The sequence below is a fragment of the Manis pentadactyla genome, chromosome 2 (assembly GCF_030020395.1).
Source record: "Manis pentadactyla isolate mManPen7 chromosome 2, mManPen7.hap1, whole genome shotgun sequence".
In the NCBI taxonomy this organism is placed as follows: Eukaryota; Metazoa; Chordata; class Mammalia; order Pholidota; family Manidae; genus Manis; species Manis pentadactyla.
In genome coordinates, this window is record NC_080020.1 from 8,168,328 (window position 1) to 8,239,797 (window position 71,470).

Genomic DNA, 71,470 nt, shown 5'->3' on the forward strand with positions numbered 1-71,470 from the left:
TTGGGTATAATTAATCATATTAAACCTGAATCTTTGCCCACTTTCCCTGTCTACTTTTAATAATACTTCCATAAAATATGCATGCCATAATTTATGAGTAGTTGTCATAATATTATCCAAAACATATATTAACATTTATGTGAACTAGAAGTGTATTTGGATTTTATTTTGATAGGCAGTAAACCTAATATCAGGCTTGACAACAAGGGCTGATTTTACCAACTAAGTAAACATAGTATAAGTTGCATGAGTTAAATCTTCATCTCCAAGATTTTGATAAAAATATGTTTGAAGTATGTGATGACAAAACCATTTATATCAAAAAAAAGCTTGTATGGGAAAACACTTACAGAAATTAATGTCCCTATTTTCCAAGTCCCTTTGAGTATATAATATTAAATAAAACGAGATGATGTCATCAAGATAGCAGCACAGGTCAGTCCTGCCTTTGCTCCCCACCCCAGGAGAGCAACTAACAACTATTCAAGAACAAGACACTCCTGAGAGGATCCTAGAACACAAGTGTGAGGCTGAGGCACCCTCTGAACCAGACCAAGAAAGATCGCGTCAGAAGCTAAGAGAAGCTGCTACACGTTGACGCTGACCGCGTCCCCTTTCCACCAGGCAGGCGCAACCAGGCAGAAAGGTCTCCCCTGGGCCTCTGGTCCCTCAAGTGGAAAAAAAGAACCTGAGAAGACAGCCAGCCCCCCCATCACAGGGGTTACTTTTTGGGAACCCCTATTCCGACTTCACGCCATTGTATTTCAAGGGAAATGCAAGGGGCCCGGCCAGCTGGGAATCTGACTGTGATGGAGAGGAGAGGGCCTCGCAGCAGCCGACACATGGATCTTGGCAGAGAGACTTCATACGTGCCGTGGCCAAGGAGAAAACCCACCCGACTTTGCTCACCTGCCGAACCAAGTCGGGTGTGTGCTCTTATCAGGGACCTCCGAGGGGTGCAAATGTGCCTGGTTCAGATCTTCAAACGAGAAGTTTTGCTGGCCTTCGCGCCCAGTTTCCCTGTGCCTGGAAAGGGAGCTGAGACTCCCTCACCCACTGGAGAAAAGATGTCTCTGGCCCAAGCTGGCCAGAAGGACTGGTCACAGCCCAGTGGTGCTCTGGCTTAGAGTAGAGCAGGCAGAGCCGACAGCTTGCAAAGCCAAGCCAGGGGACTTGGGGTGCGGTTCTGCTTGAGTTCAGACAATAAAGAACATTACCAGTTTTAGAGCTGCTTCTCCCGCTGTGCCCAGCACGGAGTCTAATTCACAGCCCCGCTGATCACTGAATGCAGCCTTCAGCCTGTCCGACCAGGGACCCCGTCCAGAGCCCACGCGAAGCTGCACAGCCCACCCAACAGCCCTGCGCATGGTGGCACTCGGAGAGAGGGCGGTCTGTGGCTTCCCCCATCTGAAGAGCAAAACCAGTGGCCTTACCTGGCCCGGGAATATTAGGACACAATGAAAAGAATAGTCACATTATAAGAATTCTAGAAAAAGAGGAAGAGGAAGGGATAAGAGTCTATTTAAAGCAATAATGGCTGAAAACTTCCTGAACCTGGGGAGAGAAATGGACATCTAGATCCCTGAGGCCCAAGGGACCCCAAAGAGGTTGTATCTGAATAGGGCTGCCCTGAGACATATCATAATTAAATTGTCAAAAAACAAAGACAAAGAAGGAATTTTGAGAGCAGCAAGAGAAAAGAGAGAAGTTACATATAAGGGGCCTGCCACATGACTCGTGGGTAAATTTCTCAACAGAAGCTTTTCAGGCCAGGGGAGCTTGGGATAACATGTTCAAAATATCAAAAGAAAATGAAGAATCCTATACCTGGTGAAGCTGTTTTTCAGAAACAAAGGAGGGATAAAGGCTTTTCTAAGCAAAGGAATTGAACAGACATTTTCTCCAAAGAAGATACACAAAAGGCCAAGAGGCACGTGAAAAAATGCACTATATCCTAGTCGTTTAGGACATGCAAATTAAAACCACAATGAGACATCATCTTATGCCTGGTAGGATGACCATCATCCAAAAGACAAGAGAAAACAAATGCTGGCGTGGATATGGAAAAAACCCTCATCACTGTTGGTGAGATTGTTAATTGGTGCAGCCACTAGGGAACACAGCATGGAGGATACTCCAAAAATTAGAAACAGAACCACTGTATAGTCCAGCAATTACACTTCTGAGAATATAGACAAAAGAAATGAAAACACTAACTTCTGATATCTGTACTCCCATGTTCATAGCAACATTGTTTACAATAGTCAAGACAGAGAAGCCACCTAAGTGTCCATCAATGGATGAATGGATAAAGAAGTTGTGGCACAGGTAACACTTCTAAAGTTTGCATTACACCACTTGGCTTTTATGAACGATCCATGGTAGCCCCTGTTTTTGCTACCCAAAGGAAATCCAAAGAGGATTTTTGCTCTATGAAGAAAGGTGAAAAGCAAAAATATTTGTTTTGCAGCACACTGTTATAAAGGCAGCACCCCCCCACCCAAGCAGGGGGAGTGGTCCCACCATGCTCCTTCCCCAGAAGCTGCACTCAGCATCTCAGCATCAAGCTGTCGTACTTTTAAACTGTGTCTGTGGGAAACTGTGCTTTATCTCAATTCATTTTGTACATCTGTTAGTAAGATGTGTCCTCAGGTATCAGAAAAGCTTAAGGGAGGTTATTTTTTTGGGTCTGGGAATGCTCAGAATATTTCCCACATAAATTAATGGTAATTGCTTTTTCACTTTTACACTATTTCAGCTTATAAAAGATTTCATAGGAATGGTCTACTTTCAGATGTATGTATATATGGAATATTATTCAGCCATAAACAAACAAGGAACTCCTGCCATTTGCAACAACATGAATGGGCCTTGAAGGCATTACAGTAAGTGAAATGAGTCAGACGGATAAAGACAAAGACTGTACCATCTCACTTATATGTGGAATCTACCAGAAAAGAAAAAACATAGAAAAAGAGGTCAGTCTTGTGGTTACTAGAGGCAGAGGGTGGGTGGAGGGGGAAGTGGAAGAAGATGGTCAAAAGGTATAAACTTCCAGTTACAAGAAAAATAAGTACTAGGGATCTTACGTACAGTGTGATGGCTACTGTTAACACTGATGCATGATAAAGAGGAAAGTTGTTAAGAGAATAAATCCTAAGAGCTCTCATCACATGGAGAAAATTTTCTTCCCTGTTTTTTCTTCTTCCTTTTCTTTTTATTGTATCTATGCAAGAAGATGGATGTTAGCTGAACCTATTGTGGTGATCATTTCACCATGTGTATAAATCAAACCATCATGCTGTGTACCTTAAATGTATGCAGTGATGTATGTCGATTATTTTCTCAATAAAACTGGAAAAAAATTAAACAAGTTTCTTCCCAGTGAAAGAGTAACAGACATAATGTAGTAGTTATTTGTTAAGACGTGCCTTTTCTGGTTACTTCTCAGAAAATCGGATAGGGAATAACTCAATAACTAGATGACAAATCATCTAATTATTTGCTTTCAATAAAATTGAAGGCATACCCAAGCAGGTTGTCAGCCAATCAGTCATTAAAAATCACCTTATCACTTTTGGTGCATAACTCAGAAAGAATTCAGAGCCCTGAATGACAGTGCTGCACTAACTGCCTTTTGTTTATCTATTTGTGAACAAGGTTTCTCAAACTAGCATCTATAAATTGAAAAGAGAGCAGCAGAAAAACAATTGATGCTGAATGCAGTCTCATTCTAAAAATAACACTCAAAACTGGATACATAAACTAATTAAAAACAGAGCAGCCCTGTCTGTCTCATTAAGATGCAATTCCAAAAACTTAATTTTTTGTGTTTAGTAATTATTAACATTTATAATGTATTTATTGCCTTGAGCAATTGTTTACTAAAATTAATTATAACTCAGTCACATAACATGTTTAAAATTTAATTTCAATTAATATATTAAAATAGTTGGAAAAAAGCATAATGGAGTGATCAGTAAATTGCTTTCAAACACAAAATATAATACAACAGAATAAAATTCTATAGAGGAAATGGAGTGGGAATAAGAGTTCAAGAAGGAAAAGTAAGGAAATAAATTACCTATTAAAGAAGAATTTGTTCGTGTACTTTTTTTAAAGCATCATAGTTAGAATCAGTTTGCTCAGGTGTTCAGATTACCCACTGGTCATATTTAAATAAGTGACGTACTATTATAAAATGTCAGTATTTGGGGTGGACTGGAGTTTTATCTTTTGCAACTATTTTAATTTAAGATGAAAAACTTCTTTGTGAACTTAAAAAATATGTGAATTTGAAGACCACTGACCTAGACTCCATCAGTACCCATTTGGCTTTTCTCCCAAATGTTTCTTCTTCAGACAACTGTCACTATCTGGGAAGCTGGCATCATCATTACTGTGAGATAATAAACCTCCCAGTTAGGGGACATAATGTGACTCAGTAGAATGGCCAATAAAAAGCTCAGAAATCAGGGGTCTTGAAGCCCTATACTTTTTGGAAATCTATCCCATATGCTGGGGGAAAATGAGTGAAAAACTTTTGAGTAACTCTATTTCGCTAGTTGCTATCTTACTGTTTTCATCCTGGCCTCAGGACCATAGGTAGAGTTCATCATTCCTGCCTCGCCAACCATTAAACTGAGCCACGGATGGCTTGTTATTTGCCTAAGGTAGCAGACTTAAAAAGGGTTGGAGCCAGGAGCTGAGATCAGAGCCCACGTCTGCCTGATGCCACAGCCATGGTCTTGCTAATCCTGCATTTGTGTTCTCAGTATCTTGAACTTTTAAGATACAAGTATCCTCTTTATTGGAAACAATTCACAGAGTAAACACAGGCGAGTGAAGCTTCTCCATGCTGATTTCCCACCTACTGTTGGTTGATGAACAATGACAGGGTTTCCGAATCCCACTCTCGTTCACCCACCCGTGAGTTCAGTGAGACAGCTGATGGGTAGAAATTCCCACCACCTGAAGTTCAGGCGGAATCAGAGAACTCGCAAGCCGACACTGCCTTAGGCAGCAGTAACTGTGGGAGTGAAGGTCAGGGTGAGGGATTGTGGCTTTCGTCTTGCTTCCTAGAGTAGCATCGGTCCCGGAAGTGCTGACAATTCTCTGTTCATCATTCATTCAGCTGTCATTGCCTGCCTGCTCTACATGCAGTAGCGAATTCCTTCCTGCTCTTTCTTTAGGTAGCACTGTCCTACCAACCCGCATGCTGGCTCTGTTGTAAAGCACGATACACAGTTGCTTTGTCAAGGACCCATGTGTTAACATTCTCAGTTTTCCGGTTTGGGTATCATTTGAATTGGGAACCCTTTCTGGTGTTTGGAGGGGAGCTGTGCATACAATAGGTACTACCTGAGTGCATTTTTTATAAACCTGTTTATTTTTTCCATTGGTTTTGAATTCTGAATAACAGGAGATAGGTGAACAGATTACAGTCTGTATATCAATCTGACACAAATGGGGATCTACCGAATTAGAGCAGGTGCTGCTCCTGCCTTAGGAGCGAATGCTGTCTTCATTGTGGTGGCACAGGAATCCCAGCTGGTGTCTCCTGCTGAAAGTACAATAAACAGTTCAAAATATGGCAAACCAGACTCTTCTGATCAAACGTTTTAGTAATTAAAGTGGTTTTGCAAGAGAGAAATTCTTGGATAATAACTTAGGGTCTAAAGAAATAAAGACTGACTTGTGGCCTCTGTTAGGAAAGGGGGGAAGCTCAATTTAATTATCTGCGTTCCTCCCCTAAATAAAAGAGGCTGATGGCTTTTTTCTTGATAATTTGTACATACTGTTTTAAAGAGTTCAAGCAATATGTTCAAAGCAGGAAGTTCATTTGAAATGCTATCATTTTTAATGTGCCTACTATGACTGTTTCAGTGACCAATTTTTTTATGCATCTTATTAGATACATTGATGAACGCGTGAAGTGGTTTTACATAAAGGGGCTCACAGGTCACATGTCAGGTTTTATGTTGGGCACCTTCTCCTCGTGCCTCCCTCTTTTGGTTCATTATCACCCTCCCCCTGGGTAGTTCTTGTTAACAGCTGTACCTGGTTCTGTCCATATTTATATACCTGCTGGTGCACTTACACAGAGATTTACATATGTGTGTATATATGCATAATGTATAGAATTCTATAATTTGCAATATGCATAATGTACAATATACATTGTAAATATATATGTACATTGACTGTTGGGTCTTAGCTCTCACCACTTTGTTTTATAAAATAGGCTTTTATTTCACACAGTGTCCCTTTCCTTCAGTCTGTCACTTGACAGTGTTGTATGGCAGACTCGTCTGGTGTAGCTCTGATTCATTCTTTGCAATGACTGCCCAAGATTCTGCAGCAGGTGTGTTATGCCAAGGTGGAAGGGTGGGTGAGATGCACAAGAAGGGAGTATAGTTAGAGGAGATGGAGTCCAGAGGCCGAAGCCTGGGGCACGTCAACATCAAGAGGCTGGGGAGATGCGGAGGAGCCAGGCAAGGAGGCTGAGAACGGTCAGTGAGGCGAGAGGAAAACCGGGAGCTCGTGGGGTCCCAAAGGCCAAAGGGAGAAAGGGCCTCCAGGAGGTGGGAGGGGCTCCCCTTGGTAAGTGCCGCTGGCGGGGTCCAGGAGGCTGAGGCTGAGAACTCACCACTAGGCAGCCACTACAACAACAGGATTTTACTGCCCCAGTGTCCTGCTGTCCGCAAGGTACCGCCAGATCTCTTGGGAAGACGTATTTCCCATGTCATTCAGTCATTCTCTTATTCTTCCTATCTGGGTGGTTACCTATCACTTTTTACAGTTCACTAGAGCCCTGGGTTGAAATGTTTGCATTAACGTCTGACTAAGCTGCTCCCTGGGGCCCGTCACCTCCTCGAGGACGCCGGCGCGGCCTCACTGCCTGGGCTTGTTCCCACGCACGCTGTAAAGACCTTTCTCACATACGTCCTCGATTTCCAAATCGTCCTGAAGCCTCGTTGCCCCTGTCTAGCTTATGGCGTCCTGGCCACACATTCGGCTTTGCCATCTGAGTACCTTACTGCTCATCTCCTCACCTCCCAACTGGGTCTCAGTTTTTAATATAACAGGGCCCTTGGACCCCGCCAGGCAGTTGGATCTGCTCATCTGTGACCATCTCCCTGCGCCCTTCGTGCTGGTCGAGGTTCAGTCCCACCCAGAGGCTTCCCCAGGCGAAGTCAAGCTTGGGCCCCTGCATCCCTCCCCTTTCAGACTCTGGGCATCTCTGCTTGACCCCACTCTACAAGAAACGACATTGTTCCTTCAGTGGGAATCACTTGATGCTTTAATTTTATTCCAATAACAGAATTAAATGTTCTTTGTTAAGAGAGTTTCACATATGGACAAGTAAGTGGGAAGAAATTAGGAGGCAGGACAGCTCTTTAAAAAAGCCTTCCCTTTTCCTGATTTGAGCCTCTAAGTTTGACTCTCAGAAGGATCAGGAAGGACCCTCTGTGCAGAGACCCCACATCACATCACCCTTCTTTCCTAAGGCAAACACCATTCACCAAGGCCAGATCACTTTCCCGTTAGGCCCAGATTTGTCTCAAAATCCCTGGCAAAGCAGTGGTCCAGGCAGCACCTCCCAATCAATCATGTGGCTGAGAAAGAGCCATCCCTGGATGCCCCCCACCTGCGGTCTTTCCCCGTCTGAGGACCGGCTGGGGGCTGGCAGCTGGCAGCCTTTGACTGCTGAGATCTTATTCCAGAAGGTGGCAGGTGGGGCACGCCTGGCTGCTCCTAGGACCTGAGACCCAGTGGGTCTCCCTCTCTCTAATTCTAACCTGCTTGAATGACTAAACAGATCAGAGGCATGCTCAATTTCTTGTACATCTCCCTTTAATTTAATGATTTTTCTTACTACAGTTGTCTTTGTCAGGTCTATATTTCCATGCTTTTTATTTCCATTAACATAGCTTCTGAAAATAAAATGTTATTAGGATCCTCTTTACTAACATAAATGTTAATTTAAAAATCTATCATTATGGTATTTTAAAAATCTGCGCCCAACATGTGTCACTGCTGCCTCTTGCCTTTATTCTTGGAAGCAGGTGTCTCAGTATCTCTTCCTGTAACTCCGTGTTCACCTCTCCTATGACTCTGTCTTCCGTCTCTCATGTTCAGTCTACACACAAGTCCAGAGCCTCTCCCATGGACCAGGAACCATGCTAGGCTCTGGGACAGAGACAACCTGTTCAGGCCTTAAGGAACTCACAGGCAAGTGGAGGAGATGACAAATATCCAGTGAGCACACATTTATAAACGTGCTGATGTCCTCTATATCCTAGGAACCCTGAGGAGATGGCGATTCTTTCTGCATGGATGCGATATGGGACATCAAGGGGGGACCCAAGCAGGACTTCATGGAAAAGATTGCACCTGAGTGGAGACCTCATTTAGTAGGAGTTTGACAGGGGAATTGGAATTTTGCAGAAGAAATGGAATGGGATGTGAGAGTTGGCATCAGGAAAGCGGGAGGCCCACGGGGAGTAAAACAGGGAGAAATGGCTCAGGACAGGTCAGGGAGGCCTTGTTGTCCCTGCTACATCTGTGACCTTTATTCTGCTAACTGCAGTGACCCCCCCACAACTGTTGTCAACACATAAAGTTTTGAAAATATTGTAAATTAGTAACTAACGTGTGTATTACACTGTACTTACAAAGCGTTTCCACGTAGATGCTCTCATTTTATTCTCACAATAAATTGATAGGCAGGTATTAACAGTACCTAATAATTGTAACTACATATTGGCATTGTGAGGAGTAAAGGAGAAGATAAATTTAAAGCGCATATAGTAGGCTGAATGGGGACCCAAAAGATATGCTCCCCTCCTAACCCCCAGAACCTGTGAATGGTATCTTGTTTAGAAAAAGGGTCTTTGTAGATGCAATAAAGGATCTTTAGATGAAGAGATTATCCTGGGTTATCCAGGGGGCCCTAAATGCAATTTCAATATCCTTATAAGAGAGAGGCAGAGGGAGATTTAAAACAGAAGAGGAGACCATGTGGCCATGGAGGTGGAGACTGGACTGGTGAGGTCACAAGTCAAGAGTGGCAACAGCCTCAGAAGCTGGAAAAGAGACACTCAGAAGCATTCTGCTCGGGAGCCATCCAAGGGAGGGCAGCCCTGCCAGCTCCTTGCTCTGGGGCTTCTGGCTTCCAGATTGTGAGAGGGTAAATTTCTGCTGTTTTAGGCCCCCAGTTTTCAGTTATTTGTGGCAGTCCTTGGAGTTAATATAACACTTATGACCCCACACCAATAGTTCAATACCATTAGCCTGTAGTAGTCATCATCAACCTGCTCTTATTTTTGGCCCCGAGCTGGGAAGGGACACATCGGGACCACCCTTTGGAAGGAGGCACGTCTAGCCGTGGGGGATAGAGCAGCGCAGAGTGCCTGCTGGAGACCCTAGACTGGGTGTGAAGAGTCAGAGTCACTCAGGGGAAGGGGAACTTTGGAGGGAGAATCAATGAGGCCTGTTGATCAAATTAAAGTGTCAGCGAAGCTGTCTGCCTTCTGCTTTGAGCAGCCAGGACCCTCCTAACTGAGATTGCCAAGTCTAGGAGGACCAGGACTGTAATTTTGTATATGTTGACCTTGAGTTCCCTGTGGGACATCCAATGGAACTATCTAGTGGATGGTTGGATACTCTGGCCTGAAAATCAGAACATCAGAGTTAGTGGTACCGTTAGGGAGCCATCAGTGCCGTATGTAGACTTGAAGCCCTGTGGTGGGCATGGCTGTTCCCATAGAGGATGTCAACCAAGAAGGGTAAATCGAGGAGGACTCCAGCATTTCCCGGACAAGAGTAGGGGGAGAAGACAATGAAAGAAACCAAGCTAGGGTGGCTGGAAAGGGGGGAGGAGATTCGAAAGGAGAGCATGGGGGAATCCAGGCAGGAGTCTGCCTTCTGTCTCCCCTCTTTGCTTTGCCATCATAACAGAAACAGTGCTTTAATGTATCTTCTATACTTAATTTACAAAAGGGATGAATGGGATGAAAATGCACATTTCATTCATTCTGGTGCGACTACAGTTCTAGAGAATTTGCGGTGAACAATTTCCACTGCCCTGTAGCCATCATGGAACCACAATTACCCAGCCAGACGGCTGCAGTGGGTTATTACTGCCTCTGCAAAGACGGGGACAGAGCTGACTACACCGCATCAGGCCACTAGCATCGCAGCTCGAGCAGCCCTCCCTCCATGGCGCAGCAGCAGACAGGGTAAACCGGCTGCATTTGCCTGCGAAAGTGGCATGAGAAGCTCTGTGTCTGTTAGACACCACGTCACTTTGAGGGAAAATCAGCAAAGGTTAGAAGGACAACTGAAAGCCACAGTTGCCAGTGTCTGTTACAGCCGCGGGGTGGGGGGCGCTGCCCCTGCGGGCCCACCTGGGGGTCGTTTCCCCACCGTCTGCACCTCCCCACCCACTCTCTGTGCAGCTTCCAGATGCTGGATGGAGGCCAGGACTGCAGCGGGGCGGCTGTCTCCTCCCCTCCCCGACCTCTGTTCCTTCCTTGTCTTTAGCCTTGTTCTGGAAAGGCACAAGCCCTTTCTTTTCCCCGTCCCCACCTAGGCGTTTCCTGGGGTGTTTAAAAGCATGAGAGAGTTTTAGGGAGAAATCTGGCAGAAAGTGTGGCAAAGGGATGGGAAGGGGCAAGGTCATGAACACTCTCTTCTCCCCTTGCACTGACTTCCACCCAGAAGAGGCGGTGAACGCCCTGGAAGACCGGGGCGGCCTTTGCCCTCGGACCTCATCCCCAGGGAACAGCCCCCCAACCCCGCCGCCCCATCCCCTGCCGGCCCGCAGGTCCCCAATCTTACTTGGCCGGCTCCCGTGGCCGCACTGATTGGGGCACGGGGCCTCGGACCCAGGCTGTGCCATCCTTGTCGGAAGAGGCTGTCCGGGCCCTTCACTCCAGCAGACCTGGGCGCTGCCACGTGGCTGCTTTGTGACGCGTCGCCATGGAGACGCAGGTGGCCTCCCAGCAGCACAGCCCTGCTGTGCAGCGCTCAACCCCACCTGCTGCGGCCTGGGTTCCTTGAACAAGGCAATGTGTTTCCAGTTTGGATACCTTATTTCCACGTGTTTGTATAGTTCTTGCAATGAGCTCTCTTTCCTGAGCGTTGTCTGGTATACCTGGGGAGAGCAGCAAAAAGATGTGTAGATTGCAGGGAAATTTGTATTGTCAAATTTTCAACTGCAAATTTTCATCTCATAATTTGCAGCCTAAATGACTCTGGGCAAAGGTGTCACGGACCTTTGCGGTGGGTAGGAACCAAGCAAGAGGACAAAATCCCAAGTAATCTTGTTTAGTAGAACTAGAACCAGTTTATGAGACGGTTGTATGCTATCAAACCAGTCACCGCCTGCACACAGGAGTCAGGAGATGGCAGGAGCGTGTGTGAGAAGTGAGCTTGGAAACGAGTGGAAAGCGGTGTGTGATGCCAGCCCATGCGCCTGGACCAGCCACAGGCATTTTGTGATTATTGATTTAGTTGTTCTTCTAGCCACACAGATTAAACTGTCTTCCACCCCCTGAATGTTAGAATTTTCCTAGAACGTGGAGGGTCTTTTATCTTCATATTCTTGGCAACTATCTGGTAATTTGACACACAGTAGGTGCTTAGTAATACTGACCTCCTTCATGTTAGAACACAGCGATTACCCACTTTGGGTGCAAAGACAAGACATTAAGTACACATTCAAGACTGCTGGCAATGTATTTTGAGGCAATTTACAACCATTTTTTATCTCTAAAGGGATCACTCTAATATAGGACCTTAGGTGAGCAGTTCACTGCAATGTAATGAAGGGGAGTTTATCAAAGGAGGCACAATAGGCATTAGAGGAAGGGGCCCAACTAATCCGCAAAGAACTTCTTAAAAATTAGGAGCTAAATTAGAGTCCTATTCACATAATGGAATGAGTATAATATTTGAGACTCTCAACTTTTATAGCAGTGAATGGTGGAACACATTAGAAGGCATAGACTTCTGATGTTATTAAAAGGAATGAGTCTAAATTAGGATTTAGTAGTGGCATCTAAATTAAGAAAGTGGTACCCAATAACAGATTACTGACTGGAAATGGTGGTGCTAGTTAGCATAGCATCATTTAAGAGTTTTGAAAGCGCATTCTTATTAATATCTTACATTGGTCTCATCCCAAGCATGCTCTGAAATGGTGTCGTATGCACTGAATCGAGAGCCAGATTCCTTTGTACTTTCTACCTGAGGGCCCTTGCAGTAAAGCAGATACTTCTGTGAGCCCCCATTCCTTTATCTTTAAAATGTGCATACTTGTATGCACCTTACCAGGCTGTAAAGATGAATAATTCTAATGAAAATTGATAAATTGTAAAGCTGCACAAACCTAAGGTGTTGTTCTTTTATCTTACTGCTGTTGAGGTCCCCATTCTTTCTCAGTCTTTTCATTTCTGCTTCAAAATGAATTTGCAGCCCAGGCCCATCTCACAGTGAGCAGGAGAGCACTATTTCTGCTTTTGAATTTGGGTTGCATGAAGCAACCCCTTTCAATGATTAAGTAGAAATTTTTCCTTTCTTCTTTCCCTCAGCAAATACTAATTTTGCACTGAAAATGCACCATATATGGCATTAAGGGCAGTGTCTGGATGTTATGGGAACTCGGGGAGGTTGTTGTGGAATAGGAAATGTCTGAGCTGAGTTCTCAGGATGCCTGGGTGACGAGAGGGAGGCTCCCTGAGGCTGAGTATGGGTCTGGGAGTCATGGAACAGCTGTGGGCTGGAGCCCTGGGTTAGCAGGGCAGCACCAGGCTGTAGAGTGAGGAGGGGGGCCTGGAGAGGTGGGAGCAGGAAGCCCTCAGGCCAGCCTGGGAAGCTTGGACTTCCCCTGAGTGTGGGAAGAACTCACTGGAGTGGGTTGACTCACAGAGGGAAGGAGTCAGGTCAAAAACTGAAGTAAATCCTGGCCTCTTTTTCCAGAAGTAAGAGAAGCCAGTTCTGCGTCACCTGCTATCATAAGTTAATCATTCAGAAATTAAGACATCTAGGTTCCCAGTAGGCCTCTCACAGAGTTCTGAACTGACCAAAAACTATTAAGAATAGTTGTACTGAATGGGTTAAAAGTTCATTTGTGGCTTTCTAATTGAATTGCTACAATAAATTTCTGCATACACACACACATAGGCGTATGTGCAGAGGGGACCTGTTGGCAAGTAGGAAAGACAGGGTGGTTGGCAGAGGGACCAGATGGCAAGTATTGAACACTCAAATTTTGGCTGTGAAGGAGAAAGTCTCTAGCTTTCACAGGCCCAGGCCTGGGACAGACAGAGGTGCCTGGCAACTGCGTGTGCCCACCCACACCTGGACACCTTTTAACGCCATGGATTCTGACTCAAGTAGTCAAGCGGGGCCCCAGAGTTAATTTTCTCAGAAGACCCCAGGTGGCTCATGAGGTCTGAGATGAATAGATACAGAGCCTTGTGTCGGGACCAGCAGCCCGGACATCACCCTGGAGCTCATTAGGAACAGGAGCGCAGGCCCCACCCAGACCTACTGAACAGAATCTGCAGTGCAGCCTGACCTCCAAGAGATTCCTTGGCACATTCAAGTTTGACAAGCTCTGCACCAGGGCCTTTGAGAGGCAAAACTGCCTCCTGAATGAGAACGGGAAAAAGTTGATAGGAGAATTTTGGGAGTAAGCCAATCAGGCATGTGTAAACGACAGGGCGGGTTGCTGCTTCCAACAGCCCAGAAGAGGTCACAATCTGCAGTGTTGCCCGAGACTGTGGATACGAATACACCAAGTCAAGTTTTTCTGGCTTGGTCGCTGTATTTGGACAAAAGCCTTTCTATTACTATGTAGCATGCAATGTTCTTATTCAAGTGTCTTGTAGGAAAAAAAAAGAATATTGCTTTGTCTCCTTTGTTTTCGCTGATTAACTTGTAAAACATTTTCTCAGTTTCTGTGATGGACTTTGTATTATTCGGGGTTCTCTAGAGAAATAGAACCAATAGAATGTGTGTGTGTCTGTGTGTGTGTGTGTACACAATTGTGGAGCCTGGTGAATCTAAATTCTGTAATTGCCGCCTAGCACGCCGAAGGCCCAGGGCACAGCCAAGGTTGCAGTTCAAGTCTGAAGACCATGTGTGCATCATTCCCCCTTGCTAAGGCGAGATCAGTCTTTTGTTTAATTAGGGGCTGCAATGAATAGGCGTGGCCCACTCACACTGGAGAGCAATCTGCTTTAAAGTTCACCAAGTTAAAAGAAGAGTGTTTGACCAAATATTGGGAGGCGATGGCCCAGATGAACTGGCACATGGGATTAACCCTCACAGGTGCAGGTCTGGCTGAGTGTATCTAGTTCAGACCTGCCACTCAAGAGGTGTTGTGGTCCAGCAGTCCAAGAATGATTGCTATCCTCTTATTGGAAAATCCAGAAAAGCAAATTCTATAATATCCTCTATTTCATTAGGACAGGCCGGTTTAACAGGGTAAATTCTAAGCTCTGCTTCTAACTTGGCGACTCACCAAGTTAAGCCATAATAGCAAGTTTGGACTATTGATTTCTTCAAAACCTCATCAATCAGATATAAATGTCACCTCCCTCCCTGGGCCATCCCTGCTTTCTCTCTGATTCTTGGGCTTTTCTCTCCTGAACTCTTACCCAGCCATTGGGTAATTACGAATGCCCTACATTTTCAATTCTTTCAGGTTTATTCAAGTAGTGTATATCAAGTGTGAACACTCATTTGAAACCTGTTGCACCAACATTCATCCAAACGAATGTTCTCTTCTTCAAAGTAATAATTTATTCTAATGACACTGCTATTGCTTAAAGCATTTTTGAAATTCTTGAGCAACTCCCCTCAGAAACTGATCACATTCTTTTGAATTTCTTAAATAGGGGCATAACTTTGCTCTTTGAAGATGGATTGAGTATTGAAAAGAGGAAAAAGACATTCACACTGATGATTAAGGTAGGCAATCAAGTCGGGCGATGTTATCCTTTAGCTAAAAGTCAAACTATGAGGAAGAAAAACCCTCATTCCGTAGATAATGTCCAGATTTGCATTCCTGTTGTCATTTATTAGGCTCCAAGGTGATTCTTCCACTGAGAGCCTCCATAAATCAGTCACTCGGATAAATCAATCCTTACATATTTAAAACTAAACTTTACATTACACTCATTAACTTCATCTCCAAAACTGGGTCATAAACATTTTGGAGGTTTTTGTTTTTGAACTTCTCTCAGAGCACTTATATTATTGTTCTTACTAGCTTGTATACCTGTCTTCTTTTACTAGACTGGAAGCTTCTTGAGAGCAAGGGTCATGCATGAGGCCCTTTACAGACCAGCGTCCGCCTCGGTGCCCTGCACATAGTAGGCCCTCAGTTACGTGTGTTGAATGAATGAATGGCATGAACTGAATGAGTGAATGAATTGTCTAGGTCACTAGTGTCCCACAGATTCCTACTGATCTTAAACTGTTGAAATACCTGAATTGGGCCACGTGTATACCTAGATTGAGGCCCCCTTGTACCCAGAAAGATCTGGTCCCATAGACTTTTCACCAATTTTAAAAGTTGCCCAGTATCACTTCCTTGTAACATTTGCTAATAATATGCATTACCACTGTGTGTATTGCCTTATGGTGAGTCGATAAACCTTTGCTGAGTGACTATTGAATGAGTGACTGCATGGGATTAGGGTCAACTAGAAAAAAAATTTTTAATGATCAAACAAATCTTCCAGATCCTTGGTCCACTCCTGGAGTGATTACTGGTGGTTTTCCTCAGTTCAGCTACTTGCAAAAATCTTTGTCAGTTTTTTAATAGAGTTTCTATCTCCTTTGGGAAGCATTTAATATTTGATACCCACCTAAGGTTTGTTTGCACTGGTATAAAAGTTATTTTATTGTTAATACTCTTTATTTCGTGCGGAGTGAATACCCAAGGTTTATCCTCTTCTGTTATTAAGGTGCATTCCTCTTTTTTGAAAGATCAGTATTGCATCGCATTTTTTTTTTCTCCAACCACTTTATGCACCTGTTCTTCAAAAAGCTCTTCTTGAAAAAGTAGCTATGAAAACCACAATTCTTATTATAAGTTAGTAAGTTATAAGGCAAATAACCCACCGGCAAAGCACAGTGGAAAGATCACACATACACACTGAGTCACAAATTTAATGAATTCAATGTTGATGCTAAGGAAAGGTTTAATTACAGAAATATAGTACATAACATTTCAAATATAACTGAAAGGAGAATCTTTAGTGCTATCAAAAATGTATAATACAGGAACATTTTTTAAAAAAGGATAGAAAAATTATGCTCAGGACCCATAAAATTTCCTCATTATAAGCATATGTAGCAATTTATTCATGCAGGTTTTTATATGTAAATAAGATGATTTTATTTTCTTTTTGAAGAACTCCATTGCAGTTATATGGACATAACAATGTATTATGGTAATGTAACAGCTTTCTTCCATTTTGCTTTTAGTGTTAGGATTGCTAAAAGCTTATTTCAAAGCACCCAACTGACATAATGGGCTTTCAATAAAGAGGACCCTGCTGTATACATTACCCTGGTCACTGCTTGGTACCACAGCACCTGGCCTCTTCCTACACAGCCCCTCTGTTCAGCAGAAGGCCAAGGAAGTTCAAATTTCTGGTAGTGGGTAGCAAGGTTACCATCCTATCAACCTGGCCAATGCCCCCAGGAACCTTGCCTCAAATGTTCCTCCCAAGGTATCCCACATGCAGGATGAGATATATACTTGTCTTCCAGTGAAAGATGTCCCAGGCTTTTTGCCCAGCCAGGTTTGCGAGAGAAAAAGGCCACTAAACCTGTGTTTGCTGGGTTTGGCTTCAAACAAGTGTGTCCAAGCAGAGGGCTAGTCCCTGTTTATCAAGCATCATGGGTTAGCTCCCAAACCAGATTACACCCTCACTGGCTGCCAGGGACACTCCCAGGTGCCAGGGTACCAAGCAAAGCCTTCAGGGGGGCAGGTCTCTGCCACCCACTCCCTCTCCTCTTTAGAGAGGTGTAAAAAGGAAACGACATCCCAGGCCTTCCTAAAGTCAGCGACACAGGCCTGCCAGGGCATCACTCACGGGGACGGAAGCGAGGAGCCCTCCGGGGGAGGACAGGGATTGACAAGAGGGCGGAAGGGCCTGCCTCCCACCCGTCTCACGCCCCCTCAGCCTTCAGTTCTGGCACAGGCCCACAGGGCAGGAGTAACTGCAAAATGTTCAGTGCAATTAGACAAACTGGTTGGGTGTCTCTTCAGATTCCAGAACACTTGGAAATGATAATTCTGCCAAAAGAGGGTCTGTCAGAGATGATCTGGGTGACAGACTGCAATTAAAAACTTCATCTATTGAACCTGAAAAAAAGTAAACATGTCATGCATTATTACCATCACTAGGAAAACAAAAACAAAAATTAACAGTGCCTTTAAAACTCATACAACAGACAACATAACCATTTCAGTAACTGATAGAGAAGCCTGGCTTCCTCAGAAAACCCAAAAAGGCTAAACAGCTTTTGGCGGCTGTTTGTTTACCAGTCAGGCACAGACTGACATTGCTTTCCCACGGGCTGAAGCAGGTTTGCCCTTAGCTATAGATCCCCCTTCTCCCTTGATGACAAAAGGCCCCTGGTTGGGGAACAGATGCTTAGGACAAAGGTCAGTTTTCAAAAAGGGGCTGGGGCTGGGCTAACCGATTCACCAGGGCAGAGCCAGGAGAGACCGGACCGACCTGCCTGCCAGCCAGCTGTGGCCTCTTGGCCATGCCGTCTGCAGTGTGTGATGACCGTTCGGGCAGGCCTCGATTGATGCTTGCCCTGCTCTGGAGGGGAATGGCCCCATAGCTGGCTCAGAGTAAACTGGCAAGGAAGTACTGCCCAACATCTCATGCCCCTGAGTATCCCTGGGATGGTGGTGGCTGGCACCCTGGGGCAGCCTACATGACGGAGTGAGTGATAGTGCTGTGGCCAGTGGGTGACGCTGGAGGGGTGTCATATGAAGGACCGGGCATCTGGCACTGCCACCAGAGGGCAAGTTAATCCTAACCCAGAAGCATCAGCTATAACTCCCGACATGGTTGCAATGGAGCAGAACACAAAGGCATCTTTGTAAGGGACATTCAGATGGAGAAAGCTAAAGCAACATGGCGGGAGAGAAAGTGAGAGAGGGGCATAGAGTGAGAAAGACAGACAGAGAGCAACTACTTCCAGGATAAGAAATAGTTAGAAGGAAGCACTTGTGCTATAAACATTGGAAGGAAGCAACTGTCGTGAAATGCAATTAATGAAGACTCTGTATTTTACATCTGAACTTTTTGAAAACTGCAGGTTCATTGAGACTGTTGATTTTTTGCTTATTTGTTTGTTTGTTTTTGCAATTAGCAGCAAGAGTCCTGGTTCATTCAAGGAAGTTGCTTTCCAGCTCAGACTAGCATGGGTCACAGAGAATGGGCTCGGCAGAAGACAAATCCAGACAAGACTCAATTGACGCCATCTGCCTTAGTCACACTGGCCTGAAAAGTCTTGCCAGTTCCTGGAAGAAGGTACTGGGCATTAAAACCTAAAATGCACCACATATGATCTGTAGTTGGTTGAATGAAGCTTTAGAGTCACTCTTTTGTGGTTTTCCAAACTCCAAAGAACCCTTCCAAATATTTTGAAAGATAGATGTCTCAATCACAAAGACCCCTCCCCAAGGGGACACTTTTTGGCAACTTTCTGTTGCCCTGAATATGCATATCAGGGAAGCATCATTCTTTTGTAATACTTAAATTATTGCTAATAATGTTTAAATGATAAATTTTCATATGTATTTAAATAACATTTTAAAATCATTTACTGGGTGCGCAGCACAATATAACCGCTATGTCAGAAAACTTTAAGAAGCTGAAAAAGAAAAGCCACTATATTTCATACTGGTAGCAAACATTCCTTACTTGCACATCTTACTTTCTGAGTTGTGTGAACTTATTTTTCCCCTTATCAAGAAGCCTTCCCTTTTCAGTTAATTAACTCTCTTCTCCCATGATGCTATTTGACCCTTTTATTTAACCACCTTACTGTTGTGCTTGAGAATTATTAACATACCTCTGGAAGTTACACTGAACTTTCTGTCAGAGAAACTGCTCCGTCGGATTAAAGGCTCACTCATTTTTTCCAGAAATAATTTGATTGTCTCCTTCTTTTCTGGACTTGTACTTGACAAATTGAGAACTTTTCCATTCACTTTTACAGTGGACTTGCTGAGCCCAAGCCAATAGAAGAAATCAAATAACGCATCAGCTTTGAATTCATATGCAAAGCTCAAGTTTTCCCCATTAATCACCTCATTTCCTGGAGGGAAAAAATTGTTTACAGCCTCCTGAAAATCAAACTGAAAGAGAGAGAAGCATTTAATTGACTTCGTGGATATAGCTATGATATTACATCATAGAATTATACATTATTATAGAATTATATTATTGAGCCAACAACTGCCGCAATATTCCAGACAACATGCTCTTTGTTTCTCTTTCATTCTGACATTCATTTTTAAACAGTTACCTTTAATGTTTTTAAAAAGACCTTTGCGTTTGTCTCACGTTCCATCTAAAGACCTTGAATGGCTTGGTCAAATTTACAGTTATTCTTACCCCATTTCTGGTGCATTGCTAGAAACTAAGCTCATTTGATGGCAGTGATAATAACACAATAGAAACGTAACTGTCTGGATACAGTTAAGTCACAGTGAAGCCCCAGGGACTCAGCCCTTGCATGAAATGAACAGACTCCATTCTTTGTGGTCGGCAACTCTGGAATTAGACAGGCTAAAGTTCACCTGAAGCCGGTAGCTTTCTCCAATCACTGAAGAAATGACCATGTCCATCCCTCGCTCTATCTGTCTTCTTATCTTGGGATGCCTTGTGTTCACAAGAAACGCATATGTTCTTTCTAGAAATGAGGACGCAGAATTCAAAAAGAAGTGTACACGTGTGACATAAACATACTTCTTAGTATTTGATAAAGTAGTGATTCCCACCTTATTTGGAGGTGTTCTTCATTTATAACTTTCCTCATCACTCCATTAGACCCTCACTACAAGGCCTAATCAGATTGTTAGGAAGTTTTCCAAGAATCTTGCAGATGGAAGGAAGCTCTGGGATGCTGTAAAAGCAGGTTAGAAAATCGGCTCTCCCCCAAGGCTATACTTTGTTACTCTTGTCCTCAGAAATCAAAAGCTCCATCCCATAAGCCACCAGAGATGAGAACCAAGTCTCCGCCCCATGCATCCGGCATGGGGGCTAATGTGAAACCTGAGGTGGCTGGTTTGCATATCACTGCCTTGCTGGGTATTTAAACAGCAACTGGGCTCTCGCCATTTCCTCATTTGGAAAGCAGCAGATCACCCAAGTCCAGGGAAGGAGGCTGCCCCGTGCCTGCCCCCTCCTCCCCATCTCCCTCCTTTCTCCCCCAGAGACCTGGCATTCATTCTGCCAAAGGACTAGTCTAAGGTTCTAAAGATCAAGGCAATCGAGAATGATTCTCCTCCATGCCCCACTCCGACACAGTCCCCAGTGGGAAGGAAAGTCCCTCCTCTTGTGTAAATAGCACCACGTCTGTCCTGGCAAACAATTATTTTGGTTGTTGCTATTGTTTGGTTTTCTGGCAATCCCATAAGTCCAACTCTGTCCAGTTCTACACAGTCTAAGCAAAGGGAAGGTTGTTACTCATTAGGAAGTTTGAACTATTACCAACTGACAACCTCTGAACTTTCCCAGCCCCCTGAATCCAGCCCGGTGGCTTTATTTACTCAAGCACTTGTCTGGGGAGACACATTATATAGCTTATCTCCCTCCATTTAAAGGCCATGGACCAGCCCTTATGTGATTTTGAGAACCGAACATTTTTTTTTTTTTGAGAGGGCATCTCTCATATTTATTGATCAAATGGTTGTTAACAACAATAAAATTCTGTATAGGGGACTCAATGCACAATCGTTAATCAACCCCAAGCCTAATTCTCAACAGTCTCCAATCTTCTGAAGCATAACGAACAAGTTCTTACATGAGAACCGAACATTTTGTATTGGCTTTCGGAGCCTGCAATCCACTGATAAAAATAAAAATAATAGGGTTCCATCCTTGTTTTCCTTTCTCCCAGATCATTGCCTTGACGCTTGGATGCAAACAACCTTGTATTCACTTTGAGATAGAGATAAATAAACAAATAAAGGACACAGCTATTTAATACCTTGAATTAACTTTTACACAAACCAAACCAAGACCGTTAGGCTCGTTAGACACCAAGGGCCACCACACCCCACGTTTGCTGGTTGGGCAGGTTGTGCACTGTATAACTCTAGAGGCTGCTACTCACATTCATGGTCACTGCCTATTTGTATACTTACGACAAACTTCTGGGAAGGATTAGTAAACTGTCTTGAGTTTAACAGTGGCTTTTTCTAATTTTCACGGAAGTGCAGTTTACGATAGCAGGAGGGCTGGACAATCTTAATCACTATTTTCATAATTTAAACTTGACCATCCTAAGCTTTCATTTAATAGAGTCTCTTCATTTCTTGGCTTTCCTCACAATTATGCCATCCAGAATTTCTGCACTTCCTTCCACAATAGGTGTGTAAAGCTGTGAACCTTGTGAAGGACCCCACAAATCCACAATACCTCCTGTCCCAGCCTTTGCACTTTCATTAGAATGTTAAAACGGAGAGACCGCTTAGGCTTTCTCAAGATTCCTCCTGAGAGCTGACCGTAGGTGGTACGCTGGACACATCTGTGAATTACATTCCCAGAGCCCTCTCTGGCTTTCTGGTCATGAGCCAGCAGGTAACATCTGAGGCTCAGAGGCTCTAAGGAGCGTCGCCTGTTACCATGCGTCGTGGCCTGTTCCCAAGTCCCTCCTGCTGAGAGCTCAGGGTGACTTTGAATCGCCGAGTGAGCAGATAACGTGAATGATCCGAATGAAATGAGCAGAGAATCAGCTCCGTGAGTCTGAATGACAATGAATGCTTGAGCAAGTCTAGCTGGAATTTGTAGATCATTTCTTATTGCCTAAGACTCATTTTAAGAACGTTTTTTAGAATTAAGTTTAAGAAATTCTACCTCTACCATAAAACGTTATGCCCATGAGTTTCCTTACATATCACCCTGAGCAGGAGGAAGAAGGGGAAACTGAGGTACTTTCCTATTGGAATTTGACTTAATGTAGTTGTTATCAGCTCATCTGATTTCTGGAAAGAAACAATACAGAGATATTTCTCACACTGAAATTCAAAGGTCAGAGCATGAAACAAAAGCATCCACAACTGCTACTTTCTTTATCTCAGTTTCCTCATCTATAAAATGGGGATAGTGTGAGGACCTCATAGGTAGGATGACTGTGTATCCTAGTTTGCCTGGGTCGGCGTCAGTTAATACCTTTGCCCCTGCATAATTATTAACAGTACCTACTTCCAGGCTCACTAATCTTCCCATTTGGATGATAAGCGCTACAGGGCTGTTGTGCTAGGTAGTGGCATTAGAGTGTGCCTCACGTGTGTAACTGTGTGATTTAGGGTGGATTGTATTGCCCAGACAGGAAGCATAACACAAAACCCAGGGACAGATGGCTTCTGCCCTAGGACATTTGAGGTTTGTCCTGAAGGCTTGAACTGTGCTTCAGATGACCTGAGACACCAGCCTGACCTGGTGCCCGCTCCCAGGCTTGTCACAAGCTGACACCCACCCTGCTTTCTCCGTGCCAGCTCCTGCCTCGGCATGCCACCTCCCACAGCCCAGCAAGACAGAATCAAACCCAGACTATTTATATACCTACCTTTTGAGGTGTCTTTTTTGGTGTGTACGTTAATAAAGAACAGCATTGGCTTGCTCAGTATAGTTTCCCTGTAGTTTTTATAATCGCAGTAGTTGGTAAGTTCCACATATCTATTTAGAAACAGAGAGAGATCGTTGCGAATGTGATATACCCTCCTCCCGTCTATGTCAGGAAGGGGATGTACTGAACACAGGTGCTTGCCACATCCGCAGATGCTTTGAGGAGATCCCCTAAAACAGGTCCTCACAGAGACAGCCATATTTCACGCCATATAAATGAAAGCCCTCCCCTAATCGGCCGAGAGATTGCTGTGCATGAACCCAAGAGGGCTCATGCTCTTTGGGATGGTCTGGTGCCAACATTTGGCTTTAGCAGCCCCAGCAGATCAGTGACCAATACTGTCTGACTTTTAGGCTATGAGAATTAATTTGAGGCTGTCAGAGCTTTATGTCCCTCTGGATTGAGATGTAATTGCTCAGTAAGTGGAATTCACTGGGTCTTCTCCAGTACAGTCGCCCTGTCTCACTGGTGCTCTGAAATTTGTGTTGGCTTCGCATCCCCATTTTCCTTCTCTAATCCCAAAATACACCCAGCCCCTTCCACAGATTACACAGTCAAGCAGAATTCCCATGAACTAATTCACATCTCCCCGATCCTGAACTTGTACAATAAAATAATAATAATAATAATAATAATAATAATAATAATAATGGGCTTTCCCCCATGACCCTATTCACTTTAGCCTCCTTGGCTGTCATTCAGTGTTCCAGCTCGAAAAGACCTCTTTTGCTGACACCCAGCATTTCAGCTTTCTCTCCCTATGCTACGTATTTTCCAAGCAGCCTTTCTATGTCTCTACCTGCATTGTTGATAAAAAGGTTCAAGTGCAAAGTGTCTCCTTCAGGAAGATGGCTAATTTCTAGCCCAACCCAAGCTCAGATACCCCAAGGACATAGGCAGGCTGAAAGGCATCCAGCAGGCTGAGGGGGTGTCTGCCAGGTCCCTCTTCGGGGCAACGGCTTCCCACTGCCAGGCACATCTGTGCACACCTGCACGGGTGAACGGGCTGGCCGAGCCCACGGCACGGGCTGCTCTGGCCACACTGTGGGGTGTTCGCGTCTTACATGGAGTCACGGGCAGAGGCAGCTCGGGTGTTTCTGTCTGGCTGGTCCTTTGAATGCCTGACATGAAAATCACAGCCTTGGACACAGCCCCACTGCAGGGAGCTGTGGTCACACAGTCGTCTCAGCCTCCTCCCGGCCCCCCTGAAACCCACTTCCTAAAATGGGCTTAGGGGGCCAGCACCCATGACCGTGACCCAGGCATGGGTCAAGAGCACCTGGGAGAATATCTACCCCCAGTCAGCAAGATGCAGCATCAGCTTGTCTGTCTGCCAGCTTGGTTTCTTAGAAATCTGTGTCATTATCTTGTCGCTGGGATTGTCAGACCTCATTTTGAGAGCTTTTAAAACCTGACCCCTGATGGAGCCTCTAGAATGCTTCCCGCCTTCTGTTTCAGCAGCCTTTTAATGCAGTCTCTACCTCCCAGGCCACGGGAACTGGGCTGGTTAGGAGGCTTGTCCTGGGTGGGGAACGGGATACAGGGCTCATGCATTCCAGGGAAGGGATGGGGGTGCAGGTGTTGATGTTCAGGGTTGTGGTGAGGAGGGGGGGAATGGAGAAGGGGCAGAGAAAAGGAAGGGACAAGGGAGAGGACAGGGGGAGATGGTGTAGCCAGGGTTCTGTTTGGTTCTCCCTCCCTCCCTGCCCTCACCTCCCCTGAGCAGAACAGTGCGGAGTGAGAACTGGGGAGGTGCTGGGAGGGCACCTGGAAGGGAGTGGTCCTGTGTTCTAATTAGCAGAGAGAGAACATGCCTCTTCTTTCTTGTCCCATGGACCAAAAGCCAGGATGTCCTGGAGAAAAGCAGCAGAGAAGGAAGGAGGAAGGGACCACAATGTGATGGGTGCATTTGCTTTCATTTGTTCGTTCAACAACATGCATTAGGTACCCGCTCCGTGCGGGGCACCAGGCAGGCACTCATGAGAGCCTCAGCACATCTGAGGAGCCCAGGAGCTCGCAGGTGGGATGCGGGGACTGGATGGAAGGGCGGCAGCACCGGGGCCCTGTGCTTTCCCGCCCCCTCCGCCATCCATCTATTCAGGCGCCAAGGGCCCAGCACAGGCAGGGAAGAGCAGCCTGGGAAGAGGCTGAGGAGAGGCTGGGGAGGTTTGTGTTTGCAGAGGGGTGAGCGGAGAGATGTAGAGAGAAACTCTTGCAGCAATAGAAGAGAGGCAGGTCTGATCGGAGCAAACACTGACGTGTGATGTTGGGCAGCGTTCAGGTGGCAGGTGGCCCCTGCGATCCATGCAACGTAGCTTCACATTCTCTTGCCTTGTTTATCCTGGGCTTAATTTATAGTCAGTTAAGCATTTAATATGTTCCTCAAGGCAATTCCTCTGTTCTCTGAGTCTCCATAGCCTGCCTGTCATTCTCTAGGGCATGCGCACGACATTTACGTACAGCCAGCCAACCTGCAGCGCCATTGACACTGACGCCATCGACAGTACGACACTTGCCTCCATCCATGAAATCGACTGACATCCAGTTGGAGGTATTACCAATTTTGTTCCAATGAATCCACTGCTGATAGGATAAAGATAAAAATATCAACTGAGAAATATCGCTGGTTGGGAGAATAATCAGTCTTCCCCAGAATTCTGTGGAAGGCCATTTTGAATGCTGTGGGGCTCAGAGAGCAGTTACTTGTCACAAAGAGTGAAGCGGGACTGTGCAGGGTGTGGGGCTTCTGGAGAGTCACATAATGAATTTAATGCATAACCCATACAGGTGTCATTCCTTTTGGAGTCTGAATTTAATAAGGCCCTCAATAACAAAACTATGCTCAACATAATTTAATCTTCTGTTGATGATTTAGAGGCCCAGTTAGGATCTTAACGGGGCTGTAAACATCATCACAGAACATGACAGTCACCACTATTTACAGACGTGTGAAAATGCTGCTTATATGAGAGCTCTGGTAACAGAATTTACAGACAAGAGATGGTAGCAAGACCCCTACTTAGTAAGTCTCCTTAAACCAGATCACAAATAAGAACTACCTCCTGAATTCATCCATTCTGGTAACAGAATTTACAGACAAGAGATGGTAGCAAGACCCCTATTTAGTAAGTCTCCTTAAACCAGGTCACAAATAAGAACTACCTCTTGAATTCATCCATTCCCAGGCTCCCAGTTACGGTCCAGTTGTTAAGCACCTTGACATTCTGGTGAAATAAATAAATGTGAGCATTCCTTTAGAATTCAGTTATAAAATATGGATAGACACATCACTGAAATACAAAAAGATTGCAGACCTAGTTGTTAAGTCTCACAGGTATTTAAGTGTCTAACATTTTCAATCACCAGTTTTAAGATGAGCCTCACAAGATTCCATTAGGAACCAGTTATTTCATTTTTAATGAGGCATATTTCTGAATACTAGTGCAAATATTGTTTCTGTGTGCTGGATATGTATTTTATTTGCTAAAGTTGTCATTAGGGATGAAAAGCAAACAGTTTAAGATGGATCCTTCAAATGATCATTTATTCATTACTGTTATCCTGGTCCCAAAACACTTCTCAGCTGAAACTTTTTACATCTGGCATCAATCCAAAGATTAAAGGCAGACCAATGGGTTGGAGAGCATAGCGATTCAAAACAAGAAGATCTAATTCACGTCCTAACTGGCTGTGTGAACTCAGTCACAGAGCCACCCATTGTGACCCTGAGTGAGTTGCTTAACCCATCTGAACTTGTAAAGGAGTTACTTCTCTTTAAAGGAGATACTTCATTCTGCTCAGTGAGTCGATGCAGTGCAAGTCACACAGACATATGTACTTGGGTCCATGGTAGGTGCTCAGCAAACCTTATAAGTAACTTTAATCCTGGCCAACTCTGCTGACCACAGTGTGAAGTTCTGTAAGCTTTTGACACACAACCAGGGCTGTGTTCATTTGAGTTACCAGGAAAGGAGGACAAGGCAAAATCTGAAAAATAAATGTTCTCCTTCCTTGCTCCGATTTCTTTCCTGATAATTTCAGTTTGGAAGGCTAAAGCAAACCTGTTAATGAAGGCAATATTTGAAAGAGGAGGCCAGGAAGAACACTACTGTTGCTTCTAGCAAGAGTGGCTGAAAGATCACCCACCCCCTGGGACACCTACCTTTCTCTGGAGGTTCCTTCAAGATTCACATCATCTCTAGCACGATCTGAAAAGCCACCCTGAATTTTTTTACTCTGATAACTTCATGCTCAAAGACAAATAAGAACTGAAACCTGTGGCTTCCATCTGAGAGTGTGCATGTGTGTTCATTTAAAAAAAACCTGGTGACTGGAACACAGAAAAAGAAGAACCCGCCCTGGAATAGTCCTTGTGGAGAAGGTCCAGACACTGCTGGTGGCTTTCATAATCCATTGCTGTGACACTAAGCAAAACCTTGCAGGGACATTCTTACTTGGGATGGCCCTGCAGTGTCCCCAGTTATTAGCCTGACAGCTTTGTGTAGATCCTGAGCCTAAGTACTCAGTGTTCCTTCTCTTTCACTTCCTCCCCTCCTCTTCTGCCCCAGCTCTAGTGAAATTAAGCAAAAATTTCAGATTTTGCACTCTACTGTCTCTGACTCAAATTAAGGATCACACTGTTGTTTATTCATTCATTCATCAATTACTGATTCTCAGTGCATGTGAAATACTGCGACGGGGCAGAGAATGATGCATTCATTCATTCATTCATGCAATTAACATTTACTAAGCCTACTAGGCTGGGCACTGTGACACAAAGATGTGAAAGGAAGTAGGCTTGGTTTCAGGAAAGCATATAATCTATTGGGAAGACATAAGAAAATGCATTTCAATACGAAATGATAGATGTGTATGACCTTGTTGCTTAAAGTGTGATCATTAGACCACTGACATTACCTAGGGGCATGTAAAACTGCAGGATACCAAGACCCTCCTCAGTTTTATTCCATCTAAAGTCTTCATTTTAAGAAATCCCAGGAGACCTGCATGCTTATTTAAAGTTCAAGAGGCACTTGTCTAAGACGTGGTCCCTGCCATTGCCTTTCAGAGGCTTACAAACTAGCTAATCATGCAAACATACAAATGCCAGAGGAATGCAGAGTTCTCTGCATTCACGTGTTCGACCTCCACTGGCTTATGTTCTAGTTATTTAAATACGGAGGAGCAAAGAGGAGAGGCTGGACATTAGAACCATTTACTGAACCGAAGCAGGTACTAGAAGAGGGATTGTTCTGTCAGGCCAAACACACCACCTTCAGATGGGCAAACGCAGGAGATTAATGGGGCCCCCAGGAGTGATGGGTCAGCAAAGCCTTGGGGACCACGGGGGTGCTGCACCCAGACCTGCAGGCAGCAGGCAGGCATTTGCAAGGACCAGGTGAGCTGAGAAGAGGGAGAAGACCAGAGCGTGGCTGGAAGTCTAGAGGCTGGCTCCTGAGGAAGGTGGGCAGGAAAGAAGACAGCGAAGGCCCATGGCTTTCCACTCATCAGATCTGGCTCTGGTTTCCATCTCTGTGATCTCAGAGCATCTTTTCACCTCGCTGAGATTCATTTCAACCCCTGTAAAAGCTGGCTAACAAAAGGCACCCCGCGAAGTGGCTAAAAGATTAAGTAATGGGTGGAAAACTCTTGGCTTATGGGACTGCTTAACAGTAACTTCAGCTAACATTTGTCAAGTAATCAGTAAATGCCAAGAACTGTCTTGAGGACTTTATACAATTCTGAACAACAGCCCAATCTAGTTGTTGGTATTATTGTTCCCATTTTACAGCTGACTCCAAACCCAAGAGTCAGACACTGGGACCAAGGCAGAGGCCCGGCCACAGGGACAGGGCAGGAGCCAGTTGAGTGCTGCCGCAGGAAGGGTGGCAGTGCTGTGCCCTATATGGAACGGGAACTGCTTCTACACCCCCCAGGCCTCAATCAGGGTCACCTAGGAGAGGCGGGCCTGGGCGGACACACGGAGCCCAGGCGCCCCCTACTGGGTGGAGGCGACATTAAATCTGTTCCAAACTGCTCACTTTACCTCCCTGTGTCTCCTCCCCTCCGGCTCCCTGTGCCCCAAGCGGCTGTCAGTCACCCAACAGCTGGCTGGACACAGGCAGGAGCCGTCACATGTCTGCCTTTAGTGGCTTCCTTGAAACCACTGGACTTCCTTTCTCCTTTAGGCTGATTATATAAGATGTGTACTGGCTGATATCATTCTAGTTACTTATCTGTAAATTCAGGAAACTTATGAGAAAGTTTGCTGCTGTCTGTCGTCAACCAGAATGATGTCAGGTTTGACACAGATTGCTGAAAGCACAGGTTTTATAGTTAGACGATGCTTCATAGAAGCCCTGTTTCTACTCCTCACCAGCATCCCATTTAGGTAAATTACTTAATCTCTCTGTGTCCTAATCTTCTCATCTCTAAGAAAGGGAAATGACGACAGTGCCAATTTAGTAAGCTTTCGTGACCTCAGAGCCGTGAAATACCTTTCACCATTCCTTGTACTCAAGTAAACATTAGTCGCCCCCTATTACTATCGTCCTACCGAGTTTTTATTACCCAAGCATCCTCTTTTATGCTAGGGGACCACTGGAAAATAGAAATGAGAGCTCCTTTGTGCCAAACATTTGCCACTGCACCTTACTCAGAGGCTGCGTTGTGGGGGAAAAGATTGTGTGTGTGTGTTTAATAGTGCATTGTGATTTATACCTGGCATCCTAAGCAGGTTTTGTTTGTAACATGGATGGAGATACGGAGCTTGAAAGAAAAGACTGACAATAATGATCTCATCACAAATCCTCCAAAAACTTCATCACAAATTAAAAAAAATTTTTAAAGCAGCTTCTCAGGAGCTTTAAAGCCCTGGGTAGTCATCATTAAATATTCCTACCACTGAGATTTCCTTAGGTTTACTTAGCAGGTATGTACTTAGAATACTTTCAAATATCAGAAAACACACTGGAGTGAAGCCACTGAATGATTCTCTTGCTGTCTGAGCAGGTGTATCATATGAATGTCAGGGTCAGGAGCTCTATGCTTTTTGGGGTTTGTTGGGAAAGGACCTCATGAAAGCCGCAACACAGATCTCTGAGGCCCCAAAAGAAATCCCGCTTATGCTTTGGGCTTATCCCATACCAAAAACATGTGTTGAATGAGAAAAGCTAGTGAATTAATAGGGCAAGGATTCTTAACTTGGATGCAAGTATCTCCTAAATGAGTTGAGCAGTCAGCAACATGGTTATCTACATTTCTGGGGAGATGATCTACATACATTCTCAAAAGCTCTATGGTCTAAAATGATTAAGAATCATTGTTTTGTCTACCTCCCTCCCCAGCCATCTTGGTGCCATTGGATGGGGGCTGTTCCACACCTAGGGCAGGAAGATGGTGGCTGAAAAGAAGAATGAAAAAGTTGCAGGACTCCATCAATTCTAGGTCCCAACTTGTTACGAAAAGTGGAAAGTATGTGCTGGAGACGAGGTGAAGCAAAACTGGCCATCCTCGCCATCAACTGTCTGGCCTTGAGGAGATCTGAAATAAAGTGCTATGCCATGTGGGTCAAAACTGGTGCCCAGCAGTGTGGTGGTAATACTGCTGAATTGGGTGTAGCGAGCAGAAAATACTACAGAGAATGTACACTGGCTATCACTGGGCTGGGGGATTCTGTGATCTTTGCAGTGTGCCCGAACTGGTAAAAAATAAATGGGCAAAGTTTTTTCTTCCTTAAAAATGGCCAGAACTTATTTAAGAAAGGAAATGAGGAACAGGGGGAATGAGGGAATGAATCACTGCTTTGGAGCAGTATCTTGAGAGAAGAAGTTGCATGTAATCCCCAAAGACAGAGACAACTGGGTAGAGTTGGCAGATCTGGAGCAGCAAATTCAGATATCTAAATTTTGCCTATGTGATCCCAGACAGCAAAACCTCTCACTGCTCCCCACAACCAGTCTTCTCTCTCTTTCTAGAATGCTCTCTCCATTTCAACTCAGGATCCCTGCCAGTCATCCTTCAGGACGGCACACCCAGCTGTAAAATCTTACTTCCCCTGCCATAGTACGTCATCTGAGAGGGAGAGAGATTGTTTCTTCCAGCACCCAAATTATTCCCAGACGCTCCTTGCTATTTTCCAGGGTTCCAAGGCTCTCACATGGTTGCTTAGACAATGAGAACCGTGTATTTGGTGATTCCTGTTTGTGCCCTGGTCTGTGTCACCTGGTCATTGTTTTATCTGGACTCTGAACTTCCAGGGGACCACTGCTATTTAATTTTCTTTTGTGTAGGAGTGTTTAAAGCAAGAGTTTAATGAGCAGACTTCAAAATCGTTTTCGATTTCGCAGCACGGTCTGCTAAGACTGGGGGAACTGGCTCTGTCAAAAGCCTAATCTATAGCTTCAGTGAATTCAGGACATTTTTATTTGCACACTCTGTTCTCAAATACAGTGGTTATCTTCTTTTTAAGTCTTTGCAGATCTGATTTCTAACTCAGTTCCTCCCATAGTCCCCTGATGATGGGCTGGAATTTTCAATTCACTAAGAAAGGGAAAAATTCTTGCTAGAGAATGGTCTTTCAGGCATTCAAAGCCCTCACTATCTTCGTGTGGGAAAGCAAGGTTTTCCCCAGCAGCTTTGAAGAAGGTATTTTAAATATCTCATTTTGTTTGCTGGCCCCCATTGGCTCCATCCCACCCACAGGGTGCCACAGTGGCGGTGTCTTTCCCAGCAGCAAAGCCTTTGTATCTTAATAGCTGGCTAGCTTACTCATCTCTGAATCAAACTGGACTGCCCTGCCGGCTTCCCAGCCCTCCGATCTGCAGCACAAATACAAGACACCCTTCTCCCCCTCCTCCGGCCCCCCACCACACACATGCGCACAGACACAGGGTGACCTCTGCAGGCACGAGGCTGTGTAGAATCAGTCTAAAGCTCCCTCCTCCAACCTTGAAGTCCATAGCCTAGCCTGCTCCAGATGGACTAAGTCCCTGCTGGCATCAGAGGCGGCTAAGAAGTGCTGTAGACAGGCTGGCCACAGGAGTTAAGCGTTCTGGGCACCCTCCATCAATTTAGGTTTGGCCCATGCTGCACGAGGGGATCCTGTTAGCTACCCTCATTGCACTTATTTTCCCAGAACCTGTCTGCTCTCATCACAGCCTATGTGGCCCTGGGGTTGGATTTCCCGTGGCTTTGTTTCCCTCTCAGCCATGATTTATTTATTCTTTGAAAACTAAGGGAGGCCGAAGATGGGAAACTGAACTTTTGCACCATTCTCCACAGAGTCTCCTCACCAGAGAAGGCTGGAAGAGCACAAAATTGAGCATCCTCTCCTCTCCCCATGAATCTAAAGTCAGGGTGTGAACCTCTCCTCTGTAAACAGCCCCTGAAGGGTGTGCCTCCAATATGAGCTCATCTGACCCACTTAAGGGGCCAGAAAGAGAAACTCACCCGCTAGTTACGCGCTCCCCACCCAAGCCTCACCCCGCGCCTGCCCTGATGCCCTCCTGGGTGGCCTCAAGAACCTGCTGCAAAATGTCAGTGCGAAGGGAAGAGAAAGCCAGGGAGGGGAAGGCTATACACCTCCAGGTGACGTGAGCAACGAGAAACATCTAGAAGCGGCACGAAGGAGGGGGAGGCCAGGAGGGGGCGCGGGAGGCCAGGCCAGCCTGGGCTCCCGGGGACGAGAGTGATGTGGGGGCCTCTGCGGGGACCAGGCAGAGGGCCACAGCGCACGGCGAGGCCACCCACCTCTTGATGTAGCTGCTGAGCCGGTAGAGCTGCCCGTCCAGGCGCACAAGGCCGTCCCCGAAGACGTTGAAGCCCCCACGCGTTGCCGCCGGCTCCCCGGGGCCGAGCACCACTAGCTGGTCGCCGCGGAGCTGGACGGCGCCCGGCTGCAGGCGCAGCAGCTGCTCCAGGGGCAGCAGGCCCAGCTCGCAGTCGCACGTCCGCAGGCTGCGCAGCTCCCCGGACGAGACGGAGGTGAGGCTGGGCCTGGCGGCCGGCGCGCACGTCGCCGCGGCCATGGCCCCGCACTCCGTCCTCCCCGTGCCGGCCCCGGCGGGCACCCGCTGGCTCCGGTCGCCTCGCCTCGGTGCGGCCCGGCGCAGGTGCTCGCCGGCGGGGAGCGCCGCAGGCACAGCGCGGAGGAAGAGGTCCCGGCGCCGCGCGGCCCTTTTATCCGGGCTGCGAGCGGCCGCCGCGCCCCTCCCGCCCGCGGGCACGACCCCAGACGCTCCGGGCCCAGTTATCACCGTCTGAGCACTTGGCACGCTCCCGCTCGGCCGCGGCTGCTCGCAGCCAAGGGTTACTCATCCCGCCCGGGTGCAACACCCCACACCCAGGGCCCGGCCCGCCCCAGCCTGGCCCGCGCTGCCGGGGGCGGGGTGCGCATGGCCCGCCCCGGGGTGCCTGTCCGGCCGCGAGTGGGAGAGGAGGGCGCGCGGCCTCCACCCCAGTCCAGACACCACAGCTCTGCGCGCTGATGGGAGGGAGGCGCGCGCCTCCGACCCGCCGTCTGCACCTGGGCCCAGGGTCGGGGGCCAGGGCTGGACCGCTGATCGCCAGGCCCACGCCCCGCCCACGGTAGGGTGGGCTGCCAGCTGCTGGTCCCGGCCTGGGTTCTCTGCTTTCTTTTGGCCGCAGACCATACCCTACGTTTCCCTTCCTTTCAGCCTTTCTCGCCCTGCCTCCTTTCTCCGGATTCCCTTCCGTGTAGAAATTCCACCGATACTCATGTCACACCATAAAGTCTTCGTGAATCCCCCGTGGGGTTCACCTCCCTGCTCCCCGTCGTGGGGCGCGGGGCGCGGTGGAGGCAGCCTGCAGCCCTGCTCCCCGCCTACCTCCGCAGGGGGCTGAGCTCCCTGGGGCCGGCGCGTGTTCACGTATCCAGTCCGTCTACAGACATCCCGTGGGCCCACTGAGCTTCATGGTCTGCAGAGGCCAGAAAGGAGAACTTCTTCATTCGACTTAATTAAACATTAAATAGATTAAGCTACTTCCACAGCATCTACTAGGAGACAGACCATAAGCTACTTTCTGGGAAGATGGGAATAACTAAACTCAAGTCCGGCCTTGTCTAACTTGGAGTCTAACGGGGGCGGGAAAAGCATCCCAGCAATTCCAGTGCCCTGAAGGGAAAGCTCTGCCGGGGATAGACCTGGGTGCATGCGAGGAGAGCCCAGCCCCGTTTCCAGGAGCTGGGGAGGCTCTGAAGCTCCAAACTAGATCCTAGAAGTTGAGTAGAATTTAGGGAATATCTTTCATTTGTCTTGGTGGCATCCAGCATGGACCCGTGCATCGGTTTAACGAAGTTGACTGGGAAGAGCCTTTCAGTCATATCTCATTTATAATCCCCAAATATAAATGAGCTCCATTCTCTTCTTTCTTCAGACGTGCGTCCGAGGGCCCCAGGATCGATCCCCATCGCTGGCTGAGTCTCTCTGAACAAATCTCATTCACCCAGCGTGCACTGATCACTACTCAATCCATCCTCCGTGGGGAGGAAGGAAGAATCTGCCTCTGAAACAAGAACCCCAGAGCAAGAAGTAGGGTGGGAAGGGTGGGGATATCTTTCACAAAGTGAAGCCTGAGGGGCACCCCAGAGGGTGGTTGTGGGGTGGACTGAGGCTCCAGGAAGACCCAGAGGCTGGGGCTGTGTCCTCCGGCAGGGATGTGGCACCAGAGGTAGACCCATCAGACCCCACCCAGGCATTCATTCTCTCCTCAAGCACTGACACAGTCCCTGCTGTGCACCAGGAGCCATCCGAAGCTCTGATGATACCCAAAACACCACCACCATCACCACCACCAAAGCCCAACAAAACCCTAATCAAGATGAATGCTGTAACAGATGTATGAGCTATAGTAGATACATGGTCAAGGGAGTGGCTGATTATACTTGGGAAGCCCAGAGAAGGTGACAAATGGGCTGGAGTTTGAACACAGGGTAGGAGCTCCCAGGTGAAGGAGGACCATCAATCAAGAGAAGATTCTAGATCAACCTATGCAAGGAGAGAAATTATGGTCCATTTGGAGAAGAGTGGAAATGTTTATATGCCTAAAGCAGACAATGCCTATTTAGGGTGAGAGGGGTGCATTTTATATGAAATGAGACCAGAAAGGGCAGTTGGAGCCAAATTGTGATCAGGGCTTCCGAATTGTCTAAGAATTTGGATTCTTAAGGCAATGGGTGCCTTTGAATGTTTTGAAGGAAGGAAGTGATATTTATGCCTGAGTTTAGATAGATACCTTGGATTATGGCCACATAGAAGATGTTTTGAAAATTGAAGTTAGAAAGATTAGGTACGAGATTGATGTCATAATCCAGGTAAGATAGCATTGAAGTCTGAACTAATTCACACAGCAGCTGTGGGAATGTAGACGACAGGATGAATTTGGGACATTTTTGAACTACAGTTCAGCAGGATTTCATGAGCAAATAAGTGGAAAAGGGAGAAGTGAGATAAAGGTAGAAAAATGTAGAGAGACGTTGAGTCTCTCATTTTGCTACCTGAACAGACAGTGCGGATTTTGAGCTACTTACACAACATCAAGTGGAAAAGTCTAGGAGGTAGCTAGTTACCTGAGTAGGGGGTTTTGGAGAGAAGACAGGGTTAGTAATTGAAAGTCATTAGCTCAAAGGAGTATCTAGCTAGTGATAGGGCTGAATCCAAGCCTTTAGTTTACTTCCATAAATGTAACTGAGCACCTGCTATGCCCCAAGGCCAGTGGTTTGCTGGAGATTCAGAAGTGAATGGAGTGTAAAAATGAGTCAAGGAAAACCTCATTCAAGATGGAGCTAGAAAGACCTGAAGGAAATTCTCATGAATGTACCACTCCTCACCACTTACTTTACATATGCTAGCAGGGTTTTCCTTGCCCAGCAACAACCCAGCCAGTGAGAAGCCACCACAACCCTGAGCTCTTGCACTCTTCCAAAGAACTTTCATTCAAAACCACCCCTCCCGACATCCTCCTTTCCTCTATAAAAGCAAGCCCCTCTCCTTTGTTCTCCAGACTTGCCCACCCCTTTGCCATAGTTTGCACATCCTGAATTGCAATTCTTCTGTGATTCCAAATAGACATTTTTTCTGCTTGATAACCTTTGTTGTTTAAGGTTTAAGGTTGACAAAAGGATGGTTCTATAGTCAAATATCAGGGAGGAATGCAGGGTCAGCACAGCTAGTTTCCCGCACCATGTCCCAACTCATTGCTGAAGTCCAGTTATATTTTGCTTACAGCGTGTTTGTGATCTACTGATGGAGTACACCCTCAACAACAACAGGTACAAAAGTTGTTTTCCCAATTAGAAAAGTCAGTGAGGACAGGTTCACTGCAGAGCTCCATCCAAGCCCACACAGACTGAGCTTGATACCATTGATTGCCCTCAAGCCTGCACTGTCTGCAGATACTTGGCTTTGCTGAAGGGTAACTTGTAACATCAGTTTTATGTCAGAGTTACATGCATTTGGTTAAGATGAACATAGCTGTCCCATCAAAATCTGTTTCCTTTACAGTAAAATATCAACATTTATTGTCTAAATAGAATACTAAATGAGATTTCTCTTTGCTTCTCCATAGTCCTCTGATTCACACTTTGTTTGCATTTCCAAATGAGTGTGTATTGTTTTGTATAGAAAAAGGATGTCAAGCATAATAAAAAAATTTTGAAGATGCTTTCCTGGTGTGTTATCTAGAGGTTTCTTTGATGCATTTTCAGTAAAAACACCTGCATTTCTTTATGGATAATTTATGCACTACCAAGAGGCTTGAGAACAATATAAAAAAGTAAACCAAAAAAATAGCATTCACTGTAATGTAAGCTACTGCTAATCAGTGGAGAGCTATAGAGATTGTCCCAGGCTTAGCTTTGTTATTATCAAAGTACCAACGAGGCAAACATAATCACCGCTTGTGATATCTTCAGCCTTTTTTATATTACTGGCTTGTTTACACAGTTGTGTTATTTTGTGGAATTTTTGTTCTGCTTTTCTCATTCAACACTATATGCTTATCATGATTCAAAAATTGTTTTTGTAAGGAGTATTTTAAGCCACTAGGTTATTTTCCATCAAGGGGATGTGCTTGTGTTTATCTAGACATATCTTCACTCCTGAACACTTAGATTGTCTCCTGTTTTCCTTTTTATAAACAATGCTGCAATGAACATCCGTGCACTTTATTTCCATATACAGACTCTTAAAAATGGAATTATTGAGACAAATGATATGACAATGTGAAAGCCTCTCAAAACATGCACCATTGTTTTCCAAAAGAATCGGATCAAATTGTCCTCCTACCAGAGTGAATATCCATGGCTTTCAATCTTTGGTACTAGGGTTATGTAGTCTCTATTTACATTTGTATTTCTTAGACTACAAATGAAATTAACACTTGAGCTGTGATGTTACCATTCAAATTTAGCAGAGCAATTACCTGTTGGTGAGTCTGTGGCTATGTTTGCAGTTAACACAAAACAAGATAAAGATGTGACCCATGGGAGTGACTGTGCTTCAGTGACATCACCAGCTTACCGGCTCAGTTTCTTGGTTTTGGGAGGTCCCAAGTTAGACTCCAGGACCCTGATTCAAATTCACCAAACTCCCAGCAGGTTGGAAACCAGTTCTCCATCAACCATCTGCAGGTTTCTCCCTCTTCAACAAAAAATGATTTTGCAAACGTTTTTACATTCCTCTTGTCTTTTTTAGCTGCTTTCCCATCTTTCTTCTCTAGTCCAACTCCCTGAAAGAGTCAACAAAATCCCTTGCTTGCCATGCACTCCTCAGACTTTACAACCTGACTTCTGCTCTGTCACACCACCAAAACTGACCTTACCCAGTCCCCAATGGCCCCCGTGTGGCCAATGTAAGAGCTTTCTGTGCTGATGGCTCCAGACCACACTTGTCCTTGCAAGTCTCCCTGAGTCCGTGAAGAAGTTGGACAGTATGGCGGAGAGGGCAAAGGTTTTCGTTTAAAACCTGGCTCTGGCGCTGACTGGCCATGTCATCTTGAGCAACTTTTTAAAACTCTCTCATCCTTAACATTCTCATCTATAAAGCAAGTGCCATATAGGACAAGGTAGAATAACAACGTGGCTAGGAGCTCGGATTCAGTGCCTTGTCTCCTGGGTCCTAGCCCCAAGTCTAACGCTGCAGTCTTGAGCACGCCACTCCTGTGAACTTCAGCTCCTTGTGTATGAATAGCCAGGCTCCATGAGGGATCGGTGAGCCACTGCACAGTACTCTGAGCAGTGCCCGGCACACAGTAGGTGCTCTTTCAGTGTTTGCTTTATGCCCACAGTAGGCACTTCCTGTAAGAGGTGAATGAGATGCTAGCAGAGCATCTATTGCAGTGCCTGGCACACAGTAGGCCTCATTCAGTCAGTGCCAGCTCCTCGCCTTCTCCCGGCCTTCCTCCCACTTCTCAGGCTGCTGCTTTTTCTGAGTCCCAGAATTCTGCCCCTGGCCACCTTCCCATTCCCTGGGTGGCTTGGTCCAAGTCCTTGGCTTCAATGACCCTGTAGAATGCTGATGATTTTCACATCTCTAGCTCAGGCCAGACCTTTTTTCAGATTCTCAGGCTGATGTATCCAGCTCCCCAGGAAACCCTCCTGGTGATTTCCCACAGCGCCTCTAACTCCTCCTTCCCCTGCAGCTGTGCTCCGCCTCCCGTGCTCCTGGCCCCAGGGAGCGTCAGCATCCTTCCGCTCAGCACTTGGACGTCATGCTAGGCGGCACCCTCTCCCTTCCTCCCCCCACCCCAGCCAGCGGACGCCTCCACCTGCAGGCTCTCCTACAAGTCTCAGGAATCTCTTGATTTGTTCCACCCACTGCTGTTGTCCACTAACCTTGCATCCCATTTCCCCTGAACTATTTTGGTCGCCACCATGCCAGCCCCTCTCCCTCATGGTTTATGGGCAGAATTGTGCCCCCTCAGATTCATATGCAGAAACATTAACCCCCGGGACTAAAATGTGAGTGTATTTGGAGATAGGGCCTTTAAAGAAGTAATTGAATTAAAATGAGGTCTTTAGGGTGGGGCCTCATCCAACATGCCTGGTGTCCTTTTAAGCAGAGGAAGGACACCGGACATGCTTGCCCAGAAGGAGGACTGTATGGGACAGGACAAGAAGGCAGCCATCTATAAATGAAGGATCAAGGCCTCGGGAGAAATCCAAACTGCTGACACCTTGATCTTGAACTGGGACTTCCAGCCTCCAGAGCTGTGAGCAAATAAATGCCTGTTGTTTGATCCCCCCAGTCTGTGGCACTTTGTTATGGCGACCCAGGCAGCCCAAGACCCCTCCTCATCCACAGAAACATGCCCCTGTGCTCTAGGCCTGTGGAATGTGGCCTGCAATCCCCTGCAGGGGCAGTCTGACTCCCAAAGCTGGGCCCAGGCCATTCCTGTGGCATTGCCCCCTCCTCACACCCCTTTCAAGACACAGTTTAAGACCACCTACTTGGGGCTGTTACATGCCCTTCCTCCTAGCCCCCAGGACGAATGACGTGGGCTGTGTGTGCCATTATTACAGGCATTGTGTTGCTGATTTCCTTGTCTGTCTCTCCCAGTAAACCCATGAGAGAAAAAAAAAAACGTATCATATGCCTTTTTATTTCTAGCACAATGTTGTTTCACAAAATATATCCAAATTTTTTGTAGTGAATGAATGAATAAATGAATGAGGCGGCATCGTGTCATGGTTATATATAAAGTTCTTAGAATGGTACCTGACATAATATGTATTATTGGGTGTTTGTTAAATAAATGAACAAAAATACGCCACACAGGCTTCAGATCACTTTTTTCTGTGATTGTATTTGTTGAAGTCTTATGGAAGCTAAAGGAAGAACATATGGGGAAATAAAAGCCCAGATTGGCGAAGAGATGTACCCATGAAATCAGTTCCAAGTCGTAGCAGCTGCCCTGACTCCTCACAACTTTACTCATGGCTGAATGAGAATGGAAAATTTCACTTCGTTCCTCTGTGCTTACCTCACTGGGCTCTGGCTCTGTTACCCTCTGAGTTCCCTGCTTCCTGCCTGCCCAGATAAACACTTCCCCGGGGTGGCACAGTTCCCACCGAAGCTCCCTCTGCAGGCTGGCTGCTCCTGGTCCTGTTCCTGGGCACTTTGCATAAGCCACTTTCATTGCTGGCGTGGAGCTGAGCGCTGCGGGCCCTGGGCCGGTGTGGGTTAGGATGTTGTAGCAGCCAGAAGCATCCGGCACTTGGAGAGAGTCCAGAGGAAGTGACAGTGATGGGAGATGAGTGAGTCTGTGGATGAGAATCAAGTGTGGGAACAAGGGTACAATTCACGTCTACGAACCCTGGTTGGATGCTTGCATGAGCTAGGGGCTTGGGACACAAGAACGCCGGGGACCTGTCACCTGATTCCACAGACCTCACATCAAGTGTTCCGTGGTGATGGAGGAGGACATGGAGAAGGAAGGAAGGGCACGTGAAATCAGCCAGCTGCAGTCAGGAAAGAGGGTCTTGAAGCCCAGGGACAGAAAGGTTGACTAGATGAAGGAGGTAGTCCAGGGCCTCCCCAGATCCTTTAACAGATTGGATGCAGTTGGAGTCTCATTTACTAGTGATGACCCTGTAATGGTGGCTGCAGGGAGAGTCTCACCTAGGATAGGACGTTGCACTGGAAGGCCTCTGAGAGCCCTTCCAACTCTAAACGCTTCTCCTCTAAAATTAGCAGATTGCAAGGACCAAGAGATGGGCCCAGGGAACCCCATAATCCCTCAAAATCACTGCTGCTCCGGAAGAAACCAATGTGTCAGGCTGTTGTTGGGATTTTGCATTCTCCTACACCCCGGGTACAGCATCAGCCCCAACAATAACCACTAACTATGATGGTCAGCTAAATAAAGCCAATATTTAGTGAGGTCTTCTCTGTTCTAAACACCTTCAATGGATTATCTCCTTGAATCTTCCAAGCTAGGGACTATTGATATTCCCATGTTATGGAAAAGAAGTAGAGGCCCACTGAACTCCAGCAACCTGTCTGAAGTTGCACAGGGGGCACAATGGAGAACTTTCCCTCAACCCCTTCCCACCAGAGCAAGATGGACAAACTAGGGTCCACAGGCCAACTCCAGCCAGCTTCCTGTGTCTGTGCCCTTGTGATAAGGAGTACTTTTTAAATAGTTAGAAAAAAAAATAAAAGTAGTATTTGACACTTAAAAAATATGACACTTAAAAATTACATGAAGTTCAAAATTCAGTGTCCATAAATAAAGTTTTATTGAAACACAGCCACATGCATTTGTTGACCTATGGCTGCTTTTGTGCTGCAAAAACAAGGTTGAGTGTGTCTAGCTCTCAAAGCCTCAAGTACTTACTGTCTGGCCCATCGCAGAGAGAGTGGGCTGGTCTGTGCGGTGGAGTCCAGACGGACTGGAGTCTGGAGTCAGCTGTTCATCCCAATGTGGGTCCCTCTTCTCCAGGCACTACTGGGCCCCTTGATCTTGCCAGAGCTTAAAGGAACTCCCATTTATGAAGCTCAGAAACACATGAGGGTAAAAACCATCCCCAAAGCCCAAACCCTCAATCCCCCAATCAATCTCTCAAATTTAAAAAAAAGTAACTTTACTTAATGCCATTAGTCACATTCTTTGGCAAATTGGTTGAGGCCCTTATCATGCATTCATCCACCCATAATTCATTAATTCCACAGACGTGGCTTGAGCCCCTTGGCCCTGGTGCTTTCCAGGGTGGGGAACGGGGTGGGAAATGAACCCTCAATACCCACAGAGTCCACAGTTACCTTTGGTCTTAGACTCTGACCTGAATGGATAGGTACAGACTTTGAACTTGGACAGACCTGAGTCAAGATCCTGGTTCTTCCACTTCTGAGCTCTGACTGCACACAAGCAACTAGAGCACCGAGCCCAGCAAGAAACAGGACGTTCTTACCTCCCTTCCATCTGCTGGCAGGGGCAGAGGTATGTGCGGAGCGCTTTGCACAGAGTGGGACCCGGGCCCGGCCCCCGAGGACTGGATCGGACATCAGCATCTTCTCCAACGTCACCACGGCTCCTGAGGAGTCCAATCAGTCCCACCTCCCAGTTGATAAAGCTGGCAGAGATTTAGAAAAAGCAACCCCTAGTGTGTGCTCTCTCTTTTAAAAAATGTAATGCCAGGAAACACTGTGCTGTTTCTGGGCCTCTTGGTATTTGTTACAATCTCAAGAGCCAAAATGGTTTGAGTCAGGAAAAAAAATGAGAATTTTCCTCTCACCAGGACCCTCTGGGACTGTGAGAAAACACGCAGCAGAAATAACAAGGTTCTTGGCCACGCCGGGCTGGCAGCCGTGGGAGGAAGGGCAAACGTCAGGCCTTTGGAATGCTGGGCCTAGCGCAGTAATCCTTTTTAAAAGAAACAAATGACAGGCAGAGAGTGTTCAGAAACAAATGAAGTTTTTTGTTTTTTTTTTAAAAAAAGCACACATGTTGCTTCTTCATGAGGCTTTACACTCAAGGGTTTTACAAAGGCAGAGGTAAGGGAAGCTGAGCAGGCCCTTCCTTAATCCTCTCTTGGCTGTAAATGACCAGAGCAGCCGAAGGAGAGGGAGAATGAATTTTTCTGCACTATTTGTGACCATTTTGCAACTTTGAAAAACTTGTGATTTGTTACCACTAAGTGATATGTGTTAAGTGCAGAAAAATCAGAATGCATTGATCTAATTTTGAAAATGAATACACAGAAGCCCTTCTCTCTCACCCCCCTGCCCCCACGCTGCAGGGGGATGTGTCCACAGCCTTTCTCTCTCCATGTACAGCAAACACACAAAGTGTACATTCTCACCCGGTATAGCCAGGTTAAGACTAGGCACATTAGAGCCAAGGGCTGTGGGTTTGAATCCTGGTTCTGCCAGCCACGTGACTTAAGGCAAGGGTTTCCCTCTTTCTACCTATTTTCTCATTTGTGAACTGGAGTTCTTTACAGCACTGATTTCATAGGGTCCTAGTGAGGATTAAATGGATTCTATGTGAAGCACTGAGAACAGCATCACTATTCTGTGTGTGTGCATGCGTGTGTTGTGTGTAGTCATTAACATACATATATATATTTTTTCTTAAATAAAATTACATCAAGCTATTCAGGGTAACCTTTCTTTAACGGGTTAATTATAATACATATGGCTCCATATTGTCAGTATTTTAAGTAGTTTCTCATTTTTCACTATTATAAAAGAAAACTTGCCCAATTACTTTTTTAGAATTCTTCCCTAGAAGCTGGGTCAGATGTTATGTTCATTTTTAAGGATTTTGATATGTAAAACCCAATTGCTCTCCAAAGGGATGTACCACTTTAAATTCCCAACATCACAGAGCGAAAGTGCCCATTTCCCAAAATCCTTGCCAACACTGGATATTTTCATTGTATTCCATTTTTCTTTCCTTCAGGTTAAGGAGTCTGTTGTGATTTTTACTTATTTTGTCACCAGGATGGTTAAATTTTTTTATGTTTATTGGCTATTTAAAATTTTCTACTGGGAATTGGTTGTTCATGTCCATTGTTAATATGTGGGTTCATTTTCTTCCTTACTGGGTTGTGAGAGCTCTTTATATATTAAAGATTTTTTTAAAGTTTATCATTTGCCTTTAAGCTTTGTTAAATGCCAAAGTAAAAAAGAGTGTATTTTTTACCATTCAGAAGTTTTGCATGTGTGTGTGTTTTAAGTATTCAAATATAGCAATGTTTTCCATTATGACTTTCATCCTGGAAGTCATAAAGTCCTTCCCTACTACCACCTTTCAAATTATAACAGTATTGTTTTATTTATGTCAGATATTTTATAACTTGTACCTACTATGGGGTTTTTTCCTACAGACTCGGCAATTCTATAAACCAATCATTATCCAAGCTGGTTGATTTCCTTGAACATCAATGTTCTCCTCCAAAAAGTGAAAATAATGGAATCTTCTCTGCTTGTTATCTTGTGAAGAAACATGCTTTGAAAACTACTAAGTGAAACAGCAATGTACATAATTATTACCAAATTCAATTTTAGGATATGAAAGGAGTGAGACACAGAAGTGCAAGATCTGAGAATTTCTCCCAAGACCTTGAGGAGAAGTAAGAATCTTCTTCTGTAAGATTCCCTGATTCTGAATGACTGATAAGCTCTCTGAAGTTTCCTAAGCCAGCACAGGGAGGCATGTGGGATTGTATGGGATAAAGGCATGGTTTAAACATGTCAGTGAAACTTTTTACCTGTAGAATATCACTTTATCATATAATCTTTATCATATAAAGTATGATCTGATTATGATTAATATATGATTAACTTTATCATATAAAATTCACTTTATGTGCTGTCCAAAATAACAAAAAAGCAAAATTTAAGTTCATAACCTAAAAAATGGAAAGTAGTTATTTATCAGGTATTTCAGCTGAAAAAACTTGCACTTCCTAAATTGCTTTGATTCTTCATAAACCTCATACCAAATTCATTAGTATTACGCAAGACTGCCACTTGTATTGCACAATATTTGCAAACTTTCACCTTGTTGTTTTCTCTAATCAAAATAGTGCCAGTAAGGAATAGGTCAGAGGTGGTTGGCGGGGCCATTCCACTCCACCTCAGTGTTCCGGGCTCTGCTCAGAGCTGTTTCCACCCACATCCTAGCCTTGACCCAGAATTCAGTGTGCTTGGAATCCATTGCCAGAGGCAGCAATGGTGAGAGTCAACAGCCGCCCACCCTTCCACTTCTTCCTTTGGTCCTTAACATGAATAAACCAGGCCATTGACAGCTGACGTAGATTCAACTTGAATCTCCAAATGAGAGATATTACCCAAGGAGAAACAGCACCAAGTTTACAAGGGAACAGTTAAGAAACTGTTTTTAAAGTTTCTAAAGGATGCCGAGAACCTGCTGAATAACCCAGTCATCCATCTCTTTTATTGTTTGTTTGCTCAAGGTCCTGCAGGGCATTATCAGAAACATGAGGCATTTCGAATGGTATTAAAGGATGTGAACTAACGCCTCCCTCATTCTCTCAGATGAATGCTAGTAAATTTAGCAATAAGAGATATATGAGGGCAGGGTTCTGCCCTTATTATGCAGCCACGATTGAATTTTGAGTAAGAAACATTAATTCTCTGGAAAGTACCATGTGTTCTTCATTTGCTTTTTCTGTTCTGTGCTATTGGGTGCTTTCTGAAGACACATCTTTTTTTCTTTTAATAAAAGCAAGAAACAAGTGTGATGACACTTTTTCAATGAGTACAAGTGTGTCCTGTTTACTTTAAAAAGTACAGAATTGCAGTTGCCATTTCCTACATGCTTGATATATGCCAGGCACTTTATATGCATGTATCTAAATTGCCACCCGACTCTATTAAGGTAAATATCACTGTTTTGGTGAGCAAAGGAATCTCAGAAGGAGTAACTTGCCTAAATCGTCAGATTTGAACTCTGCTCATTCTATAGGGCTTTTGCTCTCTCCACTCACTACTCAAGGCTGACTTTCCCAAACTTGACCTTCCAAATGCATCCAACATGCATTTTTCTCTTCTTCATGCAGGACAGCAAAGGAGGAAACTGAACCTTGCTGAGTTTTTAAATCTCAAAATGATTTTCATCCATGAATTTTATGCATTTAATTCTTTGAAGTTTCTGCTAGACACAAGGAGTTGAATTTCTAGGCTGTGTCTAACTTCAGGGCTACATTGTATCCCTGGGGAGTTACAATGTAGTCTATTTTCCTGACTACATGTTGGAGCCTCATTCCCACAGGGTGATCTTCCTTCTACTTTCTTATTACTCTAAATTCTGACAGTCTCAAATCTGTGCATTGCCTTTACCCATGAAGTATGGGCTTTTGATCTACTAGGATACATACTAAAACAATAAAATTCAATTTTAATGGTCTCCCAGAGGTTTAAGAGGTGGACATCCCAACATACTGCCAGAGAGAGACTTAGACATGGAGAAGGCTGTAAATCAGTACTGGTGAGGTATTAAGACTGCACTGAGCCCTTACAACATATAATCCTTGGCATGGCCTTCTACTGGAGGAGACCATTCTCGAGATAAAGGAGGCCGAAGCCATAGAGATATGCAACAGGAAAGGAAAGGTTTTAAAGCACAAAGATCCTCTCTAGCAAATCACTACAGGACTTTAAATATAAATAATCTTTTAACTTTGAAACTTTTAAAAGAGCTTAAGAGTATTCAAGATATCCAAAATTTTCTCTTTTTTTTTCTTTTGCACTAGAAGTGCTGACACAAAAACTACTCAATTCAAACATTTAGCCTCATGTTACAAAGTAAGCTTTTGGTAAACATTTGTTGGAAAAATGCATAATCAGAACAATAATTAAAACAAAGCCCATTACTCTTTTCACTATTCCAGCTGTCTTCCATTTATTTACTCATTTAACAATCATTTATTGTATCCAGTTGACAAGTGCTGCAAAAGTACTGAGATTACAACTTTAAAAAAATGTACCTACTTCCTATCCTTATGTAACTTTTCTACATAACCCTCTGTTTAACCCAGGGCGATGCCTTCATGATCCCTTGAATCATATAAAATGAGAGGAATAATATTTCTGATATCACTGTGGAGATGTTATGAAAATGAAATAAGGCATTATGATTTGTGAACTGTTAAGTGGTATACTTAAATCACCTATCAACGGTGTCACTTAGAATCCAAGTAACAGAAAACCTCACTTAAATGGTTTAAATTCATCAAGTGTTAACTCAAGTAACTGAAAATGCTACAGGTAATTTTTCTCTTTTAATAAAAGCAAGAAACAAGTGTGATGACACTTTTTTAATGAGTACAAGTGTGCCCTGTTTACTCTAAAAAGTACACGTAAGAAATGATCCAGCAGCAGAACAATTTCACCAAGAACCCAATTTCTTTGCAGCTCTTCATTTTGCCTTCTTGGTGTTTTTACCAAATTTTACTTGCCACCCTTTAGGTGGGTCCTCTACGGCTTCAGCAGCTCTCAGGCCTGGGACTTCCTCCTTCTAGTCCAGGAGGGAAGAGAGAGCATCTCTGCGCAGCTTTTCCAAGGAAAACCTGAAGCCTCATTCTGATTGGGTCCCCTTAGGTCACATGTCCACTGCGTAACCAAAGTCTATGTCCAGAGGAATGGAAAGCACGGACTGCCTAGCCTACACCACTTTCCCTGCCCCCCACCCACCTGGAGATGGGGTGCAATCAGCTTCCCAGGAACCTCTTGATCCCCCAGTGGCGAGTGGAGTGGTGGAGGGAAACGGATGATGAATACGCAACCAACAAAGTGCTGGACTTGCAGCAAGAGTCACCCAATAATACTGCCTGAAATCTACCGAAAAAAAAATCTTAGTATTTGAAAAAATTAGAGACATGATTAGACATACTAGGATGTAGGTAAATGTTTATATTTACCTAAATGTTTATATGTACGTTAGTATATATATTTATGAAAAGTAAGTTAATAAACAGACTCATTTACATAACCTATTTCACTCCAAATAATAGCCATATAACTTAAGTGAATTTTTGACATTTATTAACATTTTAGAAAAAAATGAAGGTCTGCCTGTCTGACGATAGACACTTCCAAGGATTATGAAAATTTCCCTGTTTAAATCTCCTATTCAAATCACTAGTCAGATACAATGATTTCTCATTTCCTTAAAGAGATATCACCTCTGAATAATTTTTGGTGATAAGATGGGCCACCCCTAGGCCAGCCTTATACAGTGATATACCTACAAGAAAAGAAAGTCTACATCTGTAAAATTTTAAAGTGATACAAATCTTCACTGAAGGTATCTCAAAGGCCCTAAGGAAATCCTTACCCTAAGGAACTTCCAACCATCTTTTGTGATCAACCATTCCCCACGTCATGGGTGTGAGACAGATGGGGGTCCTCACTTTATGTGCCTCTTGCATCTGGGCCATATGCACAGCCAGGAGAGTTCCACTAAAGTCATTTTAAAGCACCTTTTCTATAGGTGGGACTTACAGCCATCAGATTCACTATATATTTGAAGTCTTTTGGCTTGAGGTATGGGACCCACCTTACTAAATCATCAGAGAGAACTTGGGGAAGTAGATGGAATTAAAAAACAGCCAGCAATGGCATAATAATTTATTGGGTTCAGAAAAGGCCCATTCTTTGCAAATGACCTGAGATCCTGTCTCTTGCTACCAAAAATGGGAATTTTGAGGAAGGTCCAAAAGGGGTCCCCAGTTCCTAAGTGGAAAGAAAGTGATCTGTTGCTATTGGAGGGAACAGGCTATTGGAATTACCATGCCAACTACCAGGGCTCTTGAGCTGCTCCCACTAAGCCTTGATATGCATGTTGGTGAGTGGTTTTCACGCCACACCCCCCAGAGCCTTGGGTGCCCCTGGCAGCTTCCTCACAGGCCACTGTGAGGGACGAGGGGAGCAGACCTCTAGGGTCTCCACCCTGCTTCAGCCAAAGTGCCTCACTTCATCTCGTTTACATCTTGAACTTCTAGGAGGATTTTATCTGAAGACTTCCTTTTCCAAGACGGAGCCCCAAACACACGTGACCGCCCCCTGTCCAGCATCAGGTTTTCAGAAATCACAGAAAATATCTGTAATGTAACAATACTCAGAAAACTAGAAAGGGAATCTTTAGCGAACCAGAAATGGCCAAAATCCCTGAAAGACTGAAAGGATCAAATGGAAGGGACAAAGCCCAGCCCAAGATGTGTACAAGAAGGCCCGACTGCAAAGGTCAAGCAACACCAAATAGCTGCCCACTTAGTGGGTGGACATGAGGAGCTGGGGTGGCTCCGGCACTGAGGCAGGTGTTTAGTTGCGAAAGGAAGAACAAAGCCGTCCTGGCTGCACCCACTCTTCCCCAGCATGGCGGTGAGTTGAGTCACAGCAGGCGGCAGCCACATCACCTCTCCTGCCCGTGGTCTGTGCAGTTGTAGCCTTGTTAATAAATAAACCCAGTTGATGGGCCAAATATCCAAATGGATACAGGTCAATAGGGGGATCTCCCAGAAAGCAACACACAGGGATAAAGAAATGGAGCATAAGAAAGAAAAGTAAGAAATAATAATCATAAATAAATATATAAAAATTTATAAAATTTATCCTTAAATTTTGTTAAAAATTATTTTAAAACAACATATAAAACTATTTTAAAATATATTCAAATGTTTCAAAATATATATTGAAATATATTTTTTAAGTTATAAATAAGTCTTTAAAGAGTTCCAGAAGGAAAAATTGAGAGAAAGGAGAAGTAACATTTAAAGAAATCATAGAGAAGAATTTTCTAAAATTGAAGTCCTCAAATTGAGCATCCTCTGGAAGAACGAAACGGGACGCTTCTAAAAACAAAATAATACAAATCTACCCCTATTACCATTGGAACGAAATGTCAGCCTATAAAGGATAAGGGGAAACCCCTAGACTTTCCCAGAGACAAAGCAGGTCAGCTACCTCGGAATGTGAAACAGTTTGACGTTGCACTTCATCAGCAGCAGCCAGAGCAGGAAGACAATGAGTAGTAATTTTCCTGGAAAGCAACTTTATTCTAAAAATCTCTACCCAAATGCTCAAACTATCATTCAAGTGCAAGGGCAAAAATTAAGGCAATTTTGGACATACAAAAACTAAGAAAGCATTCCAGAGAGAAAGTGCCTTTCTTTCCTGAAAGAATTACTAGGACATATATTACAGCAAGAAGAAAAATTAACCAGAGGGAAGTATTAGGAAACAAGAAGCAATGACAAGCAAAGAAATTAGAAAGTGTATAGTTGGACCTAATAAATATTGAGTGTAAAATGTGTGTGTGTGTGTGACAGTTTGGAACCAGTATCTGTGGCTTAAAAAAAAAAGTTCAAAAACTTCTTTAAAAGTTTTCTTTTTAAAAAGAGAAAGGGATTGACAGAAGGCTTCTGCCATATGTCACCTCTCGGCCAGCGTCCCTGCTGCCAGCTCTGCCCACAGGGGTGTCTTCACTTATCGTCTGAGGGGCAAAGCGAATCAGGGGAGTCATCCCTCCCCAACAGGCATCGTCTGTCCTGTCTGCCGTCTGCATCGTCTGTCCTGTCTGCCGTCTGCAAGGGGACAGGAGAGATGACCCATCAGATAGGTGACCTCAGGGAAGGGGCCACACACCTCCTCCTTCATCCTCCCCAGACCACCCACCCAGCTGGGAAAGGGTCCTCGCACACTGCAGCGGTGAGGAAGGGGACTGGGCTCCTCGAGGAGAGGGGACCTGCCTCTCTCCTCCTAGCTCTCAGCATTTCCCTCGAAGCCCTCTCTCAGGTTTTTCTTAACTTTGAAAATATTGTGGTGGAATATATATATAAGAAAATCTCCACTTCAACCATTTAAAAATTTTTAATTGTGGGGAAATGCAATATCATAAAATTTACCATTAATCGTCTCTGTGTCCAGTTCAGCGGCATCAAGTACATTCGCATTGCTGTTCACCATCACCCATCTCTAGAACCTTTCCATCATCCCACACTGACGCTCTGTCCCCATTAAGCCACTCCTCATTCTCTCCTCCCCAAAAGCCCCTTGAAACCACGATTCTACTTTCTATCTCTATGAATTTGACAACTCCAGGTATCTCACATCAGAGGAATCACACAGTATTTGACTTTTTGCATCTAGCTTGTTTTACTTAGCATATGTTTACAAGGCTGATTTATGTTGCAGCGTGTGTCAGAATTTCCTTCCTTTGTAAGACTGGATAGTATTCCACTGTACGGATGTATCATATTTTGTTTATCCCTTCATCATCAGTGGGTATTTGCATTGTTTCCACATTTGGGCTATTATGAATAATGCTGCCAAGAACATTTGGTATACAAATATTTGCTCAAGTCCTTGCTTTCAATTCTTTTGTGTATATATCAGAAGTGGGATTTCTGGATCATATGATAATTCTATGTTTAAATTTTTGAGGAACTGCCATACTGTTTTCCATAGAAGTTGTCCAGTTTTGCATTCCTTCCAGCAGTGTACAAGAATTCGGTTTCTCCACATCCTCACCAACACTTGTTTTTTTCTGGTTTGTTGCAGGGGTAGAGGGGTTGTCTTTCTTTAATAGCCACCCTAATGGGTGTGAAGCAGTGTCTCAGTATGATTTTGATTTGCATTTCCCTAATGACTGGTAATGTTAAGCACCTTTTCATGTGCATGTTGGCCATCTGTATGTCTTCTTTGGAGAAATGTCTATTCAAATCCTGTGCCCAAATTTTTATTTATTTTTGTTGTGTTTGAGCTGTAAGAGTTCTTTCTATATGCTGTATATTAATCCCTTATCAGATATATGATCTGCAAACACTTTTACATAGTTGTGGGATGCCTTTTCACTCTGCTGATTATGTTTTTGATGGACACGAAATCCTCTCTGGTTTCCTCACCACCTGCATCCAGCTGCTTCTCTCAGGTTACCCTGTACCCTCCACAGAGTTAGCTGGTGTAGGGGGCATCCTTGGCCCTCTATCTCTGCCCGCCAGGGTGGGCTCCATCCTGGGGGCAGATGGGGGAATGGTGGATGTTTTATTGTGATTTCAGCCCCCAGAGGTGCTGCTCCAGGCTATCTCTTAACACACTGGAAGCTAAAGAATTCCTATCCTGAGGATTTGCTTACAGCTTTTACAAATATGGAAACGGGTTGTAAACTGATTTTAGGGACAAATTTTTTAAAAGAAAACCAACATATGTGCTTTAAAATTTAGAGAATGTAGCAACTCCTCTGCTCCAGCCTGAGGAAGTGGTTGTGCTGAACAGTGATTTGGTAACTACTGAACAAGATAAACAGACAGGTCTGTGCCTGAAACCCGTGAGCAGAGCCAGTGGGGTCAGTGCGAAGTAACCCAGGTCAGGACACACACCCGGGGCTCACTCCAGCCCATCCACTCAGGGAAGCGTCTGGTGCTGGTCCAAGCCAGTCCTTGGCCTCTGCTGGGGAAGGTGGCCTGTGTGGACAAGCCAGCACAGTCTGGGCTCGCCTCAATTGCACTGATCTGGGGCGACAACTTCCCCTCCCTGTCCTTTGGTTTCTTACATGGAAAAACCAGATCAATAATTGTTATAAAATCCTACCTTTTGGTTACATGATACAATTTATACAGTGTTTCATATGCATTATCCAGTTGTGGAAAATACTACAATGCAAAGTACTGGAAAAGAATAAAATGCTTAACATATGTGAGGAATTCTTTTCTTTCTTTGAGAATGGCTCTTGGTGGTTTCGCTATTGTTTGGTTAAGAGAATTACACAATTTTGAGACATGGCTGCTTATCTTGTGTAGACTGAAAGGCAATTAAACAATTATTCATGTCAGAATGTGAGGTGAGGAGAAGTCGGCTTCAAAGGGTCCACTTGACAACGTGAAAAGCAGTTGAGTAGAAACAGAGCGGTGTATAATTTCCTCCTGGAATATCCACTCCATATGGCCCCCAGCAAGAATTTCAAACTCATCTGTGGGGAGAAAGAGACAGAAATAAAAGCATTAACTCGTTTGCTCTGATTTCTCTCAGCCATTTTCTGAATAGCCTGTGAAAAACTATCCCTTCCTTTAAACGGAAACCAGCCAAGCCCTCCAAGGAGGGTTTCTCTGCGTGGAGGGATTGTTCGGTCGTGAACCAGTGTCTTTTGCCGGGAGGGCCGTACCAGCAACGAAAGGCAACCATAAAAAGACCTTAAACTTTGATTCCTCTTTGCTGTTCCCTCCCGCTTCCAGCTGCCAGCAGCAGGGAACCTCAGGACGAATGAATGGAAGCCCCTCGCCCCGCAGCCCCACAGCCAGGCCACCAGCCCTCCAGCAGCCCCGATGGAAGAAGGTAAAGTTAGAAGCACGTGACCCCAGGCCCCCCCTCACCACCACCACCACCACCTCATTCTCCCCAAACCCCAAGGACCTTCCCTCTCCTTCCACGGGGCTAGTCTACCCCAGCATCAGGGGTCCAGCAAACCTTGCCTGGGGCGCCTATGGACAGACACGGGTCCATCTCCTGCTTTCCTAGGTCTTCTGTACCCTCCTGGGGCAGCCACCGTCCTGCAGACAAAAGGAACTTCCAAGCAACTCCACTCTGTACTTATTTCCAAAAACGCAAAGGGGACCCTAGACATGGTGGGCAGCTTACTCTCCCGAAGTTTCCCCTCCTGCAAATGTCCGGCCCGCCCTGCAGTCCCGCTGCGCGACTCCACGCTCAGCTTGGCCGAACAACCAGCTCAATACACGCGGCTCCCCTGCATTTGCTACCACGGCTTGACTAGGAGTCTATCCAGTGAGGTTTCTTCCTCCTCAGAGGAGGGCAAGGGCCGTGCCAGCGCCCCCTACGGGTGATGCAAGCTGCCTTGAGCCCCTTTAGTTCTCTGGCCCCCTCCAAGCCATCAACGTGGGGGTAGTGACAACCTAACAGCCTGAGCCACTGCTGGACACCGCTGGGAATGCAGAGATGAGAAAAGTGTGCTTTCACTGATCTGGAGGACACCAGGGGCTTCCTACCGTCTCCCAGCTCTGCTGCAGCTCCTTCTTGAGCTGCGGCTGAAACCTCCGTTTATCAGAGCGAAAGCCGTGACGTGGCCAGCTTCCGCCCTCCGTGAGTTTATCGTAAGCCCCCTCCGCGGCCATGCCGCCTTCCCAGCGTCGGAACCACAGCCCTCGGTGGGAATCTGCCTCATTGTGCCAGAGAGCTGTGGAGGGCGAGGCAAAGCTAGGACCTCTTCATGCACCTACATTCAACCTCAGGTTCCAAGGACAGAAATTACTCCTGGAAAATATGTCTTCAAGGAGCATAAACGTTGGTGTAATATGTGGCTTTTAACATTAGTCATCTCCCTGCTGGGAAAGAGGTTAGAAGTCCAGAAATAGGGAGATTGCGGTGCTGGGCTGTGTGTGGTTCACTGAACCCCAGGGGAAAGGGTGGAGAAGCAGCCAGTGTCCTGCTTAAAAAGGTCACAGTGCACTATTTCAGCTTTAATGTCCAGAGTCCAAGTGAAATAAAGTGAGAAGGTTAAGATCTAAGTGGAAATTAACTGAGATCATCTGTGCCATTTGGACTCTCTGAGACTTGCTTGCAGTAGGGAACACAACCATCTTCGCCAACTTTCTATGAGCAGAGATGAAGGAATGGGCATTAATAAGGGTATCCATAAAGAAAAATTGCTAATGACCAGCACAGTATGGCAAGAAGAAAGTCGGTGGAGTTCCCTTCCTTCAGGATTCTTGGAACAAGACAGATGCATGAGTTAGGGGCAGATGTACCTGGAAATGAGCAAACTTCTTTCCAGGGCTGTGACCCTGGGCTGCATGTAGGCCTCAGCTCTCAAGGCTGCCGAGGCCTGGGTGAGTCGTTCCAGGGGTGTGGGATGCACTGACGGTGCTCATGCAAACCCACCGGCTTGAACCACGGGGCTCTGACCTCCTTTCTCCTGGCAGAGTCTCTGCAAGGTCATGTCCTTTCCCTTGGGGTTAATAAGGCTTTCTTGTCTCTTCCCAGCTTACGACTTACTGGCCGTGACTGCCCCTGCTCCTGCTGCCTACGGTCACCCTTGCATCCGTGTCAGCCTGATGGTTCACCTGCTGATGTCGGCCTGTCTGCACTGGAGGCTCCAGAAAAGAGGAAAGGTGCCGTCTGTACCGGTGTTTCTAATAGAGAGGGGGCCTTGCATCCCCAGTTTATTGCTGAAGTGTCCCCTGGTGGGGCTAACTGCAAGTTTCCCCGCCGTGGAAGGAACTAGCAGTGCACATTTCCTCCAACACCCAACACACTTCTCTCAACAATCAACTCATGTTCCGGAAGAGATGCCATGATCTGGGGCAAATCTATACCGAGGGCTTTATACACACTGGACATCATGCAAAATGCTTCACACACGTTAACTCATTTGATCTTTGCTTCAACCCCCGAGGTAGGTCCTGTATTGTTCCTACTCTCCCAATGTGGCCACAGATGCGTAGACACCCAGCACTTCGACTCTTGGACATTAGTTGAGAGGATGCGGGTGGCTCAGTCTGCTCTGTGTGTTTAAGGGGACTCATTACTGCATGGTAGGAGCCAACCCTCCTCCCATCTTTCTGCTCCGTCAAGTATCCCTGTCCTCTCAGGTATCCCTGGTGTGGAGGCAATGGTGCACCTGTCACGTAGGTACACATCAGGCCTCTCACTGCATTACATGCACTGGTAGCTCTTGCTTTTCCTGTAGTTACAGTGCAGTTCAAAAATGTGAGCACAGCTTCAAGAAACAGGCAAGGCAGCCTGTACAATAGCTAAAGTTAAGATACTGCGTATTTATGATTGCTCTGTTCTGTGAGGACTCAACCCTCCTAACAACCCTAGGACAGAGAGGTTAAGTTACATGCACAAGACTGCACAGCTCTTAAGCAGAGAGGCCAGCCTTCATATTCAGCGATAGTGTGGGCTTATTCCTTGCCAATGCCAAATTCAACAAGGTTTTCACTCTTCTCACATGCTTCCTTCTTATCACTCTTTACAAAAGAATACACCAGAAAGACCAGAATTAAAGTGAGACACATGAAGTAGCTAAAAGGAGGAGCTTAAGTCCAATGAGTTACTGTGGAGTCCAGGCTCGGCCCTCCCACAGGGCAGCATTCGGATCCTCCTTAGCCCACTTGCCTTTTTAGACTTTTTTTACACTTTTATGTGTAGTGTCATGTTCATTGCTGAGCTTGGGTGACAAAAAATTTCCCCACCCTCTACTTCCCAGAAAGTCTAGAACAGTCACTGGGATCTCCAAGGATGGTGATGAGAAGGATGGCCAGGAGCCCTGTAAGCAGGAAAAGCACTTGGTGGTGGGATTGTCATGGGGTCCAAAAATAGTGAGTCACTGAAAATGAGTTGACCAAGGAAGAGTAATGGGTGATTCCAGGAAGAGGAGATGCCTGAACTTACAAGAACAGTCAGCAGGTGAAGTTTGGCAACATTTCCAGCACACAAGGGGCCTTTGAAAGCCCTTGGCAATGGCCTGGGGGTGCAGAAGAGTTCCATCGGTCTGGGGGCAGCCTATGTGACCATTGGCTAGGATGTCCGGTTCACACTTGCTGTCCTGGCCCCCCACCAGGTTAGCACCCCCATCCACTCTCACAAGGGTCCTCACCTGGACAATCCACTATACACATGCCTCGTATCTGGTAAATTGTAAGAACTAACAGGTAGGGCCTAACATTCAGGTATATTAAAGGTGCTTAAGAAGTCGTGTTTTAAAAAAGCCTGTATCACAATTCTAGTTCAGCATGTACAGAAGATGGGGCCTTGGACACATGTACTTGCATGCGGTTGCAGCCTAAGTCAGTTTTGACAGCCAGAGTCGGACCTTCATTCCCCCACGTTATTTGGTCTGGGCCCAATTTCAACAAAATAGTCCCAGCCAGCATCTGTCACAAAGATATGCAGGAAAAGCCAGGCCTTTCATAGACAAGTCATCTCCCATCTATCCGCAGCCAGTTGAAGCAAGGAAAAAACTTACCACAGGTTTAAAACACACCCTGAGACAAAATGATGATGCTAATTTTTATCCAGGAATGCTTTTGAGCTTAAAACAACTGAATCCAGAGAAGTTAATTAAAACCACATAGAGTTGTCAGGGAATTTAAAAATCAAATAAAAAGTTCTTTTGAAACAGTGAGACTCACTGACTCTGTGGCAGACAAGTTTGCAGAGGAGCCAGCTTATTTGCATATGGGCTAAAATACTCTCAGGGAAGAAAGGGAATTGCCAAGTGTTCGCAGAGCAGATTGCGTGACAAGGAGGAGGCAGCTCTGTCCTTTCTACTCGGACGTGGAGTCCGGCTCCAGGGCTCCCTCGGGGTGACATGTAGGCTCCTTGGGTGAAGTCTTATTGAGCTGATGGATGTGCTGCTGTTGATGGGTTTATTACTACGTGAAGTGGAAAGGCCTGATGTCCATGCACCTTAAACTTCAAGGCTCGCCATGCACACGCCCATTGAAACTTGACTGCTTTGGGCAACGTGCTTTGATTGGCTTCATGTCTACCTTGCATGTTTCTGCCCCTCCCCAAGGTGCCTGGGAAGCATTGAGCACTGAGTCAGGGAACCCACTTTTTCTTTGGCTATCTTCTGATTCTTCTGTTGTTTGTTCATTGGACAATGGATAAACAATGATAAAAAGAATAAAGTCCCTCCCAAAGCCTTATATTTAAAAGAAGTGGAACAAAAACAATGAGAATCAAGCAACTTGAACTAATTTGCACTGTGAATAAGGAACAAAAAATCTGGACTTACCTAATTTTGGATTCGAGATTCCAACCATTTCATAAATAAAATAACAACTAACTCTATTGCAAGGTACGAACCCTGTGAATTACATACACAGGGAGAGGTTGTGTTTAAAAGTTCCTTCTGGCGCACTATTTACAATAGCCAAGATATGGAAGCAACCTAAATGTCCATCAGTAGATGAATGGATAAAGAAGATGTGGTGCATATACACAATGGAATATTACTCAGCCATAAGAAGAAGACAGATCCTACCATTTGCAACAACATGGATGGAAATAGAGGGTATTATGCTCGGTGAAATAAGCCAGGTGGAGAAAGACAAGTACCAAATGATTTCACTCATCTGTGGAGCATAAGAACAAAGAAAAAACTGAAGGGACAAAATACAGCAGCAGACTCACAGAACCCAAGAATGGACTAACAGTTGCCAAAGGGAAAGGGACTGGGGAGGGAGGGAGAAGGGGAATAAGGGGCATTATGATTAGCACACATAATGTAGGGGGGGCACGGGGAAGGCAGTATAGCACAGAGAAGACAAGTAGTGACTCTATAGCATCTTACTATGCTGATGGGACAGTGAGTATAATGGGGTATGTGGGGGGGACTTGGTGATGGGGGGAGTCTAGTAACCATAATGTAATTGTACATTAATGATACCAAAATAAATAAATAAAGTTCCTGCTGGCAAAGTGAGATTCTCATTGCCACTTTTAACCTTGTCAAATAAAACCATTCCAGACAGTGAGGTTGGAGAGACTTCATGGTACATTATAATATGAAAGCTTAGAATTTGCTCTCCAACGTTGGAGAAAATCTGACTATATTCGTTTACTCTCTATTAGGGTCATCACACCCAGCCATATTTTTAAAGAAAGAAAATGTATGTCACTTCCTTGATATGTGTATCATCTAAATAAACACTTGGAGTTGATACTAGGTGTCAATGAAATGCTGTATGACAGCATAAGATTGCTGATATAAAACACATATGTGCTCTCTTACAAATGCATATCTTTTTATCCTAATAAATACTATGATATAGATACACAAAAGGGTATCTCATAAATAAAATCCAACTTATTTTCAGAGTCTGAGAAGACCCCACTTGAGGGGAGAAAAAAAGACCTTCAACATATTTGCTTTATTCCTAGATAATTGGTGCATACTTAAAATATGGCAAGTAGAAACAATGGCATAAAATACTCTAACAAAAATCACTAAGAGAAAGCAAAAAACTATTTACTCTAATTAATCCTGTAGCTATTTTCATAGTCAAGGACTGCTGAAGGCTTTGAACTTATTCCAAACACATACCGTCTTTATTCAGAATTGATAGATAGAGCACCTGGGTGCACGGTTCTGTTCCAAACCATCAAACACAAATACACAAATGCCTGCTGCACTCTTACTGCACACCAGGCACTATTAGACTCTGGGAAATAAATGCACGGTTCTGCAGTGGGCTGATTGGCAGCCCCCCAAAAGGTACATCCGCATCCTGACCCCTGGAACCCGTGAGTGTGATCTTATTTGGGAAAAGGGCCTTTGCAGCTGCAGTAGAATTAAAGATCTTGAGATGAGATTATCCTGCATTAGCCAGGAGGTGGCTAAACCCAATGACAACTGTCTTTATGAGACACTCAGGGAGAAGGAACGGCGTTTAAAGACAGAGGCAGAGATTTCAGTGACACAGACACAAGCTCAGGAATATTTGGAGTCGCCAGTAGTTGGGAGAAGCAGGAAGGACACAACCCTGAAGGTTGTACAGGGCGTATAACCCTCTCAACACTTTACTTGTAGACACCTGGCCTCCAGAACCATGAGAGGAGACATTCCTGCTGCTGTAAGCCACCGAGTTTGTGGTAACATGTTACAGCGGTCCTAGGAAACTAGTACAGACACCATCTCAACCGGGAGCTTAAAGACTGTACACGGGGCAGGGATAACATTTACTTTGTAAGTAGCTTCTCCACAGCGAGGAATGAATAGGCAGGAAAAGAGAAAACATTCATTGTAGGTGTGATTTTTAAAAATTAAAGCTGGATGAAGACTCCCACACATGCCGTTTGGCCCTTCAAGCCCAAGCGCTGCCATCCTGGGCTGTCGGGCTTTGCCATGTGGCCTCAGGGCCTTTCCACGGAGCTGGATTATCTTTACAAGAGGCCCTAAAGGTCAGGCTTGAGTGCTGTCTTCTTCTCCATGCTTATTTGTGTATAGCATATGTGGAATGGGCTTTGAAAATCAGTGGGCGTCTGTGGCAACCTCAGCTCGGGCTGCGCTCCCCCGACTGCTGAGGTCCAGCCGTAACTGAGCATGTCTGAACTGCCCAGCTGAGCTGCCATAAAACCGAAGCATTGGGAAGAAAGTTCCTCCAAGAAAACTCCTCCTGAGGCAGGATTCTAACCTGGGGGCCCAGGCATTGGCCGCCAAGGTGCGTCAACTTGTGAGTCTGTCTGTGAAATGCTGTTCTTGGGCATATGCATTTTTTGGAGAGGGTTGAGAGCATGTATCACCTTTCCAAAATGCTCTATGACCCCCCAAAAGTGAAGAAACTATTTCCTAAGAGCCCAGGGCAAGACTCAGCAAGCTCGACCCATTAGAAAACATCAACTGCCAAAAAAAAGCAGGCGCTCCAGCTACAAAGGGGTGACTTTAACCTGGGGGGAGAGGTTGGGGATGAGGCAGTGAGAGGAGGCTGTCAGCAGCAGTTGAAAGGCTGGCACAGGGGGGCCCAAGCACCTTGTTTTGGGGGCCTGTCGGGAACTAGCAGCAGAGAAAGCCATTCTCCATCCCTCTGCCCGGCGCCCAGCAAAGGTCTAGCGCACTGAGCCTTCAGCAGGCACCAGTGGGGAATGGCTGTGCCCCGCAGAGCTGAGCACACACGAAAAGCCCTGGACACACCCACAAGTCTGGGGGCAGAACTTCAGGAGGTCAAGTGCCCTGCTGCAGCGGTGGCCGGAGGCGGGTGAGGGGTGGATCATGGAGTCAGCAGAATTCAGATTGCAATGTTTTGTAAACTCATTCCCACCCACAGACAAGGGAACATATGGGTGATGACGCATCACCGTGACACAGGATTTATACCCCAAAAGGAGTATACAAATATATTTACGTCAATCACTTCTCATTCCTTTAGTGGCAAGTGTTAATACTTAGTCCCGTTTGAAAAGATCCCCTAGATTCGTGCTTAGATTCCTGTGACCAAACCAGGAATGGGGGTGCTCATTCGCTAAGGTGCCTGAGTGCTGGGCTTTCCCTGGGCATCAGAATGAAAGAGGCTCCGCACCTGTGGGCAGCACGGGATCATAAGAACACGCTTGTCCCTGCCCCCAGGACCGGGCGATATTCTCACCCTCCTGGTCCACCTCTGCGGTGGGCAGCGGCAGGCTGGAAAGGCGTCCCACCCTCTGGGGCCGAGGCTCTGTCCCAGACCCCCGTTTACCCAGAGCCTTGCCACTGAGGTAAACGGGAAAATCCCATCCTTCCTCAGAACAGCATAGTCTCTGGGTTTTTGCTTTGTTTTTTATGGTCTCAGGAGAAGCAGGTAAAGACCAGAATATATATTGACGCAGAATGTTTTTTTGATAAAGTAGAAAACGAACTTAAGGAGTTTGCATTTTGTAATTTGCTTACAAAACAGAAAAGCCGAAGCCTCGGCCCTCGTCTCCATCGTGAAAGAAGAAAAACATCAGCAAACAGGAACTTGCTGGAGAGTGGGGTGGATGCTGGCCCCCCTTGGCCGGCTCAGCCCGTCACTGTGGAGCCTCCTGAAAGTCCCGGGATGACTCCCGGGTCCGCCGGCAAAGCCTCTGAAATGGAATTAGCGCCGGGGCACAAAGACGAACTTTGTCTGCAGCCCTTGAACCTTTGCCTTTGCCTCCTGACTGGCAGCCCAGGATGGGTCGTTCGGGCGGTGGCGCTGCAGACAGATGCCTTCTTCTGCTAGTCCTCATTAGCGAGGGGCACTGGCTCTTGACAGCAAGGTTGGAGCGCTTTTGCCTTGCTGGGTGGGGGGTGGCTTCCACCGCTGTCGGGGAAATACTGAGCTAAAGGCCACCTGGAGCGTGAGTGGCTGGAAGGGGAGGTCCCTGGGAGGCTGGGGGCAGGCTGGGGGCCCTCGGGTGCTGGGGAGGGCAGGTTCAGAAGCACCCAACTGGGAAAAGGTGTGCAGGCAATGGGACCAAGCTTTTCTTGGGCAACTGAGACTTCTTTCCTGGGCTGCCTTTCTGGCTCCATGAAACTCTCCCCTCCCCCATTAGGTTCCCCAGACTCGGGCACACAGGCTGGCCTTGCACCTCCGCCTCAGCAAGGATGTCAAGGCAGAGAGCCGCAGGAAGACCCTCCAGGTATGGAGTCATTCTCTGCCGAATACTCCTAAAATCGTCCCTGGTGATGAATGGTGCTGGAAAAAGCACCCTGTCCAGGAGTGGGAAGTGTGTCTCCCCTGGGAATTCATGCAGGAGAAACGGGGGCATGACCAGTGCCTCCCTGAGGAAATGCATGCCACACATGGGGGTGCTTCCTCTCACGGGCCTCCCAATGTGCAGGGTCCTCGTGCTGTACCCTCGGGCCCACATCAGCACCCCGACTCCCGACCCAGGGTGGCATCGCTGCTGTTCAGCCTGAGGGCTGGGTGTCCTGCCTTCCGCGGGCTTGTCCCTGGCCTCACAGCCCTCACATACTTGCCTAAAACAGACATTCACCAGAATTTCAGTCCAAAATGCCTGGGAACGGCCCCCCTTTCTTCCCCTAACGGAGAAAGCCAAGGGGAAGACACCCATTCTTTCCTGCTCTCCCCTCCATCTGCGTCTGGGTGCCTGCAGACCTGTTTCACCAGGAAAACAAATAAGAAATAAAGGTCTGAGCAAAAACCTCAGTCGCTTCCTCTCGACTATTCATTCTGATCTCTCGACAAGTGAGTTAATTGGATGGGCCCCCGTGACAGACAGTCCGCACTAAAATTCATAGCTTTCTGCCAAAACAACATATTGGATGCTGCTATATTTTCCACATTGGAATTTGGAACTGACGTGGTTCCTGAGCAGTTTTCTGTGGGAAGCAGGAGGCTGAAGGCATGGAGAACAGGCAGCAGCTCCCGAGGCCCCCAGCCGGCCCGGCCCCTGCCCTGAACAGCGGGCACCCGCTCCCCGTGCCCTTTCACCCTCCCCCTGGGCTTTGCAGGGTCTGGTTTTGAAGCACCCCCGTCTGGGGCCTCCTTCAGCCTGGGGAGGACTTGGGCTGTCTGTGGCAGCTCCGAGGGCCCAGGTGTCCCCAGGACAGTCAGGACCCTGCCGCGTGGCCCTGTCCCCTGACCCCATCCCCGTGCTCAGGGCTGGGCAGGGCCAGGCCCCCAAACTGGCACCCGGATCTTCTGGGCAGTGCAATGACGCGACTGCTTCCCCAGGGAGGCAGGGCTGGTCCTGGTTGCCCAGGGGAAACGGATGGGCCCTGTCAGCTCGGGGCTGGGGGCGCACGCCCGAGGCCCTCAGGGACCCACGTGCAGCCTCCAGTGTGTCTAGTGGGTCCCTTTCCCTTTCAGCCTCCTATGACACAGTCATGTTACCCCCCCTGTGACATCTCTCTCTTCTCATATGCGGGGTTCCCATCCATCTCAGCATCCCTCATCCATCTGCCAGGCTCCCTTAGCATCCGCCATCCCTCTGCTCCTGGCCTCCTTCTCTGGTCCCCTCCATTCAAGGAGCACCATGCAGGCAGGCCAGGCCTGCGGCTCTCCCCATGGACTTGGGGCACCCCCTGCACCTCCTTCTCCTTTCCCTGTAGCATGTGCTCTCTGCACTAACCAGGTGGACAGGCCACTGCCTCCCTGGGAGAAGACAGCCTGGAAACTTTGCTTCCCATTGCAGGCCCCAGCACCCTCAGCCGGGGGCAGGCAGATGCTCTCCAGGAGCACACTGGCTGGGGCCCGAGGCAGGCCCCCCACTCCACCCTGCAGAGCTCCGCCAGCTACTCCACGTGGCCGCTAGCCTGTGGGCTCACACGCCTCTGCCGCCACCGGTTCCCCGTTCCCAGGGGCCTCCCTGCATGGCCTCACGTTCTTCTCCGTGACCTGCGGGCTCTTCCCTCCACCTCTCTGGCTGCACCATCCCAGTTTTCTTCCCTGGTTCACCAGCGGGCCTCTGGTTGGGGGCGTCTCAGGCCTCTCGTGGGCCCCTGTCCCCTGAAGCCACCTCTCTGGGAAACCTCACCCACATACAGTTGTCACTGCTGCTTCCCAGCTCAGACTCTCCAGCCAAGAATCCAAAGCCTCATGTCAACTTGCAACTGGACCTCTCAGTCACAAAGGCCACTTAAGTTCAGTATGTGGTGAATTAAACAAAGTACCGTCTCCCGGCCCCGTCCTTTCTCTGGTATCACCTTTCTTGGTTAGTGGCTCCACTCTTCACCCTGACCCCGGGAAACCTGGAATCACCCTAGATGCCTCCCTCCCACTGTCGCCACTGTGCCCAGCCGGTCACCTAAGTTGCACCCTCCAAACTTACCACGTGCCAGTGCGTGGGCTGAGCACTTCGATTCCCTTTCTTAAAGACGAGGACACCAAGATTTCAAAGGGGTGAGGAACTCACCCTGAATCACACAGATCCTAAGCCGTGGCACTGAGATTCACGCTCAGATGAGCAGAACCCGCAGGAAAAGGCCGCGTCTTCCCGCATTTGGCCAGAACCTGCTCTTCATTAAGTAGAGGACCAGTAAGGAAGGCAGAGAGAGGCCATCGGATAAAGGAGAAAGCAGGTGCAAAGGGACTGGTGACCCGTCCTGGGCTCATCAGACCTACAGCCCTCCTCGTTTCTCCCCAGCACACACTCCCTTCGACAGACTGGGGCTCCAGAGCATTCAGCTGTATTTCCTTCTGATAAATGCCAGTTAGGTTTAAAATTCTTGTGTGGGTTATGGTCATTCCAGCAATAACGAGCAGTTGTTCTGAAATTCTACTGATCGAGAATAAAAAGAAGGGGTTTAAGTCGTAACATGAAAGATCTCAGAAAATTTTAAAACCCTGCTGGATGTGCAGAGCAGGAAGGCTGTGCCCTCCCTTGCTAAGGGAGGCTCTGCACCCTTACTCATCTCTCTTTCTGGAAATCCTTTCCAATAGCTCGGAGACCTGGTGTAGCTGTCATGAGTCTGGAGGAATCTAAAATCAAGGTAGCTCTACCATTCTACGCCAGAATTCCTTTTGGCCTAGAGACGTATTTGATTTGGCACACAAATGAAAATCATGAAAATCCTGATTTCTGGCTCCTTTTGAAAAATCGCTTGGTATGTCAACCCCAGGTTCTCTGTGGCAGTTGGCAACAGCTTCTGCTGGAGCAGGGTCATACTGCCTCCTGGGACAGGGCCTGCACACCCCAGCTGGCCACAGCCCCTCCAGCCAGCTTAGCTACCACTGATGTTGCCTTCCTGGCCTTTGTAGGCAAGTGAGTTGGCGACCTCAGGTGTCACTAGCAAGGTCAGCCTTTCAAATATGTACCTTTCCACTCAGCCAAAATCTGAGTGATGCCAAACTTTGTTAGCTAGCAACAGAGTGCAGACGATATGCTGGATTGCTTTTGCATGGAGGGGTCTGATTCCCACACTCCTATATTATTTCTCCATGAAAACACGGCCAAATCAAGTTATCTTCCTGCTTACCTTACGGGGAAATCAGAAGCATTCACCAGGTGTTGAAAGACAAAGTTATGTCTCAGAATTGCTAACTTTGCTGCGTTGAGTCACACTTTTGAGTTCTACCTCATGACAAACCCAGAGCAGGCTGCAGTCTGATAGATAGAGCCCACTGGGCTGTTTACCCTGGTGCTAATCACAGTCATGTTTACAGGAAAATGCCCTCATCTGCTTCCGGCAGCTCCAGCCACTCAGCCATGTGAAAGCCGTCTTCAAAGACGATTGCCTGTCATTGTGCTGATTGATGTTGAGCTGACGGCAAGGACCCCTCGAGGTATTCTGTAGCTAGATGATGATTCCTGGCTTATAAAGTGGCGGTGGGCAGAGTATTTCAGCTCGAATTCCCATCAAGACAGAATTTAAATCCCCAGCCCTGCTGCTCATATTTGCAATGTGAGCACTTTAGATAAGCAGAAACCATCCTTCCCTCCATGCTGGGGCAAGTACAGCCTGGATTTCTTCAAGCCTAAATCCAAATCTTCTTTCAGACCTTGGTTAGCAAAGTGATTCTAACAATCTTTAAGATCGTGATCACATACGCTGTTTCCCAAGAATCTTCGATGACTGATGAAGGAGGGAACTCTCAGGTAAGACGGGGGGAACATTCCCTCACTGCCTGCCGGGATTGTACATTTCAACCAGCAGAGTCTAATGTTTTAGAATAACTTGCCTCTACCAGAGGTTTTCTTTTTTAGATGAAAATACTACCGAAGAGGGTGACCTATTAAGTTACTAAGCCCTTCGCTTCTGGTTTAGCTTCCATTTTAAGGGAGCACAGCTTCCCTTCTGTGCTGATATCCCCCCACAGAAAGTGCTGGAGGGCTCCAGATTCCAGAGAACTGGCTGTCCTCTGTTGACATGGAAGGTGAGACAGCAGGTTTGTTCCGAGAATCCCTCCTGTTCTGCAGGGATGCCTTCCAAGCACTCTTCCAGCCCTGAAGCACCGCAAGGTGGAAATGGATGAATCTTTTACATCCCTTACAGCACCTGAAAGTCAAACAAGAATGATTCAAGATTGCCCACAGCTTACATTGCCTGCATTTCTGCATTGCTTGTTCACTCACTGTCTCAACTAACAAAGCCACACACAGCGTTATGGCTGTGAGGAGACTTAGTGGTCTAATTCAGCCCCTTCAGGTCCAGCGATGCCTCCAATACCAGCAGAGCCAAGGATCCTTACGAACTCAAACATGTGAGAGACAGACATCCAAATTGAGGCCAACTCCAAAAAGAGTCCCATTGACTCATCTTCCCATCATGTTTCTCCAGCTCTCACGTAGGGAAAGTGTGTGTTTCTTCCATTTAGAAAAAGACAGCTCAGGCGTGCCATGCCGTAACCCTCTACAGTCTCTCTTTACATTCCAGCCACCTTTCTCTGTGCTTCTGTCACCCGCCCTGTTTAGCCAGCTCCAAACTAGCTGCCTGTCTTTGTGCATGAAGCCTGCTTCTCTGCAGCAGGGCGTGAGTTCTAGCCCCGCTTTCACACCCCTCTCTACTTCCCCACCCTTCAGCTTGTAAAACTGGGTTCCCTGCTCTCTTGCTTGTGTACTGTTATGCCTCGGAAGTGCCACTGGGTGGCAGTGTTTCAGAGCATTCCTGGGCCCCGCCACATGGCTTGGGGCTGGGCTGGCGGTTTGTCTTTTATTGCGCGAATAGGGCTCTGTGAACAGGCAGAGCAGAGAGACCCTCGCCGCGGTGCCCGGGAAAATCGAGTATTAGATATTGGGGTAACGAGAGACAAAGGTCTGCGTGCTGCCTGTGTACTCTCAGAGCTTGCTCTAGTCACAAGCTGACATCTGCCATCATTTGAACAAAGGAATCTCAAATCCTATGTCTGTTTTGGGAGGTATCCTTGAAAAAAAGGACCATAACGTCTGCCCCTCCCATTTTGATTTTTCAACCCACGTTGGGCCCTGATACATCCATACAAACTACTAAAGGGAGAAAAGGCAGTTCTCGTGAGCGTTATGTGTTTGCTGGATAGGAGAGTAGTGGCTCAATCCTCTTCAAGGCTTTGGTCACGGTGGGATCTCAGCTGTTAGAAGGGTCTGCTTACAGGGGGGCCCTGGGGGAAGGGAGGGCCATCTGCTGATGACAGCATGCATGGGGAATGGAAAGACCATTTAAAGACATAATGTCCATCTACTTCGACATAAATAGTTCATTTGTCATTTAAAAAGCATATTGAGGGCTTGGGTTTTAGTTACCTGGAGTATGAGCATAGCACAGCTCAAACTCTACATGCAGTGTCTCAGACTGGGGACGCTCCCAGGAACTATTTGTTTCCACGCCTTCTACTTTCTGAAAAGAGCTTCTCTGGGGACTAAAAGGAATGTGGCCTGAAACGCTTCAACATTGACATCATGAGTTGGAGTCTGTGGAAATCAAACCAAATGTTTTTACTATAAACAAGTCATAAACAAGTCAGCCCAAGACCAAACTGTGAAGTGCCCATTTGATTTCCAAGCCTTTCACCCCAGTGCCTTCCTCCACAGAGGAAATAGTGCCCCCACCACTATGGCCCAGGCCCCTCTCCAGCTCCTCTCTCATTTCTGTCAGTAGCACTCTATCTTCCCTCCAGGCCTCACAGGGGGACTGAAGAAAATGGAACCTTCCAGAACATCAGGGAGTATGATTGACCTTTGAACAATGTGGGGATGAGGGGTACTGACCTCCACACAGTCAAAAATCCATGTGTACCTTTTGACCCCCCCCAAAACTTACTTACAGCCTACTGTTGACTAGAGTATTACTGATAATCTAGTCAATTAATGCATTTTGCATGTAATATGTATTATATCCTGTATTTTTACAGTAAAGTAAGCTAGAGAAAAGGAAATCATGAGGAAGAGAGAGTACATTTATAGCACTGAATGTTATTTATCAATGTCGTAAGCTCACATTGTCTGTTTACAAGATGAATCACCTGTCAGTACCCACATCAACACTGTGGTACTGATCCCTAACACTGAAGATGTTATGCATATTACTAACACTAAATATCCAAAATAAAAAGATAATGTGAAAAAGAAATTCATATTTATTTAGAGCTATAATGATTCTGGTGTTAAAACCAAAGAGGCAGGCAACAATATGATGGCTTTGTGGTAGCCTAGCTATGCACTAATGAATTGTTATAAAAGTTTTTTTTCCTTAATTATTTGTATATTCCTAGGCTACAGGGTTCATCGGTGAATTTTTTTTAACTGTTGCAAATCTCCAAAAAATTTTCCAATAAATCTATTGAAAAAAAGTCCTCAGATAAATGGACCTGCACAGTTTGAACTGATGTTATTCAAGGGTCAACTGCACAGGTATCTCCCACTTTTCAAAAGTTCATGATATGCCATTTACTTTGTTTTTACAAGAGACCTATACTAGAATGTGTTCTCACTGACCAAAGAAGTCCAAAGAAGATTTTTGCTTTTATAGAAAAAGATGAAAAGCGACCATGGGGCTCGGGTTGGCTGTGCAGCAGCCGTTATAGAGTCAGGGCACCCAGAGCAGCAAGTGGCAGTGTCTAGCTGCTCCCTGGGAATCACACTCGGCTCAGTATCCAGCCACCACAGCTCTGAACTGTGTCTGTGGGTGTCTGTGCTTTACCTCAATTTCTTTCGTGCATCCGTTAGCAAGATGGATTCTAAAGGTATCAGAAAAACCTAAGAGAGTTTACTTTTTGGGGTCTGGAAATGCTCAAAGCTTCTCCTTATAAAATCATGGCGATTGCTTCTTTGCTTTACAGCATTTCTGTGTTTCATTGGAATGTTGTGCTTCAGACAGTGAGGAAAATCTGTATCAGGAACAAATGCAGGCCCCCCACTCAGTAAAGCTGGAGGCAGGCAGAACTCACCTCCCAGGTAGGTCATGCCTAGATGGAAAGGCGAGCCGACCCCTGCTCCCTCCTGACCGGACCCTGGCTGACTAAGGCAACAACTGCCGTCACCTCAGGATTTTTATACCCAGCTCATTGAGGAGGAAGATGTTGAGGATGTTTTTGGTATCAAATGCATCCTATCATCACACAAAAATGAACATTTAGTCCCTGAGCCAAGAGATTGTAAAGCCTCGGGGAGAGCGCTCCTGAATATCGAGAGGTGAGTACTGAATAATGCGGGGACGAGGCTGTCCCATAAAGGTCTCAGGTGGTAGATGACGCCGGTGCCCAGCAAAGGGCACGGCTGCTATGACAGCGAAGTCACAGAAGTCTCAAAGAAGGGGTGAGACTCAAGTTGGGCCTTGAATGAAGAGTAGATTCAGCCAACAGAGGAGTGAGGGTACGCCTGGGAGTGGACCTTGGGTTAACAAGATACAGGAAACAGGAGCATTTGGGAATCAAAAGATACCGCGTGTGGTGGCAGCTGAAGGGCCTGAGAAGCACAGTAGGGGAAAGGGTAGGAGAAGCAGATACAACTGGGTGCTGGAACCCCTGAAAGGAGCTTTTTTTGGATTGCAAGGAATAAAGCCACTCCAATTACCTTAAGTGAAGGGGGTTGAATCTAGGACATGAGGGTAAGGAAAGTACATGGCCTGCTTCTGAACAAAGCAGGGAGAACCACACCACCAAGCGCCACAGAGACCGAGTGCAGTGTGGGAACCACGTGCTTGGAAACGCAGCGGATTAATAGAAAATGTGAGGCATAGTAAGTCAACATATCAGTAGGTGACTGTCATTGAAAAGATAGTTTGTTACTCACAGTTCCTAAGAGAGGGAGACACACCGCCCCACACAGGACGTGCAGGGAAGCACTGGGGTTGGCCAGGGACAGAGGAAGGAGGGGAGAACTGTGGGCAAGAGCCTGTTGGGTGGTGTACGCAAGAAGGAAAGAGCAAGGTGGGTCAGCAGGTTTAAGGCTGGCTGGTTGGGATAATTCCAGCAGGCTTGGGGGCCTAAGGCTGTCCCGAGTTGTGTGAACCCTGGGTCTGGGTGATTAGGGCCTGGGACCAGTGGCCAAAGCATGGAGCCAATAGCGGAGGTGGGAGTGGGGAGGGTGTGGGCTGTGGACTGCTTGGTTTGTGCGTGAAAAGCATACTCCTGGGCAAGTTGTTTGCTAGCTCTAGGTCTTGGTTAACCTCTTGGAGAGGCGGTACCACCAAGGTCTGTAAGGCCCAGACAGCAGAGCATCAGAATACAGAAAATAAAAGGCACAGTTAATACACCAACAACACTCCCGTCTGGAGTTCAACTCCCAGGAGAGGATCAGATTGGTCTGGTGGCCTCCATCCAGCGGCTGCTCCCGTTGGGCAGGTCTACACCGGGCTTCCCATGCTGGCTGCCCAGGAATCAAGTGTCCACCAATGGGCTAACCAACTGAGTAGTGGGTCTCAGCAAGCTCTGCTTAGATCCTGCTGGCTGGGGAGCCCTGGGGGGGTACGGAGAGATACCCTTTGGATTGCCAGAAGCAGAAAATACAACCTGCCAGCACCTCACTTGGCTTTTCTGGTATAAAGCTTCTGAAAGGCCAGAAATGGATCTCAGTTACGACTGCAGGCACACCCAGGGACATTCAACAGGGTTGTGACAAGTGAAGGCAGCATTTTTCAGGAAGGAAAGCCCATCTGGCAAGAACATATGGGAGTGGACTGCAGAGGGAGGCACCTGGAAACTGGAAGAATCATGAGGATCCTACGATCATAAGGTGGCCAATAAATATTTCCTGAATGAATAGATAAATGAATGCCCAGCATATTAAGCTAATAGGTCCCCATAGATCCAGGTACCTGGTGTGGGTGGTGACCACGGGGACATTGAGGAAGGGGCAGTTCCCAGAGACAGGCTGAAGGAAGCACTGAAGGAACTGGGTAACTGAGAAGCCCAGGAAGGAGAGGGAAGGGCCACTCAGGGACAGCTTCAAGGCTCTGTGCCTGGAGGGCAGAGAGAGGAGGCCTCAGGGCGAACACAGCCAAGTGTGGAAAAGGGGCAGACATGAGGGGAGCTCATCTAGATATATAGGCTCATGTCAGGTGACGGACACCAATAGCCCCCAGCTGTTGCCGAGTTGGGAACACTGTGAGGTCCCTAGCAACGAGATACCATACCGAGTAGACTATTTAGCAATGTTCTCTCTTACCTACGAGTTTGGTGACTCCATGAACACAGCTACCACATTCCTAGATGTTCCCAAGTTTTCTCAGAGCCCTCAAAGGGGGTCCCCAGTAAATAAATACCAATCACACTTTGATACCGCTGCTACCCCCAGTAAATGATTTTTAAGTGATTTTTAATTCATGAAAAGCATGACTCTCATACAAATATATACTGAACACCCGCTAAGGGGTTATTTCACTAACTCCTGAGGAAACCAGCAGGATGGCAAGATTGGTTCAAAGAGCATTTTTCAAACATTCATATGCTCTCTCAAGAAAAGAATATTAAAATAAGTTTGCTAAGTTAGATGCAAAACAAGTCAATACAACTGCAACCTTTTAGGTCATCTTTTCAACTGGACAGAAAAGTTTGCATCACCAGTAGACAAAAAATCCTTTGCAATTTAGCAGTTACCTGCAAGTTAACTTCCAATGTCCCACAGCCCTCCAGAATAGTTAACAGTAGGTCAAACCAGGTGTATTCTTCTAAGGAACTAGATGGATCTTGCAAGGGCCTTTTCGACAATGTTTCAGTTTGGCCCAGAAAGGTGCTGCAGTC

The 71,470-nt window shown here is 46.2% G+C and overlaps 1 protein-coding gene and 2 long non-coding RNA genes across 5 annotated transcripts; 1 reads left to right on the forward strand and 2 right to left on the reverse strand.

Moving 5' to 3' along the window:
* Positions 1-16,177: 16,177 nt before the first annotated feature.
* MEDAG (mesenteric estrogen dependent adipogenesis) lies at positions 16,178-33,117 on the reverse strand. Its single transcript, XM_036917310.2, has 5 exons — positions 32,659-33,117; positions 22,849-22,958; positions 19,856-19,968; positions 19,126-19,411; positions 16,178-17,395 (listed from the first exon to the last, which is right to left on the reverse strand). Exons 1-5 carry the CDS (start codon positions 32,934-32,936, stop codon positions 17,271-17,273), a joined length of 912 nt encoding a protein of 303 aa, XP_036773205.1. The 5' UTR covers positions 32,937-33,117; the 3' UTR covers positions 16,178-17,270.
* Positions 22,967-36,590, forward strand: LOC130680019 (uncharacterized). Of its 2 annotated transcripts, none has more exons than XR_008993020.1 (3): positions 22,967-32,496; positions 34,306-34,460; positions 34,644-36,590. It is a non-coding gene; the product is annotated as an uncharacterized LOC130680019 (long non-coding RNA). The 2 variants fall into 2 exon arrangements; XR_008993021.1 differs by lacking the exon at positions 22,967-32,496 and adding an exon at positions 33,365-33,495.
* A 2,486-nt stretch (positions 36,591-39,076) lies between these two features.
* Positions 39,077-42,124, reverse strand: LOC118928254 (uncharacterized). 2 transcript variants are annotated; one of them, XR_008995979.1, is made up of 3 exons: positions 41,840-42,124; positions 41,266-41,400; positions 39,077-40,189 (listed from the first exon to the last, which is right to left on the reverse strand). It is a non-coding gene; the product is annotated as an uncharacterized LOC118928254 (long non-coding RNA). The 2 variants fall into 2 exon arrangements; XR_005031159.2 differs by having other exon boundaries at positions 41,691-42,124.
* Between the last annotated feature and the right edge of the window lie 29,346 nt (positions 42,125-71,470).

What these genes read in the sequence shown, in the direction of transcription:
- MEDAG (XM_036917310.2), bottom strand. Translation starts at nt 32,936, where the DNA reads ATGGCCGCGGCGACGTGCGCGCCGGCCGCCAGGCCCAGCCTCACCTCC. An exon ending in GAGAAAGCTACCGGCTTCAG is followed by an intron (nt 19,412 to 19,855) that starts GTGAACTTTAGC and finishes TCTCTCTTTCAG; the next exon opens with TTTGATTTTCAGGAGGCTGT. An exon ending in GTTCAGTGTAACTTCCAGAG is followed by an intron (nt 17,396 to 19,125) that starts GTATGTTAATAA and finishes ACTTTTTTTCAG; the next exon opens with GTTCAATAGATGAAGTTTTT.